Source organism: Physella acuta, unplaced genomic scaffold (assembly GCF_028476545.2).
Source record: "Physella acuta isolate Inbredline_101_S28 unplaced genomic scaffold, ASM2847654v3 ptg000548l, whole genome shotgun sequence".
NCBI classification, from domain to species: Eukaryota; Metazoa; Mollusca; class Gastropoda; family Physidae; genus Physella; species Physella acuta.
This window is the reverse complement of record NW_026732067.1, coordinates 154812-226900: the sequence shown is the minus strand read 5'-3', so window position 1 is coordinate 226900 and position 72089 is coordinate 154812. Positions and strand designations below refer to the sequence as shown.

Genomic DNA, 72089 nt, shown 5'->3' with positions numbered 1-72089 from the left:
TCCTTACCCCACCACTTTGTCTCCCCAGGCTCCCCGACAGGGCAGGGGATGTAGAGTCCGCCACGGATTCCGCCCATGTAAAGTCCGACTCGGAGAAAGGTGAGTGTTGTCTTAATTACAGGTAATCATCATTACATAACACGGCATTATCGATTCAAACCCTACACCTAAAGGAATGAATTCCCTTAAATAATTAATTAGTTTAAACTTTCGACCGAGATTCTCATGTGAACAGAGAATCATGCGATGATGAATACTGTCATCGCATCGAAAAAAAATGTAACAGTACTTGGCTGTGCTATGTATATATATATATATATATATATATATATATATATATATTTATATGTGTGTGTATGTGTATATATGTATATGTATATATATATATATATATATATGTATATATGCATATATGTATGTATGTACATATATATATATATATATAATGCTATAAGAGTACAATGAGTGTGTTGCCACTACGTTGGTGTATCAGATGGGCTTGCTGACTCCGGTGTTCTACAGACGTAATGTAATCACATCGCGCGGCTTCAGCTTCAGCCCTTAGGGCTTCTAACCTTGCACTCTAACGCTCGACCCTAACGCCACCCCTAACGAGGATTACATTAACCGAAATATTCTCCTGCCATTCGACGTCTTGTTAGTGGGTTAATCGATCCGGTCTGAAGTTATGTTCAATGCTGGTAATATCGATCTAATTATGTCGCCCATGGTGGCAGTATCGTTCCAATTATGTCGCCCATGGTGGCAGTATCGATCCAATTATGTTGCCCACGGTGGCAGTATAGATCCAATTATGTTGCCCATGGTTGCAATATCGATCCAATTATGTCGCTGATGGTGGCAGTATCGATTCAATTATTTTGTCCACGCTGGCAGTATCGATCCAATTATGTCGCCCATTGTGGCAGTATCGATCAAATTATGTTGTAAATGGTTGCAGTATCGATCCAATTATGTCGCCCATGGTGGCAGTATCGATCCATTTATGTCACACATGGTGGCAGTATCGATCCAATTATGTCGCACATGGTGGCAGTATCGATCAAATTATGTTGTCAATGGTGGCAGTTTCGATCCAATTATGTTGCCCTGGTTGAAGTATCGATCCAATTATATTGCACACGATGGCAGTATCGATCCAATTATGTTGTCCATAGTGGCAGTATCGATATAATCATATTGCCTAAGGGGTGGGGAGGGGGGCATATTAGGTTGTTACATGACTCCTGACCCCAACCTCCCCCTTTCCCCCTCGATACTTGACAAAATGGCGGTCAATGGGACGCAGCTTCTCATTTAGATATCACATAACCAAACCACCCCCCCCCCCCTTCCCACAAATGTTTAACAACTCCTATTTATGAACTAGCCACCAATACTATGTAGTGATACATCTTTGTAATAGATCATATGTTGCTAGCTATAATTAAGTACTGCCTTAAACTAGCTGATGCGTTAGTTTAGCCATAACATTAACGTAATCTATGCCGAATGTTACTTGTACTTTAAGTAACACTTAAGTTTTATTTTGGCCCATCTCAAATAGTCCTTACACTACCTGCTGCTTAAGTTTAGCCATAAGATTAAGGTCATCCATGCCAAATATTACTTGTACCAATTAACATTTAAGTTTTGTATTAATCTTTCATTAACCCCATGCCAAATGTTACTTATATTAACTAGCACTAAAGTTTTGCCATCTCATTACATTATCCCTACATTAAATGGCCCTCACACGAACTAACACTAAAAAAAATTGCGCTAACGTCACATTCTCCCCATGCCAAATGTCAGTTTTTGTGTACGTGTCAATTCCACTAATAACACGTAGATGCATTATGGGGAAAAATTGTGTTTGACGTCATAACTTCTCGTAGAGGTCTACTTGAAAAGATGAATTATGAATGAGTGTTTTATTGTTTTCACATTCCGTCCTTCGCTCAATGCCTCTGTACGGTAAAGTTTGTTGAGATTAGCTTGACAAGAGTTGTCTAGATTTTTTCTAACGACAAGAATGATCTGAGACTTCAGTGACGTCAATAGTTTTGATCTCAGTTTTAAAAACAAACGAAACAAAACAAAAATTGAAATGTTTGTTTTGTTATTTGCTATTTTTTTTAAATTTAGTATTTGCTTCGTGAAACTTTCTTCAACGCAACCTTAGTCTTCCCTCTGAGCAGTGTTTATCTACAGAATTATATCACTACCAAATGACACCACTACAAAATTATACCATTACGAAATTATACCACTACAAAATTATATCATTACAAAATTATATCACTACAAAATTATATCACTACAAAATTATATCACTACAAAACTATAGCACTACAAAATGATATCACTACAAAATGATATCACTACAAAATTATATCACTACAGAATTATATCACAACAAAATTATATCACTACAAAATTATACCACTGCAAAATTATATCACTACAAAATTATATCACTACAAAACTATAGCACTACAAAATGATATCACTACAAAATGATATCACTACAAAATTATATCACTACAGAATTATATCACAACAAAATTATATCACTACAAAATTATACCACTGCAAAATTATATCACTACAAAATTATATCACTACAAAATTATACCACTACAAAATTATATCACTACGAAATTTTATCACAACAAAATTGTATCACTACAAAATTATATCACTACAAAATTATATCACAACAATATTATATCACAACAATATTATATCACAACAATATTATATCACAACAATATTATATCACAACAATATTATATCACAACAATATTATATCACAACAATATTATATAAAAACAAAATTATATCACAATAAAATTATATCTCTACAAAATTATATCACAACAAAATTATATCACTACAAAAATTCTCCTTCACTCATCAAAGTTACTTGATAACACATTCAGATAATTGATCTAGTAAATGGCTTAGACCCGCCCCACCCCCCTCCAACCTCTCCCCTCCCTTTGTAGATTTGACTGTTAAAGCTCCAAATGTCCAAATTTTGTAAAATATTTTGTTTTATTAACAATAAATTATGGAGAGTATGTGTGTTGAAAAGTGTTTGAACCAAAACTAAGTTATATGGCAGTCAGATCTTTGTAAATTTATTGAGGAAATTATACTTTGTCCTTAAAATAATAAATCTTTAATGTATTTAGGTCAGCAAACTATTATACATTTCATTATTTTAACGATATCGAGGCTGGAAAATTTATACTATATTATACTAAATATATAGGTCAAAGAATAAATACTATGGGTTTATTGTTTATTTCTCCGTTAATCAAAGACATTCCGTTTTTTTGGAATCCCACAATCACCCTCATGAAGTGTATCAACATAGTTCCTGAACACAGTGGCGTAGCGAGTTCGGGTGTCACCCGGTGCGGCACTTAATGGTGTCACCCCCCTAGAGGCATAGAGACCCTTCCCAGGGACAAACTTTCAAATTTTCGATTTGCACCCCCACCTCAAACTTTCGATTTGCACCCCCCCCCCCCCTCAAGTTTTCGATTTGCACCCCTCCCCCTCAAGTTTTCGATTTGCACCCCCCCCCCCCCCTCAAACTTTCGATTTGCACCCCCCCCCCCCCTCGAGTTTTTCTCTATATATTTTGCTATTTTTTGCCTTTTAGTCACCCCCCTAAATGGTGTCACCCGGTGCGGTCCGCACCCCCCCCCCCCGCCCCCCCCTCGCTACGCCCCTGCCTGAACATAACACCCCCTCCCCTCTCGCTTCAGTGTGGAGAGAACGATTTACTCTCTCCACTTCATACTATTGAAATTAAGAAAAAAAACTACCATTAATTTAAAAGAAAAAGTTCCACTTTGATGCTAAGAATGTTGACATTTAAAAACATTTAGAAGATAAAAATATTGTGTGTATGTCAATGCTGGTCTTTTTACTTTCTAACGATGTGACATTTAACAGAACCACGATTTTTGCTGTAACCTTTAACACAGATAAAAAAAATCGCGCTCCAAGCCACACTATTAGCAACGGTTACGTGACGTCATAGCAAATAATAAACTGTAAACAACGGATTGTAAACGGACGACATTAATTGTTGAAACTACGGATGGCTCTAAATGTGTATTTGAGTACTCACACATCAAGGTTACTGAATTATCTGACCGCACTATTCCCGACTCGCCCCTAACCCCCAGCTAATGCTATGTTTTCCAGATGATTTCACAGACCATCACTAACCCCCAGCTAATGCTATGTTTTCCAGATGATTTCACCGACCGTCACGACCCCTACACAACTAACCCCCAGCTAATGCTATGTTTTCCAGATGATTTCACTGACCGTCACGACCCCTACACAACTAACCCCCAGCTAATGCTATGTTTTCCAGATGATTTCACTGACCGTCACGACCCCTACACAACTAACCCCCAGCTAATGCTATGTTTTCCAGATGATTTCACAGACCGTCACGACCCCTACACAACTAACCCCTAGCTAATGCTATGTTTTCCAGATGATTTCACCGACCGTCACGACCCCTACACAACTAACCCCCAGCTAATGCTATGTTTTCCAGATGATTTCACCGACCGTCACGACCCCTACACAACTAACCCCCAGCTAATGCTATGTTTTCCAGATGATTTCACCGACCGTCACGACCCCTACACAACTAACCCCCAGCTAATGCTATGTTTTCCAGATGATTTCACCGACCGTCACGACCCCTACACAACTAACCCCCTTCTAATGCTATGTTTTCCAGATGATTTCACCGACCGTCACGACCCCTACACACAGGTCCACACAGAGACGGAAATGGCAGCAGCAGGAACCGGAAGCGCAGCGCCGAAAGGAGGTCAAAATGGCGGCCACGGAGGCGGGGCAAGTAGGCGAGTATCTTTCCAGCTGGAGGTGCTCCCGCGATCCAGCTCCACGGCGGATATCAAAGTTCGAAGGTTTGCGCTGCAATGCGCATGCTCTCAGTGGCGACTTCCGTTCCTCATAGTTTTCTTTATTTCTGTCCCCTTGATCTAACCCCCCAACAACGCCCACTCTATTCCCATTTCTAAAAGGATGGTTGATGTTAGTTTCCATGATTAATTTTTTTTTTCTTGGTTCTTCTATCATTGGTGGCAGGGCTATACAGATTAGAACTCTAGGGTTTAGGAACTTTTTCATAAGTCAAGTGTGATGCAACTCTGCTAGTTTGTGGTCAAATCTTGTAATTCAGTTTTGACACATTTCTAAAGCAGCGCTCAAGATAATAGCATTCCCGAAGACAATGCAAGAATATCTCTTTTTTTTCATTTTTTTTCTCAAATATTAAATTAATCAATTAAATATAAAATATTTAAGAATATTTTTTCAAGAACTAAATGGTAGATAACTTAATACTAACGATGACTAATATAGTCAGGTTAACAGTTGTTCACGCCGAATGTTTACTAACAAACTGACAAAGCTAGTGATATTCATCATGGAATTTTTGCGGCATAAAGTCGATAGAAGGTACAGCAAACTTAGTTAGTCACGAGGGGTGTCGATTCAAGAACCATTAGGCTGGTAGAAATAAAGGTAGTACTTGTTTTTTTTTTTTTTTTTTTTTTTTTTTTTTTTTTTTTTTAACTTAGGACTCCGCTGTTGCGTAAAAATATCTAAATACTAGAAGAAGAAAAGAACACACCCATAAATAACCTTTACAATAACAAGCTATTAAATTAACTAACAATGATTCGCTAATTTTAAAGCTTTAATGGCAAAATATTAAAGCTTTAGTCGCCAAGTGTATTGAAAAATTTTCTTGCTTAACCAAATATTTTATTTATACCATAAATTACAAACGAAAACATTTTTATGTTCTTAACTGCAGTTAATTTAAACCTTGTTATTGTGAATGTTTTTATAGTTGTTTATTTTTCTGATAAACAGCTTTAAGGATAAGTTAAGCCAATGTTAATTTCAGGCACAGAGGAATGGTTAGGGCTTGGATTAGGGTTATGTTTTAAGTTAGGGTAGTGGTTATAATTTTAAAAAAAAACACCTGTACGCCCTGCCAGTTATAATAGAAGTACTTTTTTCCATGAAGCCAAAAACATAAAATCTTATACAAAACAAATTTTAGATCTTTTCTAAAAAAAAACATTTTTTTCAACGATAATTTTTTTTATTGAAAATTCTTATTACTTAAAAAAAAAAATCCACACACTTATTAAAAAACATTATAGATGTGTATTATTTTCTGAACATGGAAAATTTCAATCTCTTTTTACCAATCTCCTTTGCTAACACTCGGTGTAGCTGTATGTATGTTTGTTTCCTGGGCTTGGCAGCTTTATACGAATGAGGAATACGAAACTAAATGTCGCCACAGCTTTTCTCCCTTTTTAGTGTTGGCCCCCTCGCACACTATTTTCCTGTTCTGTTTTCCAACAGGAATTCGATGTTTTGTACACCGTTGTGATGGGCTGTTGGGCTGTTTTAGGCTGACAGCAAACACACACACACACACACACACACAGAAGTACACACACACACTCACACACACGTGCACACATACACACAAACTAGTTTGAAAACAGATCAATTTTATGTTGTTTGGTACATACAGAATCAAAGCATAAGCGCCTGTTTTCAAAATGTTGAGCATAATGTTATTTATAGCTACGTTTTGAGTTCCTTGGAGAGAATGTGACAACAGGTTGTATTGCACAGTCTATACAGTTGTGTTGTATATGTGTTTGTGCGAGTATGTGCATGTGTGTTGATGTGTGAGTACATGTGACCTTGTGAATGCCTGTCCTTGTGTAAGTGTTAGTTATTTTAAAAACGTGTTTGTATGAGCGAGTGTGTTTGCAGAAGTGTTTGTGTGTGGGAGTGGGTAGGAGGCTGTTTATTCCCTCTCACGAAGCTCGTTATTATGCGATACTAAAACCACACGATCAACGAACAGAAAACAATGATCATTTAAATCAGAACGTCAGACGGAACTTTAGTTTTCTATCTCAACGTGCAGTGTCTCTGTCCAACCCAAGCATACCTATATCCCTGACTCCAGTGGCGTAGCGAGGTCGGGTGTCACCCGGTGCGGCACTTAGTGGTGTCGCCCCCCAGAGGCGTAGCGACACTTCCCGGGGACAATCTTTCAATCAATTTTCGATTTGCATCCCCCCCCCCCCCCCTTCATCAAACTTTCGATTTACACCCCCACCTCCCTCAAACTTTCGATTTGCACCTCTTAAAACACTATCATTTTTCTCTATATATTTTGCTATTTTTTGCCTTGGTGTCACCCCCCTAAATGGTGTCACCCGGTGCGATCCGCACCCCCCTCCCGCCCCCCCCCCCCCCCTCGCTACGCCTCTGCCTGACTCACATAGGATTAACTCTTGAAACTTGTCGAGAAAAAAAAATGTTTCGCCTTTAATGGAAATATTTCGAAATAAGTTATGAAACGTCTCATCTGATACGTCATGTTCAACGTGCCGGAAACACAGCCAATCAGCTGGGGCATGTCGTGAGGTCACGTGATTCCAACAGCCAATCACCTTACCGGTATCTGTTTGGTTTCTTCTCTTATGAAATCCTTACGCCGCCCTCGGGCCCTGGGTGTGACGTATTGCCACGAGTGTGACAGACTGGCTACCGGCGTGACAGATAGCCAGCGGCGTGACAGATGGCCAGCGGCGTGACAGATAGCCAGCGGCGTGACAGATGGCCAGCGGCGTGACAGATGGCCAGCGGCGTGACAGATGGCCAGCACCGGGCCAGGCTTCCGCTGTATGTGTCTTTGTCTGAGCGACCTTCTCTGAAAGAGCCACGAAGATTTATTGCCATCAATTTTTCCCTCTCCCTTGTCCATTCTTCATTTTTTTTTATTTGCCTCGAATGAATTCTTTGCATCCATTTTAGTTCTAAATTATCTAAGCAATCAAAAAATGAGATTCGATTTCTTTCAATTAAAATCGATTTTTTTCCCGCGCATTTTGCAATGTGGGGGTTGATTTCTAGCGTTACGCAACTTTTGATTATTATTATAAGTGTGTGTGTTAAGAGTGAATAGTTATTTTAGTCCCATTTTTAAAAGTGTTTTAATCACAACAAAGAGGAATTACTAAAAGAGGCTACTTTAGAATTTTTAAGTCTAGAGATAGTCTAATAAAATAGATTTAATGGTTATAATCAGTGAAAATCAAAATTTGATTTTAAAGAAATAAGCATCTTTTGTAATATATATATATATATATATATATATATATATATATATATATATATATATATATATATATATATATATATATATATATATATATATAGGCCCACCATATATAAAAATGTGTACATTATTTCATTATTTTTTATCTCTACATATATAAATATTGCAAGCTGGAATATGCTTGTTTGTGACATAAAGATTAAAGCTATGGAGATTTTTTACGCATGCGCGTATCTCAACCGTTGGTCGGATTTCATGTCCAACCCTTAAACTTTTGCCATCGATATTTTCATACGCGGCTGCCGCTCTTAAATTACATTTTTCATTAATTTTATTTTTTTTCCCTGGCAAAATGGCGTAGGATGACGTCACCATGGCAACAGAGCTGTGATGGGCGGGAACTGGCGTATAAAAAAATTAAGTATTACATACACGACAACACCCACTGGTGTGGCTATTTCCGTCTCAATATTCCTATATTGTTACACGAACGGGGAGGGGGGGGGGGGGTTAAACTGTGGGGAGGGGGGGAGTTAAAGTGTGGGTGCGTATTTATAGCAGCACTGTATCGTGTATGATTAAATCATGAATTCTTTTGTGAAAGCTGACGCAGTGTATTAGAAATAAAGATTTTTTTTTCCTTCGCTGTTTTAATTTTGTCTTGCTCGGCTTAAAGCCTATCTGTGGTGCCTTGGTCGGTGCTTTTAGTGTCTAGCATGTTGTAATGTGCCAGGAGTTTTAGGCCTACTTCACGTAGGTGAGTCTGACAAGTTTTTTTTATAATCATTTTTTACTTCCTCGTGTATACGAAGTATAGAGAAAGTATATTAATCGTACAAAAAAAAAGAGATTTTTGCAAATCTCGACGTTTTACACTTCCATAAGTCGAAAAAACATAGCTTTGCAATCTTGTTTTTTTAATGTATGATTTGTTTTGTGGAAGATTTTCTCTTCCGCTAAAACCATCTCATATTGATGGCTAGTTCTAACAGAAGTTTTGAGCTTGATACTTTTTTTTTCTTGATGATTGCGTCGCCGAAGTGTCTTGGTTTTTGAGATTTTTCTTTAAGAATACTTTAAGAAAATGGAGAATGGTTGCACAAATCACAGCTAGATCACAGTCTGTGTGTATCACATGGGGATTATCCGGGTTCAACGTGTATTATCTCGTTAATCCCCGATACGTTTCATGGCTTGATAAGAATTTTATTTTCTCCATAAATTAAATGTTCCGCTAAATTGCAGTTCAGTGAGTTTTTAGGTTGGATTTAAAAATGTTTCTATGATTCATTTCTTTTAAGTTTTCTATCTGTATTTTTCTTTTTTATTCTCGTCATATATATTGTAGAGATGGCGTTCAGACTTTTTTTGACGATATGCTAATTAGGTAAGGGGATGGGGAGGTGGGTATACAGGTGATATAATGATACAGCGTTTCAACTTTACATTTCTCAAAACTAACACTTATTCAAAACGTACTAGTTATCTTAGTGTTAAAGTTATTTTTAGGCGAGGATGGTACATTTAGACTTCATTTTAAAAGGGGTGGGGTGAAGATTTGAATTTGTATAGCCACGTGTGACAATATTGGGTTAAAAAATCGATTATATTGATGTCATTAATGGACGAGCCCTAAGAAATTATACACGTAGTCTCGACTTGAAAATTGATCAGTACTGATTCTTAATGTTTAACAACAACTAGCCATCCCGGGTGTGAAGCGGAAAATATACCAATTTCAGAACTCTCCAGCAGTACAAAGGCTTTGGCCGTCTAGATGCTAATCCCTAAACCCACCAGCAATTCAACGGTTTCGGCCGTCTAGATGCTAATCCCTAAAACTCACCAGCAATACAACGGCTTTGGCCGTCAAGACGCTAATCCCTGACCGTGCAGTCCCAACGCCCACATGGCTTCTATTGATTGATGTGTTCGATCTGTTTATCGATCACCAACCTACGCAATATCCGAACCGATTGACCATTGACCAATGTTTCAATGTGTAAACGTGTCAGATACATTTGACACTCTTTGTTCACTGGAAGTTTTACACTTCTCACGTTAACAATAGTTCGTTTCGTTTCATCTTTCCCATTTACAAATTTTTTAATAATTCTAAAAATATTTCTGTAAATACTAAAATGAAAAATAGTTTCTGTGGTCTGCCGAAGTTAATTATTCTCTTCTAGATCTAGACTAGTCAATGACAACCCAAGATGACGAGTTGTCTTCGTGACAAATCTAAAAACCGACATACAGGAAGGAACGGGAATTCGTCTGCTGGAAGATGAATGTTTTTTTGCCTGACCTCCCTTGATTTAACATGGCTGATTTTGTTGCTGGGTCACTTAATGTAGGGGGGGGGGAGGAGGGGAGGGGCGGTGGCGTTGATCTGGTTACCTGGAAATGGACAAGATGGCGTCTTGGGGAGATTCAATAATCTCAGGCCGAAGTTCAGGGGAATTAACCCATTTTGTCAAGTTGCCCTTGTTTCCACAACAATGCCTTTGTTTTTTTAGCCTGTGGCCCATCTGATGACGTCACGCTCTGGGTTCGTCCCGTGACGTCATGCATCTCCAAGACACGCGCAGTGTGCCTCACGACCGTGACGTCAAGACGCTTATGCTAATGACTGTCAGAATTCTGTTTTCTAAATGTTAACGCAGCTCTTAAAAATAATGTTAAAGGATAGGAATAAATAATGCTTTAAGTTTATCATTTAGTTACGTAAAAAAAATACAGGAGAAATGTTCTCATAACACTTGCTGAAAAGTAAGCTTGAAGTGGATAAACTTTTCGGTGCCGACGTACTTAATTTGATTTTTTAATGACAAAAAATAAGGAAATCGATTCTTTTTTTAATACTGGCTTAATTTAAAATTTTAATTTTTTTTAAGTCTTAGTACATGAGAATTTTTTAAACATAACTATGGTATCTTTTGTTTTATTATAATTTACTAATTTTAATTTTTTTTTATCATCATGTGTACCCCAGTTACTGTTCATGGCTGACGTCATATTCTAACCCACCCCCCCCCCCACCCCTGACGAGGCTAGGGGACGGTTGTGTTTCATTCATTAAGTCCATCGATTTCTCCTCACGCTGTTGTTTACAGTTTAATTAAAGTTTGAAATCGATTGGGTGATTTTTCCGATTGAAAATATAATCAGCCGTGGCATGGATCGTGTCATCTAACTGTCATATTATGTCATCTACATTGTCATAAGTAATGTCATCTATCCTGTCATCTATTGCCATCTATTGTGTCTATATAATAATCTAGCATATCACATCCATCCTGTCATCTACATTGTCATCTGTTATGTCATCTCTCATGTGTTCATGTATTGTATCATTTTAATTGTCAACTGTAGTGTCTGCCATCTACTGACATCTATCCTTTCATCTGTCTGTCCTATATCATGTCATCTATATTTTCATCTAGTGTCTATGGCATTCATCTTGTCCTTTAGCATGCTCTCTCATGTATATCCTATCATTTATAATTCCATCTTTCCTGTCATCAATATTGTCATTTACCATGTCATATGTAATGTCATATCTATCCTGCCATATTGATTTACCAGAAGATAGTCCAATCAGTCGAAAAAAAAAACTACACAATCTAATTTAGCGTGTAACTGACATTCGAATATTGAATTACTTATTTAATTTTTTTTTAAAGTTTAATAAAATGAAGAGACAGTGGAGATCATTCAGCGTGACTATCTTTCTGAATGTTTAAGAACACAGTTGTTGATCTTGTTGTAGGCACTCACAGGTAGTTCAAATGTATTTTTCTACCGCATTAAAACCATTGGCATTGAAGAAGTTCAATTAGTCAACACACAACTCCACATATCCACACACACACGTCCACACACAACCACACATCCACACCTCCCCCTCGCAATCCTCCCCTTACCCCCACCTGCCTCAAATACTCCCCTCCTAGTCACGCCCACCGCCACATACCTCTTGCTTACACCCCTATCTAAGCACACCCCTGTCTCCCCTCTCTCTCTGTTTTACGTGCTTGATCTAGTCTTGTAATGCTAACCAATAAGTCCCAGTCTTCGTACATTTGTCGAGACTGTTTTCATATTTTTACAACACTAAAATATAATTAACGCGTCAACATTTTTACTTACTATCTTATATTTCAAAGAAAAGTGTAAAAAACCGAAAAAATTATCTTTTAAATTTTCTTTTGATATATTAAAATATATTAATTATATTTTTTAATATAAACTAAATGTAAAAGTAAAAGTACTATACTATATTTTTTTTGTTACTGTTATTCAATTTCAATCCCATGCTATAAGTGTATTAGTCTTTGTGTAACGCATTTGTTATCTCCCCTATAGGTACATTGAAGGCGACTTTCATCATCTGAAGCACTCCAAGATTGGTCGCCCGTTACCCCGCCAATTATCCATGGGAGGGGCCGGCTCCGCCATCCCAGGTCGCATTCTACTCGACGACCCCCACTTCCGGTTCTCCTCCCTGGACGAGCGACTGACGAGCCTCACTACCACGGCGCACGAGACACTACGAGCCATCAAAGACCTTCACCCCACGGCCCCCCAGCAGCCGGCTCAACCAGCTCACAGGGATCCCAGAAGGACGAGCCTAGATAGAGAAAGTGCTTCAAAACCAGCGCACGATTCGCTGCTTTCTCTCGATCAGCTCAAACCAAACCGAGACTGCCCGTCTCCAACGTACAGACCTCCTAGAGGTCTAAAAAACTCTCCGTCGCCGACCTTCGCGTTAGTCAAAGACAGCAGTAACAAAAACTCGCCTTCACCGCCTTTCAGACCAATCCACGAAAGCCCTTCGAGTTCTTCGCCCTTGTTGCTACGCGACGCCGGCGCCAAAAGCTCCCCACCTTCTCCGTTTAGGCCTATAACTATAACCGAGGGCGCCATGAGAAGCTCCCCGTCGCCCCCATACAAGCCCGTGCGGACGCAAGTCTCCGTGGAGGTCCACCACCAACACCACGCCGCGGCCAGTGACGGCGGCAGCCACAGCGGCAACAGCTCAGAAGAACAACATCATCTTCTCCTGGGTCGCCTGGTGCGAGCCCGACCCACCTCCGATTTGTTCACGACGGTAAAAAGCAGCGGAGCGTCCCGGATCAAATCCCACCATAAAACAGTGTATTCGCATAGTTTAGAATCGGCCACGCCATCAAAACAAGTGTCGTACCGCAACAACAGAAAAGTCAGAAGCCACGACGATTTCGTCGAAGACTACGACGTTCTTAAAATAACGGAATTTTCCAAAGGCCCGTTTTACAACTCCGATTACGATATCATAGCTGAGCTGGGTTCGCCTTCCGGGTCAAAGGTCAGATACAACGACACCGGAAGTCTTGAGCAACTCAACGATGGGGAGTTTGGGGGAGAGCTGGGAGCAGAGAGCCTGCCTATAGGGGCAGATAAGAAAGATCCAGAACATTCGGAGGACACGGAGGATAGCGTGGAGACGATCAACGGAAACCGGAAGTACAGAGCACTATGGCGTCTCCGGGCTACACTCGAGGAGGAAGAAGAATGCAGCGACACGATCAGGATGGAGGATATGACGTCACCTGACGACTCGCCAGACAGGGAGCACGTGACGCCCAACACGACCTCCTTCGAATCGAACGCCCAGAGCGACCCCTGCCCCAGCGACCACCGGGACAGCGGCATACAATTCGAGAGCTCGCCGTCTGCCCGGCTGGCGAACCAGGTGAACTTCCTACACCCCAACTACGAGAACCGACGCCAGAACTACCGCAACGTCCTCAACAACCGTTTCCAGAGGGGAAACCAGTCCACCAGCGTGGAGAACAGCTTCGACAGCGTAGAAACCGACGGGGAGGTGTCGGACACATCCCGCTACGAGGTGACCACAACCTCTTTTGAATCTTCCACGACGACAACAACCGAGAACACGGACAGCACCACGGAGAGTCAGGCCAGCAAGCTGAGACAGATGAAAGCGGACAGCGGGTACAAGTCGCTGGAGACTCAGCAACAGAACTCGAGGGAGCTCGTTGAACACGAGACCGCCAAGTGGGACACGAGAGTCAGCATCGACTGCTGCGAGGGAATCTCCTCCCGGCGAGACAGCAAAGCCAGCGTTGACGGCGTCGTGGGGTTCGCTATCCGGAGAAGCAGCAAAGCTGAAGTCGAGCGCTTGGAGGGGATATGTCAGGCGTGCGGTAACAGCGGCGTGACCGTGTCGGGTGTCGACACCCATGTCACGTTTCAAAGAGACCGACGCAACAGCGGACATGTTTTAAACCAAAGAAGCGAAAGCCTAAGAAAATCCCCGCCCACGCCGTCTTACTTTGATAGAAGAAACGGAAAAACTGCGTCAAAGAAACGCAGGGAATACTCACGAGAGAGACAAACTGTTCAGGTTTACGAGAGTATAAACGAACCCGAAACAGATTCGCATTCGGGTTTACATTCCGGCGACAGCTTTGAAGATAGCTCAATACCGAATAAAATTTCAGTCTTTGCTCGTTTTTTCAAGTCCCACCCTCGTGGGCACCGAACGCAATATCTCGCGAGAGATTATAGCATCGACGAGAAAACGAACTCAATTTTTAACGAATTTGTTCGCCAAGAACTTCCCCCGCCCGGGCGCGAGGCAACGGGAAACTGCAGACTCGGGATACGAAGGTCGCCGAGAATGCATCGACATCGCTTACAACGGAAACACACGGAGCCGGCGCTGCTCAACGAAGACAGAACTAGCCGACGGGACCGACTTGCGCCGAGCATGCGCAGTGCCAGTTTAGGAAGTGACAGCAGCGCGAGTTCGGCTCGGCGGATCTCGCCGCAGGACAGCATCGAGGAGGAAGAGGACGAGGCAGCCGAAGAGATGCTGCACCCCAAAAGACTCTCTGCCTGGTCGAACGCCGGCGGCCGGTCGCCGGTCAGCTTCGTGCAGCGGCAGTTTCATAACGTGACGATTCATGACAGGTCCATTCCAATCATCAAACTCCCAGGGGACGAGAACCACGAGACCTCTGTACATTAACCAACTTCTACTCTAGGCTGGATATCGTCAGACTATTCAAATGTTATTTCAAAACACGTTAATGTCTATGTTGAAATTTTAATGCCTACCATTGTTTATTTTGTTAAAAGTCTAAACTGTATTATACCATGTTTCCCACGTATAGTTTTTAAGCTACTACTGAGCGAGACATTGTGAAACAGCGGAGGAAAAAATCAATACAACTGTTAATTCAAACCATAATCTTGTTAACAAACAAACAACATATTTTCTTGTTTTCCTGCTTTTTAAATTTACAAAAGTATTTTTTTTAATCACTGAAGCTAGTTATCTTTTTTAAATTGTATGAGGTTAATTTCTTTTAAACATTACAATATAATGTTTTTTAGCTTCCACAAATCAGATGAAATAGGAAAAATCTTTTCTTGCATCTTTATAAAGTGGTCTTTGATCTTAAACAAACACAGGTATCTTGTAAAGAAAATGGACAGGTCATAGGACCTATCAACTTAATTAGAGGAAGTCACTATCCGGTCTCAAAATTTCATGCCTAGTCAATCCTGTGTCATAAAATAATTTAACCAGTCACTACAACTGTGATAAAATAACTCGACCAGTCACCTTTCTGTCACAAAGATTGTGACATTGTTTTGTTTCTCCCCGCTGTGTCAAGTATTACTACATAAAACCATCCCGGTGTACGTGATAGTCAATCGTGGCTACCTCCTTTGTGTTTCTTCTTTCGTGACTTCACACAGAAGAGCTCTCTGTGATGGTAGGTGTACCAGCCGTACTGATATTTGGCCAACACAGTGCCAGATGTACCAGTACTAGGCCAACACAATGGCTGATGTTCCAGTACTTGGCCAACATAGTGCCAGCTGTACCAGTACTTGGCCAACATAGTGCCAGTTGTACCAGTAATTGGCCAACAAAATGACTTATGTACCAGTATTTGGCCAACACAGTACCAGCGTGCACAAGTCTAGCCATATGTTAGTATCCTCAACATCTTGTTATTTTATTCCTACTTTATATTTGCTCGACAGTGCTCATTGTTTAACCTTTACCTCGTACTTTGCCTAAGTATATCCACTGTTAAAAAACGATTTCTTGCATATAAAACCGTATCAATATTTAAGTATACTACAATAGGCCTATCCAAATATATTGTATTCACTTATTGCCATTGTTGCTTTAAATTGTTCATGTCAGAAGTAAACATAATGTCTTCAATTCATTATTTGTTCATTAGAGAACTGATATAACGCTAGTGTGCGGGCCCATAACAATTGACACCGCAGAACTGAAAGCGAAAAATGTAAGGGTTTAGGAACAAGAGATTAGCATGTAAAAGGCTACATATATCCACCCAGCTCTGATGGGTACATGATTCACTTAATGGAAATAAAGGCGGCTATGCATAGTGCTGACCACACTATCACCCTGTATGCCGAGGTCATTGAAACAGAAGAACTCTACTTTATCAGCCCCATGTGTCTTGATTCTTGGGCACGAACGGGAAAATAATATATGTATATAGTATATTGTTTATGTTCTTTTTCCACCCTTTATGTGTTTGCATATTCATATAATTAAATACTGAGTTAAATAAAGGTTAATTGAATTTATTGAATTTAAAAACTTATGTATTATAAAATATATGTATAAGAGAATATATGTATATTATTACAAAGGTATAAACTTGTAAATCAAAGACGATTCATATACACCTTGTTTCTCAAACCAAAAATGCATCGTTGTTACATGTTCTTCAAATGTTGAAGAGTTCTATTATAACAAAAATTATTTTATATTATATAATAAATGTATGTATGTTTCAATTTTTTTTAGATTGTAACATATATGTTAAAGAAATGTATGTACCCCTAACCAAATGCTAAACCCTGTTATATTTTACTGCACAAAACGCACTTATGTGTTGATTTCACGCGGACGCACTCATTTCATTTATTTGTAGAAAAAAAAGTCAACTCTCGAACGATTGATTTTCTGTTTTTGTTGGCAAGATTCTCATCGATATATTATTCTATGATAAAAAAATCAAATGTATTGTTCTACAAAGAGTTTTGTTTTCTCAAAGAGAAAGTGTCTTTCAGGTTAGCACATTTAAAATGTAATGGGGTATTGATTGAATCTGCAATAATATAAAACAAAGGTTAAGCTCTTGGTGGGAGAAACGAAGGCACGGCAAATGTGGAAAATTTAACTCGGAGGTTAGATTTAGTTTAAGTAGAGGGTTAGAGCCATTCACGTGGAGGTTAGATATAGTTGAAGGAAATGGTTAGAGTCATTCACGTGGAGGTTAGATATAGTTTAAGGAAATGGTTTGAGTCAATAGCGTGAAGCTAGGCCTTCAAAGATCTTTGGATTTGAGGGGTCTATGAATGATGACAATACGTTTCCTATCGCACACATTGTCAGACACCCCCCCCCCCCACACACACACACACACAAACTCAAACATTCTACACCGATAGAGTTTACCAAGGTGTATGCCCAACTTCTGTTGTAAAAAAAAACCAATCTTTAAAAAAAAAGACAAAAATATACTCGTTACAATTCTAAGTTCTACCATCCTGAAGGTAGGATATCGTCATATGTCTATCCCTCACCCCCCCCCCCCCACACACACACATACAAACAATCGCAGGTATGTGTATAACGTCCTATATAAAGAAACCCTAAGATTTTTACCTTACTGAAACCCTAGCTAGTTTAGTTAGTAGTCGTGTAAACCCAGCTTAACCTTGTGACGTAAGCACTCCGACCCCGCCCCTTCGTAATGGCACTAGTGTAGTCACAACAGTTCTTTATTTAGACGTTTCATTCGGTGAGCTTATAACCGAAATTTTATAGATATATTACTAAACGGTGTTCCATAGAATTATGAAATCGGAAAGTTATAAACTCATAGCTATTAAAATCGATAGGGCTATGTGCTCTTAATAAAAACGAAAAAGAAAATAACAAATGACTTTGAGAGAATACAATGGCTTATGGTTTCATAAAGGAGTATTGTTTTCCAGTTGACATATCACGCCTGTCGATGGGGTGGGGGTATGCGGATGGGCGTAGGGGGTGGGGATGGAGAGCGGTCTCTGATGAAACAGACGTTGGCAGCAATTTAAGATTTCGCAATTTACATAAACATTATTACCAAAGATTTTTTTTTTATATTGAAGCCAGCAGGAGTAGCATTCGCAAATCCGCCCCCACTTAAAAATGAGAGAATGATTGCACAAACGAAAACTAAACCTAATTTTTATTTTTTGAATTTATACATAAATCTAACGAAACAAAACAAAATATTCTAAAATGCAGAGAAAACGAAAGTCTCGGCGTGAGAGGGCGATTCCTTGGCAGGCGATTTAGTGTTTATAATAAAAAAATATGCGTGTTTTTTTTTATTATAATTAAATTAAAAGTAAAAATGAAATCCAATTATCAATCTTAATTTTATTTTTAAAAAATAAATCTGAATTGTTTGTTTCTTTTAATTAAAACCGAAATGGGAGTGTTTGTTTTATTTAGAATGTTGCTACAATGGTTTAATTTTATAGAAAAAGTATTATTGCGAAAAGAATAGAAAATTTAAATGAAATAACATTTCAAAACGTATATAGCACAACTAGGTGTATATAAAATTATAGATCTAGGCTTGAACAACGAAAGATGGATTTTAATTTACGAATAGTAGGCCTATTTTTATTGTTAGGCAACATATATTTATATAGGCCTATAAATTTGTTGACTATGTTTTTTTTTGTTTTTAATGTTATTATAATTTTGAATTCAGATCATGTTTGTATTTAGTTATAAACCAATATGTTTCAAAAGGAATACAATTTTTAAGTTTTCCTATGCAAATGACTGAAACTATTTTGCACGTTTATCTCCGAAATATCTACTATTTTTTTTTACCGATATTAAAATATTATAGACTGACAGTGATTACAAAGAGAGATAACTCAATGATTAGTCCAACCAAAAGAGAGATAACCCTCTCTCAAACGTAATTGCTGAAGGATTAGTCTGAAATTAACCTCGACTTTGATTTAGCTTAGACAATATTAAAATCCTGACACATATTTTTTGTACTTAATTAATTTTCATCCAACTAAAATTTTAATTTCTTAAAGATCTAATTCATCTTTTATAAATATTAGATAAGCCTAAACTATAATGTGTGAAGTATTATGACAACTTAAAGATATAATTACGAATAAACCTCATTAATACCTTGAGGATTAATAGACCTTTCCAGTATTTAAATAAAGAATTCTAAACATATTAGTACAACTATAATGGCGTTATAATCCTTAAAATTATGTAAAATGCAATATTCATCACCTACCCTACAAATGCTTTATTAATTCTGTTTCCTTTTAACCCGCTACTATTATTGTTCCTTTGATAAATCAAAATATATCATCTTAATATTAGAGTCAAAATGGAAGATTTTACATCATACAATTTCAGTTGTGTTTTGTCACTTGGAGTGTCTCTAAAGCAGTGCCTGGAATACTACATCAGTGCTTTATACAGTGTAGTGATCAAATATTTTTGGGGCACTGTTTCAAACAATTCTAATTTTTATGTAAGTGTTATTTTTTTTTTTTTAATTCTGTGTATTCTAAAAAAACATTGAAAAAAGAACCTATACACAAAGATTTCAGTAAAACTATTTTACTTGAAACTTTTAACTCAGCTATAAATAATTGGTAATGCTGCACATGTTAATTTTCCTCCCATGGCAAATTAGTAAACTAGTTTATTATTATTAATTACTAAATTAACTGAGAAATCCCATGGCCATTCAGTTGATTTACAAAAATTTTACTATATTATTTAGTATAGAGAAGATTTTTGTGTGAAAATAAGTGTTCAAAGTATAATTTTAATAAATAGTAGGCCGAATATTTTTTATTATATTAAATGTGAAGATTAAGCTATTTTTAGAAACAATTTGTAGGGAATAGTTATGACAAGTATTTTAGCAAAGACAACTCTATATTCTGCTCACAAATTCAGGTATTTTTGCCACTATACAATATTTTCTCATAAAAATCACTTATGGTTTCTGGTAAATACATTTGTTTTGTTGTCAACCCTTTTAATATATGTACTGCTACATAAAACATAATTAATTATATATATATATATATATGTATATTTAAATTTACTGTATAAAGAAACTGCATATTGTATTAAAATTCTTGCATGTTAATTTTCAAGAAATTGTTGTATAATTTAAACTTTTTAACCATTCTTTTCTATTTTTGGTGTGCGATACCACCCTACCCTTCACCTCCTTGGCTTGTCCAAATTAAAATCATTCCTGCAGCCTTTTCATTATCTGTTGTTTTTCCTTTTTCTTTTTAAAGATAGTTGTAAAAAAACAGTCTTGACTGGGTAAAACATTAAGAAATTATTTAAAAAAAAAACATTTGAAACATAATTAACACTTGCATTCATTTTATAATAACGCTCAAAGATGAAAATAAATGACAATTTATCAACAAATATTGGCTGTTTAATATACCTGAAACAAATGAAGCAATGTCCACTATTGCACGTGTAAACAGCAATTACATAAATGTAATCTGGAATGCCATTACATAAATGAGATTTAATTTGGTAACTTAATTAGGTTGACCACCAAGGAAATAACTTTAGATAAAAAATCCCTACTGCTTGTTCAATAAGTTTTTTCAACCAGTCGTTTTCATCTTCCAAATTTCAAGGGAAGCCATAGAATGAATATCAATTACATCATTTTTAATGTCAAAATCAATAACTTAAATAGTCTGTAAAGTTAAGGGGAAAATATCACAAAAGTATTTTGTATTTTTCTGAGCGTGGGACTCGGTTGATGACTAGACGTCCATCATAGCTGAGGGAAGCAAACGTCCAGGGATCAGCACTTGACCAGTCTACTGCATACACACTATCTTCATGCTCTTCATATGTGGCTATTACTCCATCTTTTGGTGGATCTTCATGTCTGATCAAAAAATCAGATAATTACAAATCAGAATAAAACTTTAATTGATTTTCACTTTAAGATATAATTTTAGAATAAAATAGCATTATGATGAAATCTAACAATTTCGTATTTAATTCTTTTATGTAAATAACTATATCTCACACACAGTTTAAGTTTTTATGTTAAGAATCAGGAATTACATCAGGTCAGGGTTTAGGCTAACAATACTTGCAAAAAAAAAAAAAAAAAAAAAAAAAACAATAACAAAAACAACCTTGCTTCCATCCTCCATAAATTTTAAAATCTCATTTTATACCTAATAATGGCAGAATGAAACTGAAAATAGTCACCCTTCGTGCAAGCTGTCTGTGTCAGCCTCATCATCCTTCTCTACCAAGTGACCATAAGGTTCAGATGACAAGGACACCACGCTGTTTAAGATGACCCGACTGTCACTGCTGGAGGTCAAGACTAGCTGATCATGGAAGTGGTTGTAGCGAACTGACCAAGCCCTATAGTGTTTAAAAAAAACTGAATGACCTAACTATTTGTTAAATGCAAGGTTAGGCAAACTAGAGTTCAAAATAAAAATTTTAAAATACATGAATTAACTTTGAGAACATCAAAATCATTCAAATAAATTTTTTATGTAAACAAACTTTTTTCTTATTTTAATAAATTACTTTTTAACAACATTTAAACTTTAGTATATCAATCATATAAAATCAGCAAATACTTTAACACAATGAAAACAAGCAGCATCAGAATGCTGAATAATAGTAACTTGCCAGTGTGAATGTTCAGAAAGTATTTTCAGTGGCTCAGAAACTTTTCTTGTGTCCCAGAACTTGACGCGGCAGTCATCTCCACAGGAGACAAGGTAGTACTGTTTGTTGGGGTTGAAGTCTAAGTCCCTCACTAGCTGACCATGGGCAGACTCTATGTGATACACTTGGCTGGTAAATAAAACATGGGAATGTACAACACTTTATGACAACATAACTATCATAGTGTACTGAAAATACAAAAACCACCGCAAATTATGTAGTTGAATTTAATGTGGCTATTTAATATTCTTCCTCGATACTAAGTTGCAGTTTAGTAACTCCAGGGGTGTTACTCACACCAACTTGACAAACAATCCAGGCAGACCATGCCCCTGGACATCAAGTTTTGTATTCACCTCATTGTTCTTAGATCCCAGCCTCTGATTGAGGTCTCGTTAGCAGTGGCTATTTGATTGCAGTTGTGGTGGGGGTTCCACCTCCCAGATGTTAGTTTATGTTGGCACCTTCCCTCAATGCTGGTGGAGCTAGTCATCTAGACAAACAAAAACAACACAGTTATGCCATTATTGTAAGCCACTGGTGGGTTTGATGTTAGACCATATAACTACGTGAAGCTTCAATGGGTGTGCAAATGTGTAACAATTAAACAATTCAGGGAAGAATGTGAAATGTCGGATGGAAAAAAAGGCAATGGGCATTTGAAATTAAAAGTTAAATTATCAGACTTAAACTAAAATGAATATAGTTATTAAATATTAGTATCACTATAATTTAATTTTTATACTTGTGAAGTACAAGAGGAAATAAAGTAATGTGAGCTTACTTTAGCTGTGGAGGAAGCTACATCTAAGTCCCAGCACACAATTTTATCCTCACACAAGCCAATAACAGAATGGCTGTCTCCAGCAGGCTGCCATAGGACACTGCAATTAATAAAAACAATATGACTTGAATCTTTTGGATTTCAATATGACAAAATAGCCTTAATCCAACAATTGAAACATTGGATCTCAATTTGACAATATAACCTGAATCCAGAGCTTAAAGCAAAATCTGAATTTGACAGAGGAAATGAAAAAATGGATACCTTTTAACATCACTGTGTTCATCTGGTGACAAGTAACACTTGAGCTGGAGATGAGGGTGAGAATTGGAAGAATCATCTGACGCTGGGTTAAATGGATCAGCATTGCTAGGGATTTGCCACACTGCTGCTTTTAGCTCTGATTTTGTGTCTGACGCTGTAAGTACAATTAACATATTGATTTAGTTATTACTAAATTATTTCTTTCATGTTTTGTGATGAAACTGAAATAAAGTATAGAGTAACCTATATATTACCACTGTACAGTGAAATATCATTAACAATTACAATGGATTTAAAATTACTTTTATTAAAACAGGTAGAGAAGAGACCAGCATCAAATGTGGAAGAGCTTATATTCCAAATCTCTCCTTCTCTATGTAGAAATATAGTTTTATTTATCACATTATTTTCATCATCAAAGTCAATATAATGGACCTGAAATTTTAAATTAAGAAAATTAATTATGGAAATAAAAATTGAAAAGGTGTGGGGTTTTTTTTCTGTAAAATTAGAATAAGAATAACACAATAGTCTTTGTTTTTCTAGCACAATACAAAACTTTGATAAATTAACTAATTAAGAAAATAAATTGAAGAAAAAAACTATTATAATCAAAATCTTTTCAAAATAAAATGTTTGTGAAGTACAACTAACATTAATACATTGAGCGATTGTCAGTATTAAAGAGATTAAGTGATCTGTTTACTTCTTCCTAAATTTTCTACAGGGTTTTAATTTAAAAAACTGACCGACTAGTTTAAATTTATTTGTATAAAAACTAACTTGATTTTCTGCTCTCAGTGATTGAGTTCCAACTAGGAAGCGAATATTATCTGTTTCAGCTTCTTGCGCACAAAGTGACCGTGCCTGTAATGATTGTGTATAGTTTTGAAAACAATGGGCAGCTAGAACAAAACACTTTAAAAATCAAATAATAGGCTTAGATCTATGTAATTATATATATCAAATAATAGTTCACTGTTCTAGATAAAACATGTAGAATGTAGATGAATTACTAAGAATCTATATATATAATTCTCTTCTGGGAGACACTAGAAAACAAGCTGTAAACGCGCTCCCTACCACCCCCACCCCTACATGGTCTTAGTGAGCTGTGGTTCACGCTATGTTTACCTTAGTGGAGTCTGGTTTAGTGACGGCTATTAGGGGCAGATAATTTAGTTTGAAACTATTTTAAACGTTGGGGGGGGGGGGGAAGGAGGGGGGTTATGGTCCTTAACGAGCTACTTATAGTGTTTTAAAGAAATATTTTCAGTGTCAGCGTTGGTACTGTCGAATTCACAAATTATGAATTACTGAAAAGTAGAAAAAACAACTAAATAGCGGCGTATGTTATGCCGCAGGCCGGCTCGTCTACTATAATTATCAAAGTTCAAAAAGTATCACTCATGATCACATGCTTATTAATGTGTGTATTCATTTAATATTGAACCAGGGTATGATAAATATTTTAATATATGATTGACTTGGGGGGGGGGGGGGGGAGGGGATTCAGAATTTTCTTGACAATGATAGTTGATAGGCCATAGGCTCTACCTAGGGTAAAACTCCATTTTAGCGTATTTTATTCCCCGCTTCACCTTCACGTTTACCTCCAGTTCATATGATGACATATAAAATAGTAAGTAGTAAGCTCTGGATTCTAGTTCTCCAGTAGTATTTACTATTATTAGTGTAGCTGTAAAAATTTACAATCACAGTTTGATGAGCTTGAGTTGTCTGAGTTGTTGGAAGTTGAGTTTTTTTTTTTTTTTGTTACACATACAATTTTGAACTCAGAACTAGCTCTAGCATCTAGAGAATCTAGAATCTAGAATCTAGAGACAGATCTAGAATCTAGTCTAGATCTAGTCTAGATTCAATACAATTTATTCAAGTAATATCCTAAGACATGTAAAATTTAAGTGACCTCATTCTTTGATTCATCTGGGTTTTTATTAAGTTATTCAATAACCTAGATATCTAGAATCTAGATCTACCTGAAATTCTAAACCATAAATCACAGGCGCTTCGTCCTCCATCTTATTGTTACTCCTATTGTTTTGTTTTTAAAGTATTTTCTAGTTGCCAAAACTATCCATGTTGTGCTGACACTTACAAATACAAAGTACTGATAATTTAACATGGTAAGGGATTCCTTTGGAACCCTAAAGTAAAATTGAACATCTTTATTTAAAATTAATGTTAACTACTCTAGATTGATAGTTTCTATGGGATTAAAATTTAGATCTAGTAGGCCTAACCAATATGACATTTTAAAATGCACGAAAATTAAATGGAAGAGTTGGGTTCGTCATTTTAGTTTAATGAGTTTAAGTACTTTAAGGCAACCTACGGTAGGCTAACCTACATTAATACATTTCTAATTACAATTTAGTTGCGTCAAGCCTAAGTTAGTAGGCTAAGTTTAATAAGTTATAAGGGGTTATCCATAAATGACGTCACGCTTTTTTTGACGATTTTGACCCCCCCCCCCCTCCGTCACACATCGTCACAAAAAGCCAGCCCCCCCCCCCCTAAAATGACGTCACACCTCAGCCTACAACTCCCTTCAAAATTGCAGTTGAATTTTTCTTAAAATTCGATATTTTTCCAAAATCTTGTCTAAACTCTGTCAACATGAGAGTATTTTAATCAATTCCTATTACAATTTCATTAAAACAGTTTTCTAAAACGCGAAATAACGGCTTAATTTAGTTTTCTAACATTGCTTTTTATAAATGCAAAAGTGTGACGTTACATCACCTGAACACCTCCCACCCCCCCCCCCCCCCCGAACACCCCCCTCCCCCATCACACACCGTCACAAAATTACGTACCCTCCCCCTATAAGTGTGACGTCATTTATGGACGACGCCTAACCTGTAATTGTTTCGCTTTCATAAGATAAACATTGATTGGCTGTACAAAAACTCCGTGATGGATATTCCGAAACCCCCATTTGGTAGTAAATCAAGATCTAATTTGTACTCAAAACTTTTTCCATCAATTTATTTTAAAGTAACATTAATTTTTTTCTTTTAAACCACATGCTTTAGTTCTGCCATTTTTTGTGTTTACCAGTGAAAAAAATGAAAACAACCAAATTGTTTTTTGGTGTTTTTATCATATTTTTATTTAACGAAAATACTAAAAATTTCGGTAAAACCTTATACATCCAATCTAAGTATAGTCACATAACCACAATATTTTAATTACGCCGAATTTAATTATTTTAAAAATATTTAAATTAATAAACCATTTAATTTTTGAGAGGGGCTGAAGTTTCTCCATCGACCACCGGAAGTAACGGTAGTTACCGTAAATAAACCACAAGATGTAGATCTAAGTACTAGTAGTTAATCTAGAGTCAAATAGAATATATAGCTGGATCTAGATTTACAGATTAGGATTGGATATGACGAGAAAGTAATAGATCTAGATCTAGATTCTACGACCAAAATTAAGTACGGTTACATAAACATTCAACAGAAGAAGTGTTTCAATGAATAAAATTGTATTATTAAAAAGTTAAAGTATTGTATTATATTAATTATAGGCGGTAATCTATCGTTTTGGGTACGTAAAATCGCCCGCGGCTATTAATGTACGAAAACGTTACCTCATTGTCAAGGCTGTAAAAGAAGTATATTGTGATATGTTTGTGTCAAATATTATAGATAAATGAATAATAAACCTAAATCAATGGCTAAATATATCAATATAGGCCAGAAATTAACTTTAAACAGCAGTGTCTGCAAGCAAGATTTGCTATATAAACAGCAGCCATTTGTAAAATAGAGTGACTTCCGCCTGAATCTCGCGCTATCAGTCTATAAAAATAAAACTTTAACAAGATGGCTGCTATAGTAAATGAGCATGGTTGCATCTGTTGGAAACATCGCTGGTGTTCATTTATTACTGAAAAGTTTTAATTCACTTGTTTAAAAACAGGTACATAAATGAAACAAGGAAACATTTTTGTATTTTTCAAAACATAAATCCTCCTCAAAATGTGAAATAATTATTAAAATGTAAGGAGTCACCTGTTTTTCACATTACTAGTCGCGGGCGATTTTACGTACCCAAAACGATAGATTACCTATTAGGCTAACTAAATATTATTCGTGAATATTCAACTTTATTAGTAATTAGTTACTAATTAGGCCTACAGTATAATAGTATTAGTAATAGTATAAAAATACAATTAATACACAATACACAGGCATAAGTGATATTTAGAATCGACCCTTTGAATCCCGGACAGATCGTCCCCAGCAATTTCCTTTTCAGCCCCGCCCCCCCCCCCCTATTATATATAGGCCTATTATATTATGTACTTTTTACTAATCAGATTACACATTTTTTGCGCCCTTCTATGGCTATGGATAGCGCCCTAGGCAACCCCCCTAATAGCGCCGGCCCTGAATAAATAGGCCTATCTCACTGTCAGTGAGTGAGTGTCAGCAGTGTATGAGTGTAACCTGAGTGCCTGCATTCCACTTCTATTATTAGTAGCAAATTGAATTTTGATTTCTTAATGAATAATGTCAACAAAAGTCAATTTCATCTTTTATATAAAACCAGAAAGAATAAAATTTTCATAATTTTAAAACAACCATTAGGCCTAATATCACTTTTTTTCATTTTTCCATAGCCCATTTTTTTCATCATGCCAAATTTAGGAGGAACTTTTAAAATGGATGAGTATGTGAAAAAAGTAAGTTTATGTTATAATTTAACATGCATGATTTATTTAATATTTATTAATAGGCCTATTTATCATATACTATAATGACAATGTAAAGTGTATTTTTAACTTGCGTTAATACCAACTATTATTTATTTTAAAAAAAAGTAAATTTTGATGTTTCATTCAAGGTTTTTGAGGATGAGATGGAAAGAAGTGATTCTTTTTTAACACAAGATGAGTTGACGATACTACTGAAAGAAGATAGTGATGAAAAAGTGCCCAGAAACTCAATAATTGGCTACCCAACTTACCCCTTGTACCGCGAAATTGCAAATATGTTGACCTTATGGCTCTCAGAAAAGCATTGTCCCGTGTTGGATCTCCCTAGGTACAAATTTTTAAAGTTTCTATTTAATTGCAAAAGTATGTTCTTTCATAACTTGTATCTGATCTTAATTATTGCTAATTATAATGATGCTTTACACTTTAAATTAATTAGCTTTGACCTGCTGGATGAAAAGAGTTACAAAGAGTTACGGGCAGCTACAATAAAATCTATCACCCCTTTACTGGAAGGCTTAGAGACTCTCTGGACTCTGTGGACAGATGATGAGATCAAATACAGAGTGCGTGAAGTACTTGTTCTTTTAGGGCTCAGGGGGATTTTAGATCTTCTCGGAGTAAGAAAAACAGTAGGAACCAAAGATTTACTACCCCCATCTCGAAAAATGTTGCTGGAATCGTTCACAGCCAAACATTCTGCCAATAGTGAACTGTGGGTAGGGGCTAGAGCACTAGCAAAACATTATCACAGAGATCAGTCTGAATCCTGGTGGGGCAATTGTACTGGTACGGAGTCTGAAAAAAATGCACATTCTCTGACATTGATGAATAAAATACTTGATAACGCAGTGTGGATAAATATACATTGGCTGCCTCATGATGTGTTTATTATAGAAGCCAGGCAGGAGCATGGCTATGGCTTACGGTGGTCTGCTGATGGAAAAAGTTTTAGGGGGTTTTTAGAGCCTCAAATGATAGATGGGCATGAAGTTGGCTGGAGGCATTAACAATGTGTTTTGTTAGTCTGCTATTATCTGCTATTATCTGCTCAAATATGTGTATGTGGGATGTCTGCCATTATATGCCTAAATATGTGTATGTTGAAAGTCTGCCATTATTTCCCTAAATATGTGTATGTTGAAAGTCTGCTGTATCAATTACTGATATTTGTTGGTTAAACTGGCTCTTTTCCACCAGATCAACTTATATAAAAAAAATTGTCATGGTGTTAATGTCCATATTTTATGTTAATGTCCATATTTTATGTATCCCAGGCCTAATGTTTGCATAAAATTGCAATTGATTTTTAAAGTAAGATATTTAACTCAGTGAAAATGAAATGTAAAAGGCAATAAACTATGAAATGAATGATGATGCTGTTTTTTTTAAAACTCCTGGTATTGAATTTGGGGGGGGGGGGGGGGCTTGTAAAATTTTATACAAGCTTAGCCCATACTAAAATATAAGATACTTCAGTGAATGAAGAGATGAATATGACTATTTTTACACTTTATTATTAAAAAGTAAAAGTACCCTTTCGGACAAGCAAAATAGTGTGCACTGCTACAGATTATGTGGATAATGTGATGACTTTTTCTATGCCCTGCAGCCTTTACTTTCTCCAACAACAGTTATGTAAGCATACCCAACAGAACCTAGGATCCGAACGCGAAACTTTCAGGTTAGCACTCATGCCTTGTACTAGCCTACCCAGTGTGATAAATATGTACCCCCCCTCCTCCCCTCCACTCACACACTCAAAACTGAAGCCCCTATTTCCAATTAACCCTTTACCCTTATCCTTTTCTTTAATAGTCTGGCTTTGATGTTCAAGTCTTTAAGACTTTTTTTTTCACCGGGGAAGGGGGGGGGGTGTGTGCAGAGTTGTAGCGAGGGAGCGGGCGGGGGGGGGGGGACATATGAAAGTTTGGGGGGGGGGTGCAAATCGAAAGTTTGTCCCCGGGCGCCGTGAAGGGTCGCTACGCCTCTGGGGGTGTGACACTGGTATAAGTTTATATTTTCTATATAAATTCTACTCACAAAATACCTAATTGTTCTCTAAAAATTCACGGCAATTTTTGTAACAGACCTACACATATTTAAAGGTATTTATTCATTACCAGGGTTTACATAAATATTGGTTGAACGACAGTATTATTAGTATTAAAATGTACCTCGAAATGTGTAAGGTAAAATGAAAAAAAAAATTCAGTTTCAAATTTTTGTTTACTACGGTCAGAGGCGTAGCGGGGGGGGGGGACATATGTCCCCGGGCGCCGACCTTAGGGGGCGCCAAAATGGGTTGGAAAAATAAATTGAAAGCTTGAGGGGGGGTGCAAATCGTCCCCGGGCGCCGGGAAGGGTCGCTACGCCTCTGACTGCGGTCACGCTTTTTTATTTAGACTAATACAAAATGTGGCTGGAACCCTTCCTTGCCACTCTTCCACATTAAAATTTTAAAAAAAATTGTGTACCAGAATTTTGTGATAACGGGAAAGGTTGAGGGTCCAACCAATTCAAAGAAGCGTTGCATTACAGGCTTGATTACGTAGAGCGTATAATGAATCCACCCAGAGCTGACCTGACTCACGTAATGGAAAGGGAATACAGCTGACCACACGAACCATGTGTCTCGGTCCCAATAAACAGGTGGTCTCTTTCTCTATTTCATCAGGCCATTAATAGCAAGGCCCGAAGGAGGGGGGGGGGGGGGCGGACACTGTTAAAAGTATATATTTTCTATATAAATTATATAAATTTCATTTCGTTCGGGGGGGGGGGGCGGTAAAATTTTTTCGAAGAGATGCCTGGAAGAAACTCTGTTTTCTTCTTTGTTGGTTCACTGTGTTTGTCAGACTTATATGATACGAAGTAGGGAGGGGGGGAGGGCTGGCCCATGCCACTTTAACGAAGTATGCAGACGTATTCCTTCTAATGCTAATTGGCCTAGATGTAAGTCTCGCTGTGGTCAACACAATCGAATGGTCAAATCTCCCACCTGTGTCAATATTATGAGCTGGGAGTAAAACATTGTTAAAGGTGGGGGTGGTTTTGTCTGCTTCGCTGCTGTGGTTCAACACAATGGAATGGCCCAACCTTTCACCTTTGTCAATAGTATGAGCTGGGAGAAAGAATTGGTCATCCAATTAATGGGTCACGAGACTAGGCAAGGGTCGACGTAACCAACTGTATGAAGGTCACGAGGCTAAGTCACGTTCTCGCGTTATCACCGCCCCAATGTAGTGACACCGAAGTAAGCTATCAAAACAATGACGAAATCTCTAGTACTATTCAAATCAAACCATGTGGCTTTTGGTGTGACTTATGTTGGGGTGAAAATTATGTAATTTCAAATTGTGTTATCTAGTATCTCGAACCGTTTGGTCTTCAATACGATTGGGGGGGGGGGGGGGGGGCAGAGGCGTAGCGAGGGGGGGACATATGTCCCCGGGCGCCGACTTTAGGGGGGGGGCGCCAAATTGAAAGTTTGAGGGGGGGGGGGGGCCGTGCAAATGAAAAGTTCGAGGGGGGGGGGGTGCAAATCGAAAGTTTGTCCCCGGGCGCCGGGAAGGGTCGCTACGCCTCTGGGGGGGTGCATTGTAAAGTGATTTTTAGGCGTAGGATTTCTGTCCTTTTGAAGCCTATACGATATGCCTCATTGCAAGGGATGGGGACAAAGTTGTCGAAAATAGCGTACGAAATATCGTAAGATATAGATCTAGATACTATTACTATCGCTATTGAAGAGCAGCATTTATACAGCTTAAAAACCAGGTCGTCACGTGGACTATCACTCACTTTAATTAATCCAAATCTTTAACTTCAACGTAGTTTTTATAGTAAGGAGCATTTGGACGTCATCCATAAATGGCGTCACGCGTTTCTGACTATTTTTACCTCCCCCTCATCTCCGTCACACAGACTCCCACCCCCCCCCCCCCCCCTCCCTTAAAACAGCGATTTTTTTTCTAAAATCTTGACTAAGCTCGGTCAACATAGAGCATTTTAATCAATTTCTGACAATAACAATTTCTATTACAATTTATGAAAACAATTTTCTAACACATGAAATAACGGCTAAAATTAGCTTCCTAACATTATTTTTGTAATGAAAAAGTATGACGTCATACTATCTGAACCCCCCCCCCCCCCCCATCACACAGTCAATACGGACAAATCTCTCCACTACGAGTGTGACTTCATTTTATGGACGACCCCGACAGAGGCGTAGCGACCCTTCCCGGCGCCCGGGGACAAACTTTCAATTTGGCGCCCCCTCGGGAGCAAATTTTGATTTCCACCCCCTCGAACTTTCGATTTGCACCCCCCCCCTCAAACTTTTCATTTGCAACCCCCCCCCCCTCAAACTTTCGATTTGCACCCCCCTCAAACTATAATTTGTTTTTCCAACCCATTTTGGCGCCCCCTAAGGTCGGCGCCCGGGGACATATGTACCCCCCCCCCCACGCTACGCCTCTGGACCCCGATGAGCGAGACAATCACACAAATACTAGCCTAATAGACATTGGTTATATTCATAACCAGCTGTCTGAAGGGAATCTCCTCTGGGCGAAGTGTGAAAAAGTATAATTTGTTTAGAAAATATAGACTAACCAGTGTCCGACTCCACTGCCCCCTACCGAAAATTAAGTGCACCCCACGGAAGTTTTAAGTGCCCCCACCCCCGTAGAAAAATGTCTAGTCGATACCCTTACATCTATATATATGGATTATTTTTATTACCCACTCATTTTTATCTGTTTGTGTAGATTGTAGATAGTTATTATTTGTGAGGAATAATAATGATGTTTAGAAAAAAAAATGGATTATAAGCAAAATTCTGAGCCCTGTCGTGCCAAAACAATCCTCGAAAAAACTACCTGGTCTTGACGACCTAATTGGAAGAGTTTTTCACAAAAGTACCGCATCAAAACAGACCTCTATTGCAGTAATGTCTGCGACATAATGGCTCCAGTCAATTTGATTTACTTTTTTTTTTTACGACAAACAGCTGATCCTACATCTTCAATATGACTCTCAACTAAATATGCCCCCTCTTTAAAGCGTGCAAAAAAGTGCCCCGCCAATACTACTGCGGAGAAGAGCTCCCAAAAGGGGAGCGGAAAATTAAAAAACTCTTTCCAAAATTAACCTGTTTTGCATCCATAAAAATACTCTTACTGCAACTATTATAACATGAATTCCTCTCTATTGTTTAGGTCCCCGCAGTGAACTAAACTCTATCAACATATTTACTCTCGCAGTAGCACACATTCACATAACATGGTCAGCTACTCCTGATGCACTTGTATATTTGTTGACGAGAAAACCTACATTTTAATGAGCTATATTTTTGGGAGCCATGCAATTCGTCGTTTGCGAACTTTTTGGGTGCTATAGTTTGGTGAATCCTTTTGGGATATGTAGGCCTACATTTTCTGATAGATCTCTAGATCTAGTCAAGTTACTTTGTCATTAGGATTTAACCGCATACTTTTTACGCTTGCAAGTTAATTATTTCTTGGCCTCATCTTACACAGTACACGAGTACATGTCATTATGGCTAGGGAGAGGCAACTAAAATTAATACAAACAAATGAAGTGTAAGCCCATTAGCCAGGTATTGTTGCCAGTGTAATAATGTTATTGTTAAGCGTCAATCAGCACTGAACTTTGTTTTCAATCTACATAGCTAATGACCTACTTTGTTAAAAGTATTTACTACACACTTATTTAAAGTTACACTCTTTCTGGTATGGGAAAGTCGAAGTAGTGTTTATTACGTTAAAGGATCTAAATTTTCAAGTCCTCCGTAATCGGAATCGCTTTAGACAACAACACGATTACGACAAGGTCTCGTGACATCTATTTTTGTACATAAACCATCGGAAATATTCACACACTTCTGGTTCTTTTAGCAACACATAAACAACAATGGCATCGCAATACGTTGTAAGTTGAATACAAATTCTTTCAAGAAAGGCTTTTTATACTCAGTATGATCACTGATAAAACAATAGAGTGCGATAAAAAGTTATCTTTTTTGTATCTTATCCTTATCCGATTAGATGTGATTAGAATTACAATTTTTACATTAGGCCTACTTGATCTAATATTTTACTAGATCTAGATCTAGACTAGATCTAGATCTAGATAGATTCTTATTCTAGTAGTAGATAGATCTAGATTAGAGATCATTAGAGTAAATAAAATAGTTAAGTAACTTAAGACGTAGATCTAGATCTAGACTTGCGTAGAAATCTAGATCTAGACTAGATCTAGATTCTAGATTAGATTAGATCTCTTCTCTAGTGACGCTAGATTCTCAGCTACAATAGATTTCTAGTCTCTAAGACAGTCTAAGTCTAGCTTCTAGATCTAGCTAGATCTAGTAGGGGGGGGGCAGTATGAGTATATATATAGATATAGTATATAGTACTATATACTATATAGATTCTAAGTATATATAGATATGGCAGGGGTCTATTCTAGGCCTCTTAATTAAAAAAACTAAAAGCCAAATGTTCTCAGGGAGTAGGCCATTTAAAATCTGCATTTATTAAACCCTCATTTGTTTTGTAAATTGCCATCAAATGGATTAAATATCAGCATGCTGCAGGCCTATCAATTTTCACTTTCAGCTATTTTTAAATATCAAATGATTTAAATCTATAGTTTTTGATTGATTAGGTCTTAAGTTGTTAAAGCAAATTAAATGTTAACAATGTCAGCACTAGTTTTGTCCACACTGTATCAATTGAATGCCTTGAACGTACATTGATCATGATCCCTATGACCACCGCCAAGGTGTCAGGGTGCTCTTTGGAGCCACTTGTTACACTACAACAAGGGCCCCCACTCTTCGATTTGTATTTTTTAAACTAATTTAGGCAATAATAAATATGGTTCTCATTTTATCACACAACTACACACATAGAATGTGGCCCCTGGTTTAGTTTGACCTAGTGCGAGGGGCCCACACACTGCCCCTCTGATGTTAAGTTTTTTTAGGTCATAAACATTTCTAGGAGAAGTGCACTCAACAACTTCATACAGTTTCATGGTGGTCAGCTGAATGGCATAGTTGTAGTAATGGAAGAAAGGCTAACAGAGAGATGACAAACTAACAAACATTCTTTTATTTATAATTTTATATAGACACATATGATTTACTTTGAAAAAAGCCCAATGTAAATTATATTCTAATATGGGAATATTTCTTTTATGAATTGCATAACAGAAGCTTAGTCATTTATTTTTGGATACATAGGCTATAGCCTATAGGACACTATAGGAGCATGTTATCTCTGGAAATAATGATAATCTCAATGGGTGTCTTTGTTGAAGAGTTGTTTTTTTTTAATCTAATCTGTGTGTCAACTTATTGTTTAGCCTTGCCTGCATGGATAGGGTCAGTTTTTAAATTGGTGTACTAGTGCATTAGACAGTCTACATATATTTATACCTTATGGCAATGTTATCAATAGCAGTGTCAATATGAAAATGCAGGTCCGACTAAGAGACAGAATCCAAGTGTAATTTTTGTTATTTCATTTATGGGATTATTATAATACATTTCTGCAGGTGGCAAATTCTCAAACTAGGAGCAGAAGCCCCAGTCCATGCTCCAGGCGTTTTGAAGACTCTGGTAACTCTTTCAAAGAGGATGACCCAGATGGTAGTGGTTTCCTGCAGCCTGATCAAGGCCATCGGCACAGCAGAAGACGACGCTCTAGGTCAAGGACAGCAAGCCATCCTCATCATGTAGATGTCCAAGTAACGGTTGCAAACACCGGTGATTCTCAAGCAGATCCTGATGATTCTACTCAACTTTTAAACAGCTCTCGAGGACGTGAGTTTTTTTTTTAACTCTTTACTTATATATTTCTTTTAAAAATTTTTTTAGCGACTATGATTATATTGAAGTGAAAATATTAGTTTCACTGGGCATACATATTTCCATTGTTTGGTCACCCCCTTCTTATTTGTTTACATTTACAACAAGCTATGATATAAAAATATAACTAATCTAAATAATACTTTGTATCACTCACAGATTAATAGATTTTAAAACAGGTATATCAGAAACTAAACTTCTAATGTTAAGAAAGACAAACTGAAGTAAATATTGACCCTGTTTTAAAAACCCTCCTCAGAAATCTATATTTTTGGTATGGTAATAGTTTTTTGAAAATATTTTGTTTGTGAGTATGGGATGTATTTTATTTTAAACATAGCATTTGTTGGTGGTATTTGGATATTGATACAGATCTGTTTATTATTTTTATGCTTTTTGTAAAGGGTAACTAATCGTTTTCTCAATGTTGTAGAAATGAATTTTGGGTACTGTTCTGGCATGTGATAAAACTCAAGATTTGAAAATTATAATTTTAAAGGCAGGTCAAATCTTCATACTAGGGTAGGGTTTGGTTTAGTGATCTGCCATATTGTTTGAAATGTACACACTTTGCCGTAGTTATACGGCAGTGGAAAAAATTATAAGGTGCTCATCAAAATTTCCACATTAAATTTTCAGCGTTATCCATTCATAAAAAATGTAATTACTAAATTAAATAATAAATTGTAATTAAAAATATTTTTATTTCAAACCTGCACGCTAAAGCTTTTTCTGGCCTTAGCATGGCTAGAAGTTCAGTATTTTTTACGAACGTACTTGCACTACATGATTCTGCTTTTTGTAACTGTAGAATATTATACCAATGTAACTGTGCAGTACATCAGAATAACTATACCAACTATTAATGTCTGATATTCTGTTTGTTAAATAGCCACCTCCAGGCGAGATCCCTTAAACCGTGGTAGGTATTTAACTACTTGTCTGAGATGTTCTGTTATACTTGTAGATGGCTGATACTAAAATTATAAAAAATGTTACACAATCTATTGTCTTAAATTTGTATAATAATATTTAGCTACTGATGATTTATTAAATTGCTTGTACATCTTCAGACTCATATAGTGCATATACTTTAAAGATTATTAAAATTTATGTTTCTATTTAAAGTGTTATCATTTTAAAGTAACATGCTTAAAAATGACAAATTTTGTCTCATATTTTAATTTTTTTTTTTACCAGTTTCTATTTTTTTTTAAAATTAAAAAAAATACTTGTCACCTTAAAATTGATGAACCAAATCCTTATTTCCTTTAATTATTACCTGCTTCCTATAAGTGTCTGTATTTTAGATATGTATTTGTTAATATTCGAAAATTGAGATGAACTAGAAAACCTTATTTAATTACCTATCAAATAAAGATAATTAAAAAAATTTCAGTGAACACTTTAACCCTGTATGATTGCATGAGTTTAAATTAATTAACTATTGTAATTCTGATTTATAAAATGTCTAGTATTAGCTAACATATCTGGTTATCTATGTACCACATCCCTGCTTTTGTTGACCCCACTCTACCACTCTAGAGATGTGTACTTTAAAGATACCAGGGCACATACAAATCAACATATCCAAATTTAGAAATACACATACTTTATCTATATTTTATTTTAAAATTTTAATTGAAATCACATTTAATAAAACAGCTTGTTTTAAAATTTTAAAATGAAAATTAATTTTTTTAGATGAGTTTTAAAATAAAATTGTAATTTTTAAAGTGTTTTTTTCATCACCCTTAGATAATAAAATTTTAAAAGGCAAGAGTTCAGAATGTTTCTATTCCAGACTGTGTTTCATAAATACCTTCCCAGGAAGTGATTTGTTACACTCATTAATCTAATTGTGGCTTTTGAATTCTTGACCCATTGACAAAATCTCAAGAATCTGGGTCATTTTCAGTACAGTGAATTTTTCTTTGTGATAACAGGTGATGAAGACATTTACTAAACATTGTTTGTATTGATAGGTGATTATTGTAAAAAGGCTTGTACAGACACATTTTAAACACAAACACTGATTATAAAAATACAATTTAGGGAAATTGATATATTGTTAAAATTAGTTTAAAATATTAAATCTTTTATAGACATCATGTTATAAAACATTAATTTCTTGAATTGTCTTGTAGACACCAAATGATCAAGTATTTCATTCCTTAAATGATATTATTAGACTCCTAATAATCATGTCATTCATTTAATTTTTTTTTAATCATATAGTAGACTCCAAATGAGCAAGTAATTCACTAGCTTTGACAAGGGGAACAACCCAGTTTGTGTATTTCCTTCCAGTTAATCATAAATGATCTACCCTTCATTTGGAACACAAACAAGCATGCCTGATAGCACTAGTGATGTTTTTAGCCAGAGATTACTGGGGATCAAATGTCCCAATATACAGTATACACACTGGCATCATAAAAACAACTAGAGTGTTTTTCCTGCAGACATGTCTAGAGGTACTTTAGTAACAGTTAGTTTCTTCCAACAATGCTAATAGGACAATGCACATTATGGATATTGTATCCGTTCTGGATTGTAAATTGTAGCGTCAGTGTTTAGATTAGGGTTGTGTTTAGATTAGGGTTGTGTTTAGATTAGGGTTGTGTTTAGATTAGGGTTGTGTTTAGGGCCAGCGTTGGGGTAGTCATAAAGGGAAAGAAAATTTTTTGAATGCATCTACCCTGAAATGTCAATTTATTTTTTTAGTGAAATCTTGTTTTCAATACTCGATGTTATTTCCTAAGATAATTGGTATTTTTATACACTTTTTCATTGCTGCTATTATAGTATTCATTTTGATTTCACATTTCTAACTGCTTCCTGTTCCTTAATGTGAAATTGCTTGTCATTTAAAAAAATTTTTTTAGGCCTAGCAGTCCATTAGTCTGTTGAAGTAGAGTTCATGTTTCTTCATCTTGACATATGAAGGGATGGTGTGGATGCCATGCTACCTTCACTTTCCCCACCATAAGTCACGTACCCATCAGAGCTGGGCGGACTTAAGGATGTCCTACAGTCTTAAGTCTGAACAGAGATCTGAACTTGAGACCTTTGGGCTAGCAGCCAAACTCTCTACCATTTGACCATGCCATCCCACAATGGACATTAATTATTAGTGCTATTATAGAGTTTTGTCATCACTCTGATTACTGTTATTATGTAACATCACTCAGAAAAAAAATGCCTCATGAAACTGAAGACGTAACATTTTAGTTATGTTGTATAAATTTCCCCTGATTTCTTCCATGGTTTTCTCCACCTGGTTATAATTCCTGTTTTTTCATGAACCCACTAACCACTAAATGAACAAGAAAAAGTTGACTGATAACCTGATTGCCTCTGTTATCTTTAAATTTAATTACACCATCATCAAATGTCCTGTGATAACTTATCAGGGCATGAGTTTTAACTTTGACTTCAAGCCCCGTACCGGCCATTGCTTAATTTACAGCTGATTGGGTTTTAGTGCTGCACATTAAAAAGTCAGAATGAAATGTAGGGAAAGTGGTCTGAAAGGGGATTAAAGTTTGTGTATTTTTTATACAAAAATATAAGCATGATACAAGGTAAAAAGAAAATAACTGGCTATTAATCTTTTCAATCTTATTTTAATTACATTTAAAATAAAATCTGCATTAATTTGTAAAAGTTAATGGACATACTAATTGTATTGACTATGGTGTTTTTAAGAGTCAAGATATTGTTTTTGTAAATGAACCTTGGACTTTGTTTTTGTGGTATTATAATGTTATGTAAAGGTAGTTAGCTCTCAAGCACTCTTTAGTGTCATAAACTCCAATATTCTCCTAATAGTAGCTGCAGGTTTCATGACAACTTGAGCCTATGCTCAACTTTTGTTTTTCTCAAAATGTGTTAAGCTGGGATGTAGCAGCTGCAGCAGTTTTAAAATGAAAATATGTTTTTTTGTGTGATGATCAATAGACGATGAGCACAAGTGTTTGTTTTAATACTTTATTACCGTATGTTATAAAATATAATTTTTATGGTAACAGGTTTAAATATTTATAAAAATTACTGTCGCACATAAAAAGTAGATTTGTGCACATGTTCTAAATAGACATGAATTTATATTGTACACAAAAATGTGATGTTCTAATATTACAATGATTAGGAACTTAATTATTTCTTGTGTTTTTGTACTCACATTTTTTATATGACATACTTTGCTTCATCATAATTCTGCTTTACCTTTCGTGTAAGATTTTAGTTAGAAGCTGTTTTGTAATCCTTTAATCTTAGGGTCCTCTGAAATCTGCAATGTATTTTTCCTGTATAATTTTGGTTTATCTATTTTACACTGCATGGCTGAACGCATCCCATAGCTTTACAGGCAGTTTTCATTGGCATGTGCATTTCATTAATTACTTTAATTGTTAATATTGCTTATCAAACCATCTATGGGCAGTCTGTAATTATTTTATATTTAAAAGAATAATTGTTCTGGAAAGGAGGTGAGTTATATTTAAAGATTTATGTGACTACAGCTTCTGTGCATGATTTTATAAACTTAAAAAAAACCTCTATATTTTGGATGGGTTCTCAGATATTTTCTGAATAAGTTACTTCATTAGAAGCTTAAATTAATTAGCTTACAAATGTTAGTGAAGCTCACAGCTGTTGATTTTCTAGTACACCAGATGTAGAACTTTATTTTTCCCCTTATGAGCAGCTTGCTGTCACATGATGCTTTTAACAGTTGCAAACGTTTATGGCACTGCTATAATTAACACTGTCAGATACCTGGTACTAATTGGGTGGTAGAAGTTGTACATTTTTATTATATTAGCTCTATCCAGTGGGATATTTAATCCCAGCAATCTGTACATTTTTAGAAGGTTTTCACAACATATTCATTATTTTGTCATTCCATTATGTTATACTAGCTCATTATGGTAAAAAAAAAAATTCAAACATTTATTATTATGACTAGCTGTAAGAACAGTTGAAAAACATTTAACTAATTCTAAAATCCAAGCTAAATTTAATACAGTTTAAATTAGATAGCTGAATTATTTTAACATAATAAACTTAACATATGTCTGGACTAAAATGTAATTACCCCAGAAACCAAATATAGCCTATATGTTCTACAAAACACTGCAGGAGTTGTCCCCCTTTAAAGGCTATAAACATGTCATGGGTGACAAATCATCCAGCTGTCACACTGAATATCTTTTTTTGTTGTCCTTTTCACATGGCAATCAGGTGAATACTTTGTGAAGCTATGCCTTAACTGTGATAGGGGCCTAGTTGATTAGGTGAATACTTTGTGAAGCTATACCTTAACTGTGATGGGGCCTAGTTGAGTAGGTGAATACTTTCAATGGGCCTTGTCATTCAGTGAATACTTAGTGATGCCTTGGCATAGCTCTGATGGGGATCTAGTTGAGTTGGTGAATACTTAAGCCTAGCTTTGAAGTGTTGTTATATTTTGTAAATACTTTATGAAACTACTTTAATAGCATTGTTTAAAATGAAACAAACAAAGATTAAAATTTGACGTGTTTGTTTTGTTCAACAGTATATTGAGCATTAGAACATAGCAATGTCAGAATGGGTTTATGTCACTATGTCACTCATTACTGAATACCTTTTTATTCTGTAACCTTTTTACTCCATACTGAGCATTTTCTGTTTTGTATTCTCTGATGTTTAGAAATGGACGACTTGGCAAGTGCAATACGGAACTATGGTAGCTTTAGTTCAGATTCTGGCAATGTAAACAACAGTGATGTGCCCAAGGATGTGGCTCATCATAACCACAACCACACTAACAAGTAAGTCATTAAATCTTGGCTTATCATAGCCACAATCACACTAACAAGTAAGTCAGTCAGTCTTGGCTTGTTATAGCCACATCCACACTAACAAGTAAGTCTATCTTGGCTCATGATAGCCACAACCACACTAACAAGTAAGTCTATCTTGGCTCATGATAGCCACAACCACACTAACAAGTAAGTTTATCTTGGCTTATGATAGCCACAACCACACTAACAAGTAAGTCTATCTTTGCTCATGATAGCCACATCCACACTAACAGGTAAGTCTATTTTTGCTCATGATAGCCACAACCACACTAACAAGTAAGTCTATCTTGGCTCATGATAGCCACAACCACACTAACAAGTAAGTTTATCTTGGCTCATGATAGCCACAACCACACTAACAAGTAAGTCTATCTTTGCTCATGATAGCCACATCCACACTAACAGGTACTGGGTTAACAACCTTATCATACGTGGGACTCAGTTTTAATTCAGTTATTTAAGTTAATTATTTTAAATACACAGCATGTACAATATCAAAAGATTAAGTAAAGTATGTTGATAAATCACCAAGTCAGTATCACTTAATTGCAAATTAATTTTGTACATCCAACTAAATTAGATACACACATTTTTCAAAGATAGCAGTTCTAATTTATTTAGCATAACAAATTAAAAAAAAAAAAGCCCATGCTCAGACAAGCTAAAGAGTATCATTAGCTGTGCATCTGTAGAGTACATCGTATCTTTTGCTTTTCTTCCATTCTAGCTAGAATAATTTGACACATTTCTTAGACAGTAGTCTTATCATTTACCCATTTATTATTTCCCATCCATTAAGATCATTAGAAAAACTGCTGAGACAGAAATATTATTGCACATCGTATATTTCCATCTAGCTAGAACAAGCCTAGAAAGACTAAAACCATGTAAAATTCCCATTTATCATTTCCCATCTAACTAAAACAAAATCTGAGAGACAAAAATCATGTAACATACCGATTTATTATTTCCCATTTGACTAGAGCCAAATTTGAGAGACAAAAACCATGTAACATTCCCATTTATTATTTCCCATTTGACTAGAGCCAAATTTGAGAGACAAAAACCATGTAATATTCCCATTTATTATTTCCCATTTATTATTTCCCATTTGACTAGAGCCAAATTTGACAGACAAAAACCATGTAACATTCCCATTTATTATTTCCCATTTGACTAGAGCCAAATTTGAGAGACAAAAACCATGTAACATTCCCATTTATTATTTCCCATTTATTATTTCCCATTTGACTAGAGCAAAATTTGAGAGACAAAAACCATGTAATATTCCCATTTATTATTTCCCATTTATTATTTCCCATTTGACTAGAGCCAAATTTGACAGACAAAAACCATGTAATATTCCCATTTATTATTTCCCATTTATTATTTCCCATTTGACTAGAGCAAAATTTGAGAGACAAAAATCTTGTAACATTCCCATTTATCATTTCCCATTTGACTAGAGCCAAATTTGAGAGACAAAAATCTTACTACACACCTGCCATGGTGGACGAACTACGTAAAAGGAACAAGCTTTATTTCCTGGACCCAATCACCAAGCTTCTTAACTTCCACGGGTTTCCATGGAAACTGACGTTACAGATCATCAAACTTGTTCTCATCACAATACAGGTGATTTAGAAAAACTTATTTTTACCCTTAACAATTTTTTTTTATTATATTGTTCAAGTCCAGAAACATGATCATAGATTTTACGTTTAACTTTTTGTTTTCAAGTATACACTTTTTTGTACAAGTTCCTAAACCATTTTTTCCTGTAGGTTATCATATTTGGAGGGCAGAGAGAAAACATTGTGGAGTACTTTGAACGCAGTGATCTGACGTACAAGCATCTACTGCTGAAGGACTGGAGCACAGCTTATGAAACTCTGCCCTACCCCCCTGCGGCAGGGGACTATGCCATCTACTCCATGCCAGAACTTTTTGATCACATGAATTATGTCATGAAGCAGGTAAGTTGCTCTACATGTCACAGTGGACAATATATAATATATATAATATATATATATATATATATATATATATATATATATATATATATATATATATATATATATATATATATATATATATATAGATATATATATATATATATATATATATATAGATATAGATAGATATATATATATATGGATATATATATAGATATATATATAGATATATATATAGATATATATATAGATATATATATAGATATATATATAGATATATATATATATATATATAGATATATATAGATATATATATATAGATATATATATAGATATATATATATATAGATATATATATATATAGATATATATATATATATAGATATATACATATATAGATATATACATACATATATATATACATACATATATATATATATATATATATATATATATATATATATATATATATATATATATATATATTACCTCTAGGAATGACTACTTTCCTATTACTTTCAAATTATTCAGCAAGATAACCTTCAGACATTACTTCTTTCCTCATACTTTCCCATGAATTTTTGCAGTATTACCAGCTACCAGAACTATCTCTAGCTAAGGTGAACTTGTTTAAGAACAAAACAACCCACAAGAACCTCCCCATAGACCTGTGCTTCAGGGCCAATTCTTTTGTTGAATATGATAATGGCAGCTATATAGTATCTGCGGATGTCATGCATAGTAAGTCCCCTTATGTAATGTGTCTTTATTATATGTATTGTAGTAAGTGTCCTTAAGTAGTGTGGAAAGTGTCCTTATGTAGCATGATAGGGTCCCTATGTAGTGTGGTAAGTTTAATTATATTGTGTAGTAAATGTCCTAATTGGGTTTCCTTATATATATATTTTTTTGTGGTACAGTAACTTTTTAAAAGTAGGAAACTTACTAGTTAAAAACTAGGAGAAGCCCTTCTTTTTTTAAAAATTACTAACACCTACAAAGCTCTTGTACGTCATCAACTCATACACAGTAATAACTACATTAATTTTGTTACGTAGAGATAAAAATCATGAAACATTTATTAGTTTTTTAAAATAATAAACATTTAATGCATTTTCAGTTATTTCATTGAAATAAAATTCTGTGTTTCTCTTGTAGATTGCACAACTGTCAAGCGTTTAAGCAACCATACATATGATATTAAAGAGTATTTGAAGCTTAAGAATTTTACTCTTCCTTTTAATAGGTCAGTGTTATAGTTTATCAATCCTTAATCATTTTTATGTAGGCCTCTATACTTTACCTATGACTTATTATAAGTATATTATCTCTATACTTATTTCTCGAATATTGATCTTCAGATCCCATGATATTGATTAGACTTTTTCTCCATTTCTCTTTTCAGAACACTGGATATAACTTTAAAGTTTCATATCAGAACTTTCCATCTGAATCTGTTGGAGACACATTATGGACCAACATGCTATGATATGCATATATCGGTAAGCATAAAGTGGGTGCCTGACTTAAGCACATAAAATGTGTTTTGCTAAGAATCACCCTATGCCTATTACCAGGCTATTGAACTAATCTCATGATTGCTGACTTTCAAAGTCCTGAGTTCTGATCCCACCCAGATGAAGTTCAATATCTGGGGACAGCAACCCTTCTAGGATAGACAACTCCAAAATAAATAAAAAATTGTTTTGCTGATTGATATTGGGTGGCTAAAGGCTAGGGAATCAAATCCAGAAAGAAAAGTAGGCTACTGAAATTGTAGTCAACTGGCCATTTGTGGCACAACATGTTGACACTGAATGCTTAAGTTAATTGTGTTGGAGGAAATTCCCATCAATATTGCAATTAATAAAAAATAATATAACTAAGCTGAATCAATTATTACTATTACTACCATAAACATAACACTTACCATAAGGCTAATTCAGATCCTAATAATTCAGTGGAAAAATTATATAGCATTATTGTCCTACATACATTTTCACAACAATTATAACTACTTTGTTTAGCAATAAAATTGAGTGTCTAAGAATATAATTTAAAGTATTTTATTAATACTATACAATTTAAACTGATAAAATATGATCCAGGATTCTGATGTAGGGTCGAATAAAATAAAGTGCTGACCACCTGTTCATTATTTCAGGTCATCTACACTAACAGCGAGCGGAGTGGTCAGCTCTTGGTAGACTTGTTGACTAAACCTGAGGAAATAGAATGTGAAGGAAAAATTATGTCCCCTGAAGCACAAGGTAATTTAAAAAAGAATTAGCTGTTAGGTTGTTAAAGTACTTTGTAGCATATGTAAAACTAAAACAAACTTCTATTTTATTGTTTATTTTAAATGAATTACTTGTCGAAAAAACATTACTAAAAATGTACTATAATTACTTCATTGGTTTACAATGAAACTTTAAATTTGCCTCTTATAGGTGGATTTTTAGGTGTAAAAATGACCCCCCAAAAAGAAATGTTTTAAAAATTCTAAAACTTAATTATACTTTCTATTTTGTATTATTTCTAGATGAGCAAGACAAAATGAAAGTAAAAGTAATAGCATTTGATGCTGTTGTTATTGTGGTCTGCTGTTTTTCCACTATTCTCTGTTCCCGTTCTCTGAAGCGTTCCAACAAATTGCGCCAGGTAAGAAGGCTTTCATTAAACTAAACTTCTATCAGTTTATCAAGCCAGATTTAGTCCATAGGGCAGGTGAATTAAGTCTGTTTCAGTGTCATTGATGTGTGAATGAGTTGTGTTGTTAGCACCTCATTTCTGATTCATGTATACTTGAATCAGTTGGCTGGACTTACGGATGTCCTGTGTACACATGCGTGGCATCAAGTTCTAGACTGTGCATTAACTGTGCAGAGGTGTTATGTTTCTGCTTTTTCTGTTTGAGGAAAATTGTCCTCCATAATTTTTATGCAGACCAAATTTTGAAGTAAAAAGTCAGAATTTTTTTTAACCGGTCTGTTTTCTTTTCTGAAGAAATTTTATATATGAAACAGATATATGCAGTTCTTGATAAATTTGCCCTCATCCCCCTTTTGTAAAATATTTACATATTTTTCTTGGGCCGTGCAGTTACATCTCTGACCATGGCATTACTTTCATATCTGCTCGATATTCTAAATCTTGTTTTGTGATTTAATTAAACTTTCTCTACACTAATTACTATGTGCATTTTTAGCTAGCTTTTTTGTTGTTAAATATTCAGCTGCTTCTTTTCTGAGTACATTTTGTGAAGTCCAATAATTTTTTTTTTTTTAAATTTTCAGGACACTGCTACATTTTTTAAAATCCACAAAGGTAGACCACTCAGTTTTTCCAATCACATGGAATACATAAATATGTGGTACATATTGATTATATGCAATGACATTCTAACTGTGGTTGGTTCGTCCTTTAAGATACAGCTTGAGACCAGAGTAAGTTTGACTACATTTTGAAGTCTTACTAGTATAAATTGTGTTTCTGCTACTTTCAGTTAGAGTTTTATTAGTTTTAAAAAAAATATTAGTTTTCTTACTTGATACAAGAAAAAGTTTTTATTCTCAAACTTCTATACTAATAATGAGTGATGTTGAAATTAGTACAATTTAATTAACTAGCCTTCTGCAGTTTAAATTGCTAATTGCCTTTCCAGACTTTTGTTTTAGGTAAAGTAAATTTTTGCATGAAAAACTATTTCTAAAGGCATCAATTACTAAAAGTTTGAGAATAAAACTTGCAAAAAAAAATCAATAAAATAAGAGTTGTCTAAAGTTTTTGTTGATAGATTTTATTATTTTCTTCGCAGGTGTTCTCAGTCTCGTCAGAAAATTATGCAGTTTGCAGCATTCTTCTTGGTGGAGGTGTCTTCTTAACCTATGTTGGGATATTGAGATACCTCGGATTCTTCAAGTCTTACAACGTAGGTGTTGTTTTTATGAACTCTTATAATTTGATTGGTTTGCCTATATAAGCCCATTCAAAGTGTATACTGTTCTAAATAAGAAAAAGACCTGTTATTTTTTGGTTTACCCATTGCAGTGGAATAGGGCATTAGACTGAGTTATAGTCATATTTATTTATTGAACATAATTTTCACACCACATAGTTTTTAGGCATTTTAAAATAGAATAATAATCCAGCATTCATGCTTTATTTCTAATTTTAGATTTTGATCTTAACCCTGAAAACATCATTCCCACATGTACTGAGGTTCCTGTTTTGTGCCATCTGCCTCTACGCTGGTTTCTTATTTTGTGGATGGGTTGTCTTTTCACCCTACCATATAAAGGTATAAAAAATTTGCTTTTACATTTTTTAACATTAAATTTATAACTTGTAGCTTACTATAGCTGGTTTAATTAGGACTAACTGTAAGTTCATGAACTATTTTCATTAGTAACGACTAACTATATGTTCATTGAAAACTTACTTGTATTATTTCAGTTCCGGAAGTTGAGTACGACTTCTGAATGTCTTTTTGCTCTTGTGAATGGTGACGACATGTACGTGACGTTTTCTTCCCTCAACCCAGACACTAACGATGCCATCTGGTACTTCCATAGAGTCTACCTCTATGTTTTCATTGCCTTGTTCATCTACGTTGTCATTAGCGTTTTCATTGCTGTTATCATGGACAATTATGAAAATCTTAAGGTAAGGGTTGATTCTTCATGTGTCATTAATAACAAAATAAATTCTCAGCTTTTAACCCCTTTACCGTGTGTCACGAGTTAACTCGTCATATAAAATCTTGGGCTTAACCGTACATCACGAGTTAACTCGTCTTCAGATAAAAAAGTCGTCTGTGTGCCGTGCGTCGCGAGCATTGGAAATCAATAACAATGTAGAGGGAGGCTAATCTAACAGCTAATTCAACAGCGTATGATAAAAATAGGTCATCATGTGATGTTGGTACTGTGCTTTTGAATTACCTTCTTTATATTTACCTCATAAATTCTAAATGTCAACTCATTTTCACTCAAAATGATGTTTTATTTTGTCAGGACAACATAACAAATCAAATAATGAAAAAAAAAATACAGTATTTCCAAAAGAAAATTTATTTTTTTTACACGGTAAAGGGGTTAATGTACGACTCAATGGCACAAAACCAGTTGAGACGTATCCTTATTTGTGATGGAGGCGTGGTCGAGTCAGCTAAAAACTCATGGTTGATAAATTTAAAAAAAAGTCGAGTTCAAACCCTCTGGCAGATAAGGCTCTATCCCTTCCAACACTAAAAATTAAGAACGAAGAAGAATGTATGACTGAAACTATGTTTTTCCTGTTGCTGTTAAATTTGCCTATTTTGATGCATTGGTGCTTGGTGGAATAACTAGGGCAGTGGTTAGCATATTGGCTATCTGCCAACAAAGTATGCAGTACTAGTTTAAGATGAACCAGCTAGGGCAGTGGTCACTGAACTGTGACTATCTTCCAACAAAGTATGCAGTACTAGTTTAAACCAGCTAGGGCAGTGGTCACTGAACTGTGACTATCTGCCAACAAAGTATGCAGTACTAGTTTAAGATGAACCAACTAGGGCAGTGGTCACTGAACTGTGACTATCTGCCAACAAAGTATGCAGTACTAGTTTAAGATGAACCAGCTAGGGCAGTGGTCACTGAACTGTGACTATCTGCCAACAAAGTATGCAGTACTAGTTTAAACCAGCTAGGGCAGTGGTCACTGAACTGTGACTATCTGCCACTGATGATGCAGAGTTGACTTATTAAATTACCAGCCATGTTCCCTCTGAGCTGTGCAGTAGCGCTGTAGTTTCGCAGTCATTTTGTACAACACACAAATCTTTGTATAAGACATTTAGAACACAGCACACACTAAATACACTTTGAACACTACCCTTATCCCCTTGGGGTGAATGTTGATTAGTTCGGTAAGAATGACAAAGGCAAGATGATGGTAAAAGAAAAAACTTCGGCCCACAGTAAACTTTCTAGAAAAAGTTAATCTTCTACTTCTTATTAAGGATTAGTGTAATGTAACATTTATTAAAATTATTAAAAATTGTATAAAATGGTTCTTTACTTGAGTCAAGGCGTCCATGTACTTAAACATATTGCAGCATTACTACAAAATGTATGATTAGATTTAAGCCAGGCTTGTATTATGTACTGTATTTCACTACAAAGTAAACAACTTGTAAAATTTTTTGGGTCAATTGATTAGTATTCTCCTTACAAGCTGCATTACAGAAAGTGAATGGCCTGGGATTTTGAGCCACTATCAATTGTGTGAAGTGGATTACTGGTGAAGTTGTGAATTAGGTTATCAGTACAGATTATACTTGCCCTGTTGCAGCACTACTATGAAGATGGGTTTCCTGACACAGAGATCCAGGCTTTCATCAAGGAAGACGGAGAGATGTCAATCTCAGAACTCTTCAGACATGTGGAGAGAAGTGGGCGTTGGCAGAGCTGGTTTTTCTGTATCTTCCCTTGTCTTGCTTGTTTACGCAAGTAAGTGGATTCTCCATGCGCAAAATTTAAAAACTACACAATCTGATTTATATTTTGTAAAAAAAAATGAATTATGAGTATTCTAGATAATAAAAAAATGTAATTTATTCTGTGGTTATACAAAATTTATAAAAATGTTGTCTCTAAAGTCTTTAAGAAATCAATCTAAATTTAATGATACATCTGTTTTTTAAAATAGTTGCTCAGCTTGCATAGATTTCTCTTTTGTTTAATTTTTTTGTTGTTGGCTGAAACTAAAAACTACTGTAAAATTTTGAAAAGCCAAAAGTAGAAAAGTATGTTCTTTAGCTTTGATTAGCTTTATTTTATTATGCTTCTGACTGAATGCTTTGGTTGAAGGTGTTTTTCAATCTTTATTTACTTAGTTAGTCAAACACACCAACTAGTTTAGTTTTAACACTGATGCAATTTTATTATTTAACTAAGTTTTAATTAAAGATACATTGTTTAAATCACAGCAGTTACAACCTGCATGAAGCTAGCTTACAACTTACTAACATTTTACAACATACTGATCTAACAATTTTATACTGCTGTCAATTGCTTCAAGTTTTATATAGTTAACATTACACTACTAATCTTCTCAGTAGATTTGTTTGCACATTTACATTACTTCATACATGTTTTACTTGATTCTTAGTTTTTCAACTGGTAGATTTATTGATTATTTCATTTGTACCTAATGTTTTTCTGATCTATCAGTTGAGACATATAAGCAGATTTTCATCCTTTTTGCTTACGATTTGCTCAAAAAAGAAATTTGTTCATAGTTAGAACTCTTTCTTTGTCGACTTGGCATGTGAACTTCACTGCCTCTGCGAACGTTTGTTGACATTTTGATTAGCGGATGCTTCATTTGTTTCAGCAAAAAAGTGCCATACAAAAACCTTGAGTATGAGTTGAAAGTTTAACGGTAATTATATTTAATGCCATCAACTCTCATCAGACATTCATTGTTGTGATGTGTTGCCACCACATGTAAACAAAGTTTAGGAATATTATTACAAGTTTTAAAAATCATGAATTGTTCAAAGAATGTGTTCCATTTCAAATGGTTTTTATAGAAAATTTATTAATTTGTGTTTAAAGTTGTGTTCCTTTTCAATAGGTTTTTATAAGATTTTGGAATAGAATATTAAAAGCTGAACATATAGACAGTTTTGAAAACAATTTTGCTTTTCTTAAAAAAACAATAAGTAAACATATTAGCAAATCTGTCAAAATGTACATAATTAAATCATGAAATTGAATATATTTAAAAGTGGGTGTTTAGTAGTGGGAGGGTCCCATGAATTAAGACTTTCTTAAGGAACTAGTTCATAGTCTATTGTCATTGTTTGCCAAAGTTGGATCTTAGGATTAGATGTTTCATTATGGTACTGAAATTATGCCCACTCCCTTTTGTAATTTTATGCCATAAATTTTCAGTTTAAAACACTGAAAATCTACAAGATTTAGTTTTTGTATAAGTTTTGTTTTCAAAAGTGTTTTGGTTTTCAGTAGAAGTGATTAGACTGGAAATATATTAACTATCCACTTACCCCAACTGACCAAACTTGAGTTCCCACCATGTGTTTTACCTATCAATTTGTGGCTTTATCATTCTAATTCTCAGCTGTTGAAAATACTCCACTTCAACTTGACTTAAACCTGATGTGATATTTTTTTATTACTAAAGTACATGAACACTAGTCCAATGTAATAAGTACGAACATGAGCAAAGAACATGAGCAACGAGCGAAAATGAGCAACAAGCGAGCGAAAATGAGCAACTAGCGACTGCTTAATTATAATTCTGGTTCTCCTAGTTTTTTTCCTTCAACTCAGCTTAAGGTGTTGTGTTAAATAGGAATTTGTGCTTAACTAAACATGCAACTAATTTTAACCTAGCTGTATGGTAAAAAATACTTTTCCAAATATAGTTTTCTAAATTTCTAAATAAAAAAAAGGAAATATCAGCAAGAAGAATCACCAATATGGTACAAACATTTTTCTTTTTTTATTGCCTTATTATCTCCCTTTAACCCACGTGTATGCTTTGTTAAAATGGCTTTCCCTGCACACACTATTAGGTTTTTAAAATCGCTTTATTAATAAATTAAAACATTTCTTAATTTTGATGTTAATCTTTCAAAATTTAGGCAAAACATCCTAAAATGCATTATTTTTATAATAAACATTAACTAGGTACTCTACTCTTAAAGATCAGGTGCTTGCATGAGCAAAGCGTTTTAGCTGTATAGTTTATTAAAACTAGATCTCTACTTTTTGCTAGGTTTTAAAAAAGTTTATTCTAAACACATTTCATATGATGTATATTACTTTTATTATATTTTGGTTTTAATTTGCAAGATAAAATTTTAAAAATTGTAATACAAAATAAACAACATAGATCTATAGCCTACTTACTTGCCAAGGGTTAGATTAAGTAACCATTTTTGGGTATTTTTCTTTCCCCACCTTTTTATTAAGATTGCTTATTCCCAATTTTGCATATTTCCAGCAAGCTGTTGAATGGATTACCTGGAGTTAGTATACATTTTTCTTTTCATACGTGGTAGTTTTTTGTTACGAGCAATGATTTCTGTACACCCCTACCTAATATTTAAATATGTTGTTGACGAGTGACTGACAAAAGGTGTTCGTCATTTGTTGATACACCATTGTGAATATTGTTGTATTTTATGGCTACCACCCTTGTTTTCCCATGCCCACACCTTTTTTGTCACTTTATTTCATTACACAGAAACACATTTTGCATGATAAGTTTAACTGTTATACCTTTAACATTTTTTAATAACTTTTAATAACTTTAAAATTACTAGCGAGACATTGTCAGTTAATACTTTACCTGACCTAAAATATGTGTGATGTATTTGAATTATGTTTTTCTTTCTAGAGATAAGAAAATGACCAGATTGAACAAGGAGAAGAAACAACTTTTAGCCACAATATGAGGAGAATGAAACTCAGGACAATACAGTTTATCTTAGTCTCAGCTGTTTCCGTACGTCATATTGTACACATTCCATTTTTTAGTCATCACAACAAGACAACTTGTTCAGATTACATTAGATCATACAACATTGAACGCATTCCATTTTTTAGTCATTACAAGGCAGTTGTTCAGATTCTATTAGATCTTACAATGCCTTCATTATCATCAAAATTATATATATGCTTAAACTTAACAGAAAATTAATAATCACTGTATTAGATAGCACTAGGCACTGTTGGGTTTAAAAGAGTTTTAACATATGTAGTTCAATTTTTAAAATTGTAAATATTTTGCTATTTGATACAAAAATGATGGCTTTGAATAGAGGCAGTTGTTAGATTAAATGCTATATTGCATCATGTAACATTAAGGCCATGCACAGAGGAACTTGTCCAGCTTAAGCTGTATTCACACCAAGAACATGACTTAAAAACATTAAGAACCAAAATTCTGTTACAAGTTATGCATTTGCGACAAGTTTACTTTTAATGTTTGACACATCAGAATATTTAGTAATTTAAAAAAAACACTTTCTCTATTCCATAAAGACTATAAGGGTTAAACTGTGTGGAGTTTTATGGAGTAGGTAATATTCACTCAACTCAAAAACTATTTAAGGAAGTTTATTTTTCTAAGCTGAAACAAATTTTCAAGTAAGGTTTTAAAGTTGCCAGTCTTCAGTTATGAAGGTGGAAAACTCAGTCATTTAAGTTCCTTTGCCTGTGAATATGAGACCTAAAATCATTTATTGTAATGGCCTGCATCCAGTAAGTAGGTCATATTCTTCATACATGTTCCAAGTGAATACACTATTTTAACTCAAAAGCATATATCTATGTACTAAATGTTACCTAAATATGTTGTGAGTCTCTAGAATCTGTTCTAAGATTTTGTAAGTCTGTTTAGTACTGTCATATCTAGAGAGAAAGTTGCCTTTGTGTGAAGTTGTGACCAATGTATACACAAATAGTTAGTGTTACAAACAATGTTGTGTGTTTACGCATAGGGTTTTATTTTTTCTGCGTGAATAAAGTAACGGCAATGATATTTTAAGTATTGCGTGAATAAAATAACGGCAATGATGTTTTAAGTATTGCGTGAATAAAATAATGGCAGTGACATTTTAACTATTGCATGAATAAAGGCAGTGATTTAAAAATAGTTCATGTTAAATACTGTACAGCACCATGTAGCTTTCGTGGTTAGGTTTTTTGTAAGTTTTACATTTCATTATTTTCTAGCTCATGGCCTTGAAATGAAATCAAGCATGCAAAGTGTGAAGAACATGTTTTTTAACTTAAAACTCAAGAAAAGAATATATTTAAAAAGTAGTCAACTTCATGTTATATTAACTTTTCCCTTTTCCTTATCAGATAAGTAGATAAAATTAATAACTGAAGATTAAAAACTGTATTCTCATTGACTTAAATTTTCAGTTTAACTTTTTTAATAGATTTACACTAAAGTGATAAAAATTAAATTTAAAACTGTTTTAAAAGATTTTTTTACCAGTGCTTTACCTCATAACTTAGTTTACGTGATGTACATATTTACACTGTCTACCACTCTAAGTGGTCAGCCTACTGGAAGCATTTCTCATGTTACGTGTACATATTGCAACCTCTAGTCTTTCAGCCTCGCTCTAATCACTTTGTACAGTGCTCAACAGATTTTTCTTGAAATAAGCTCCGATCTTTCTTCTTTTTCTACTTGCACTTTATTTTTGTTGAATTTCTTTTTTGTTTTATTTGACAAAGTACGCTGTTGTCTATTTAATGAATACTCCTTTCTGACAGCGTACTGGTCTAAACTAGTGACCCGGTATTCTCCAGTCAGCCAGTGTAACAGTTTAATACTACTTACATAATATAATAAATAAAAATGGAGTGCAATATAAAATTTGTAAGATCAAATTATTTAAAAAACCAGATCACATAATTTGAGCGAATGAAATAGTGAAATAGATATATTGTGAGAGTGTTAAGCAGTACTATCAGTCAGGCCTAATTAAAAATTTTACTTTTTTTTTTTTTAATTTTGTAGATGCACATTTGGTAATATTAATTACCCAACAGTTTGATCAAAAACTAATTTCAGGTTTATCTTTATTAGAGTTACTTTAAGTTTTAGTTTAGTTTTTACATTTTGAAGATTGACTTTGTATAAATATCTTCTAGATCTTATCATATTTATGAGGACAGTTGGTCTAACATATTAATAGTTGTATGTTTGAATGTGATTGATCTTTTAACATATTGATAGTTGTATGCTTGAATGTGATAGATCTTTGCTCAACACTGTGCCTAGGCTAATTTGTGTTTACACCTTGTTAAGATGTTTCTTTAATCTCTGTTGAGGATAAACTTAACTATAGTTTTATGGTAAGTTGTCAAAAATGTTAATATTTTGACCAGGATTTTATTTTTAAAATTTTTGTTTTTTTTTAATGTAGAAGCAAATACTGGAAAGTAAATTGTTTCGTTTTGATTGGTTTATGTTTTAGCTTGGTATGTTAAAGGGAAATAAGTCTAATGGACACCAGCGAGAAAAGTCTCAAAGGTATTTGAGAGGTGTATAAATTCATTAAAAAATCATGCACAGCGTATTTACAATTAATATGGTTATAAAATCCTGCCTGTCTGGTTTTTTTCGGACTTTACTAAAGATTGGATGTATTTGATGTTTATAATATTTTCGGTAACTAAATAAAAATTAAAAAAAAAGCAAAAACAATTTGGTTTTCACGTGTAATGGCGACATAAACATGGCATCCTGCTATTGGATAGGCTGCCATAGATTTTATTGTACACATTGTAAGCTAAAAATAGAAAACTAGGTCATGGGGTTTTAAATTTGCATTGTAATTTAAAAACTTGATCTGCAAAGTTTTGTAAACAAATAGTTATCGATTACTAAGTTACTGTACATCCAATCAATATTTGTCTTACGAAAGTGAAACATCCGGTTATAACTTAGGCTTGATGAAAATAAATAGAAATGTAGCCTTAAACTCAACAAATTATTTTCAAGTTCTCTGGATTTGCAACTTTTATAGCATTTATTCTAAGAATATAAAATTTCTAAATTAATTTTAGGCTTAAGTTTTTATTTTTTATTTTTTTTTACGGTCTTAATCTAAAAAGCACGTTTTTATTCCATGACAACAACATTATGGAAGGAATCTCGTCAACTCGCTCGCCTCCATTGCTTCAATTCTGCCGTTTAGGAGTAAAGTAAAAAGCATTTCTGTTTATAAAAAGAGTACCTGTCATTATTTATATGTCCATGTAGAGTAAATTAGAGAAAAATAAATCAGTGAAACTATTATAGTAATAGATCTTCTGCTTCATTTTTTTAAAAATATTTCTGTGTTTGTTTTTGTGACATAATTTTAATCGCATGAGAGTTGAGAGGGAAAAAAATGAAACAAAATGTTGACAAGGTTAATGGCTAATGTTAAGTTACCATTTAGGAACATCCTTGTCGCGTTTCGGGACTGTTGGACATTCCTGAGTCAACCCAGCTCTGATAGGTACCTGACTCACGTTGGGGAAAATAAAGGCGGCTGCGTGTAGGGCAAAACACGTCTACCGCCTTCTCCCCCACCCCTCTCCCGAGTGAAATGAAATTTACATACAAAATATATACTCCACCAATGCCTGTCCCCCCCATCCCCGAAAGTGCCTCCTGGATAAAAATGTCTAAAGAAACACTTTAACTTGATTTTGTTTGGCAGTTTAAACCATAAATAGGCAAAATATATCGTAATTAGGAAATTGTTTAAACCTATCGGCCAGTTCACGGCAGATGAAGTCGAGTACACCTCATCTTTCGGCGACAGCAGCATGGAAATGGATGAGGTGGTCGTATTAATGCGCAGCCGTCCATTTTTCCTAACTTGATGCTGTTACCTGTTCGAGCTCATTTGACTCTAAGGCGTCACAAGACGCAGTTTCTAAAAGCGAGCCTGGACATTTGGGTATATCGAGTCTAGGAATAAATGTGTTCAAACAGTAGCGGCGGGACTTCGTGTGTGCTCTACTGCACCCCGGCCTGATATCTTTTGGTCTTCTATGGTGTGCTCTGTGTCCAACTCACATATGTTCCGTGTCGAAATCAAGTTCAAATGTGCAAAGAGGGAATTCGGAGTTTATGGAACCTTCGCTGAGCAATGTTTATTCCAGACATTTTCTCCGAGGGGGGGGGGGTCGATGGGTCATTATTTCAGCTGAACATTCTGTATTAATTCATAGTCATAGCTTGCAGTTGTTCCTTTAGACTCGCCAATTATATTATATACCTGAACAAAGTAGTTGAGAAAAATCAACTAGATACATTAATGTGTAAACATTTAAGAATATCGGGAAAATTTTGCTCTACGCCTACTTAGAAAACTTCGTTATTTTGGATTTTTCTTTATACTCTAAGTATTGATCGTACATTAAATGCATATCAATTTTGTTAACTGATTATTAATTTAGACTATTCAGCACATTATTTAAAGAGGAAATAACTTTGTAAAGGTAACTGGTTTGTTCATATAACTTCTGCTAATAACCATTACAACAAATATCAATCCGTTACAAGTAACTGAAAACATTGTAACAAGAAAAACAGAACACATAATATTAGTTGTTATGGCCCTTTTATTTGTTAGTAGCGGCAGATAGATGTGAATATCATCACCAAATGTTATGGAAGAAATATCAACTAGTCGCCATATAACACCGAACAATACATTGTTTACCGACAAAATTCGTCTATAGGCCTTGTAACACGGACCAAAACATTGATGTTTCTCTAACTTCTATACACGGAAGGCATACCAGTGCACCCACCCTCCACTGACTGGTGTGTCACCCCATACTTCAAAAAGAATCTCAACGCCGTTATTGGTCACCTCGCCTGTGTGAAGCCAGTACCCTATGTCGTTAGCTTTGAGTGAAGTAAGAGATTCCAATGTGACGATCACAGTCGGCGGTGCAGTGAAAGGCGTTGTGAAGTTGACTTTTTGAATATGTATCTTAGCTCCATTTTTACTGTAGGCAAACTTGGATGACTCTAGAAATGAGAATCTACCTTGTTCAGTGCGAGAAGTCACTTTCTGCGCAAATTCCTGTGCGCATGTGGCAACTGTAAAAAAAAAAAAAAATTACAATTCCAATATTTTTTGTTGTTGATCTATAAAGTTCTTTGGTTTTCTAAGTCTTAGTGATACTAAAAAAAAAGCTATAATTTTTTTTTTCTTGAGATACCTTATTTAAAATATACAGTTTGACTTTCCATAATTTTTTTTCCTTCTTCCTGTTAAGTTTAACTTTATAAGATTTTTACAATTTTTTTTACAAGGTTGTTAAAATTTGAGGTTACGCTAGTCGTCAGGGATGTTTGTTCTAAATTTTTAAAAATTAAAAATTAAATATTAACTTTACTTTTTTGTTCAATAAACACGCTTGGTACGAAATAATTACACCATAACTAAAAATATTATAGTTGAAAAAAAAAACGGTATAGATTTTAAACTTGTATTAAGTTAGTTTTAGTATTTGTAAGATATTCGTTTTAATATTCTAATAATACATTAAAAAAGTAAAACAGATGTACTTACAGTCAGCGCTATTTACCAGTGAGGTTAAACTCAGGAGTACAAGAGTAAGAACCAGATACATTTTGTAACTTGCTGAAACAGATTTTTAAATATTACATAATGATAATTGGGATGTCTTTGTGTACCTAGATCTAACTATCAAATTGTACACAACCCAACACTTCTATATTTACGTACAAACGTTTGCAAACTTTTCCAAAAATATCTTATTAAACTGAGGTTACATTCATTTTAAAGTCGTGTAGAAATATTTTATGCAATAATATAGGCCTACATTTTTATTAATTTATACTGAAATCTGAAAATGTTTTCATTTTTTTAACTTCACTAGATCTAAATACTAAGTAGTCTAGATAATTACTACATAAATGTTTAAAAATTATTGCTTTTAAAACGAAATTTATTGGCAACTATTTTGTTTGTGACTGGATTTGCCCATGAATCTGTTTTATAAAATATGTATCTACAACGGTTATTATTATAAAGTGAGAATTATTTTAATAAATACCGCCATATTGAGGACTCTAAAACTATGTGTGGGATAGAAAATTACTTTTTATTGCAGGACTATTTGTAAACACAATACTATTTATAATGTTGTAGATATATATATATATATATATATATATATATATATATATATATATATATATATATATATATATATATATATATATATATATATATATATATATATATATATATGCATACTGACCATTAAAAATGATAAAGCTGTTGATTCTTTAAAAAATTCATAAAAAAACGTTTTAATAACAAGCTTTTATGTAATAATGCACTAAAAAGTAGAAAATAAATTATAGACTACTATTTAAATAACTATAAAGAAAAGCGTGGGTCACTTTAGTATCTATTGGATACCTTTACTAATGTTAAGGAAGACACCCACGCTTTTCTTTATAGTTATTTAAATAGTAGTAATGTATAAGCATGTGCATAATAATGTATTTTTATATCGTTTTTTTCTTGATGTATTTAGAATTATTAAATCTACGCTCTTTTGCTCTGGACTACGAACCATATTTTTAATGTAAAGGAAAGTGGTAACCGAGGAGAAGTGTCCAACGCTTAAATCCAACAGGAGCACTTTACCTTTTATTTTGTCTGACCAGTACATTGTCTGTGAAAGTTGCGATTGGCTTCAACCCCTTCTTCATAGTTTCGTGTCATTATTAATACTGTATTTACTTAGTTTTTAAAAAAATTCTTTTGTTATTTTTTCTTGGAAAAAAGTTGATGATCTAGTTTCGCAGAGATCTGAAGACAATTTAACTAAAAACCCGAAATTTTTTTTTCGGGTGGCGAATTCTACGCCTCTCCCAAGTATCGGTGCTGGAACAACGAATCTCCCGGGTCCACTCGACCTCAAAAACAAACACCCCGTCCGACCCTTACCTCCCCACTTTGCGATCAGAAACCTCAATATCAGGGACACGCCATTTCACTTTTCAACACGTTACAATACAATGCAGCACAACAAAACAAAACATCTGCATAGACCTGGAGAATAGCTGAGCTCAACAAAGCCCAATACGATTGAAAAACAGTATACAGCCCGTCCCCTTACAGATCGAGGCAATTCCATTCGAAGGGATACGATACAAAACTGCGGATCAGAGCAAACTTTATTTTTCTATGTGCAGCTGTTCTGATAGAAAGAGAAGCAAATGGAATCAAAAGCAAACTTGTGTACAACAATGTCAACATTACATTCAGCCTGTGTTGACGTGCTTACACACCAACATTACATTCAGCCTGTGTGGACGTGCTTACACACGAACTCCTGATGTCGTATTTTCTTGATGGCGTCTGCTATTAACTTGTTTGTTAATATTTTCCCGCGACTGTTTGATGGAAACGCGTCGTAAAAGACCACGTACTCTGGCGCGAGGCTTCTGTCGTTGCCGTTGGCAACACTGTTTTTGGCGAAGCGAATGACATCATCGGAAGTGAGGTTACTTCCGGGAACTTTGACGACACATGCGCATATATGGTGCTGGTTTTGAGAATTGGTTATGGGTACAGCGATCACATCCTGCACTTCCGGGTGTAATCTGATTGGCTGCTCTACCCAAGCGGGGTAAATGTGGCCAGATTTGTGCATGATGACGTAATCGTATCTGCGTAAGGAAACCAAAATTGAGGACAAAGCAACACAAGGAAAATTAGCACTATTTTCTTTACAGTTTTATGATAATCTTTTTTTTTTTTTTTAAATTTTAATAGAAATCGAAAACTTTATTTTGGTAATGTTTTACTAACTATTTTTGAGAAATAATTATGCTTAATGAAAGTTAATACCAAACTTAGAATTTAAATGTAATTGTGGTAAACTTGTTTTACTTATACAAATCCAAGATTAGCGTAGAAAAGTATAATTTTCTCAACCTTTTCTAAATATTTGGTTTAAACATCTAACTAGAAGACTAGAATGAAAGGTGAAAAATATTTCTCTCATATCTTGCCTGCCCAAAACGACGATATGCCCATCGCTAGGTCTGATGTAGCCGGCATCGTTGCTGTTGTACCACCCCCCATCCACGACGGCTGAGTCCGTCTTCTCTCTATCATTCAAGTATTCTTTGAACATGCCTTCGGACTTCATTAGAATTCGACCTGTTGGCCAACATATGCTTACATTGTTTAGGCAATGCATGTTAAATAAACAGGGAGCGGAAAAAGAAAAGGTGGGGCGACAGAAAAACATGGGATGGATGAGTTAAGCTCATGTATGTATGTTTGTCTTGTTCTTTTTTCAAAGAACACTGCATTTAGTTCATTAATATAAGATGTCCACCCCCCCCCCCTCCCACGCACCAGCTTGGAATATTTTCAATAGGGCCTAGGTATGAGGAGTTATGTTTGTTTTGTCTTCTTGACAACAAAAGTATGATTAGCTATACGTAGTGATGAATTGTATAGAAAACATACCAGGTGAACCTTTTGGGACATCGTTGTTTGAATCGTCGACAACACGTATCTGTGCACCTGGTGGAGATAAAAGAATCGTAAGTAAAACAGGTCGTTTACTCAATCATATTTAATTTCCCGGTACTTAACTCTGTCTTTACACATATCTCGCCTGGGTACTATGTGTACAGGTTTAGCTGTGTGATGTGATATAGCATGGATAAATCCCGGCCCTTAACTATGTCTTTACACATATCTCACCTGGGTACAAAGTCCCGCAGTCAAAGTCCTGAAAGTCTGTTGGGTCCCGCACGTGCAAATTGGTCACGTGGATATTCTCCGTGGAGCCGTACCGGATGCTCAAAAGTTTGGTTGCCGTACACAGCCGTCGGCACAGGCGGTGGTTGATGGGGATGCCAGCTGGGGGCGACACCATTGGTCAACATCGAACTAACTAACCTAACAAAACCTGGCAATAATACTAATACAGACCCAAATCCTGAAACAAGTTACGGTATTGCACATTCCCACTGACTGCGCTCTTATAAGAAAGAAATCACATTTAATGGTAATGTTGCCATACCAACCAAAACTTGTTCGAAAATAGGACCATCTTCAGGATTCCAGACTTTCAGTAAATTATCGACCATTGAGGGCGACAGAAAACCGCAGGGTACTTGTTCTCTTTTGATTATAGATGCATGATGTCTGTTGAAAAATAATAAACACAAGTATTATATATATATATATATATATATATATATATATATATATATATATATATATATATCGATGGTCATTCAGGAAACTTTCACAGATCTAGTAGTTGATATCTTATTTAATTGTTACAATCTGGAAGAATATGTTCTGCTTAATTAGATAGCAGTAGGCCACCACTATGTAGGTGAACAACTCCTGTCCGAAGTTATCGTAGAGGATACATCACTCGCCTGATTGGGTCGTTGATCTTCTGCTGGTGCCAGAGATCTGGGCCGACTCTCGTGAATCCCCAGAGCAAGTCAATGGGCGTGGCAACAGCCCAAGACCAGGAAGTAGCGATGTAAAATTTGTTTGGCCTCTTGACCTCCAGTGTCGTGGCTCCTGATGTACGGAAGTTAGAAGACATTATTTATCCAGCTGTTTACATTCGTGTTGTGGGGCGGTATCGCATAGCGATAAAGCGCTAAACCGCTAACCCGAAGGAACAACAATAGGTGAACTCTACTTCACTTTCCCTAATGGACCGTTTGGAGAGGAACCTTTACTTTTACATTAGTTCTACGTTTAGAATTACGTGAATACTTACCTTGTGTGAATTACCAGATTACAAAAATTAAGCGTAGATGATTTTTCTTTTAAATTTTAACACATCGAGCACACATCTAGACGAGAAGTTAACCTTATTTAATTTGAAATACTAATCTCAAGAGCTGAAAATAAAAACACAAGATGCTACCATTGACAGCGTCAGCCATGATTCCTCTCTGTGTGTGAGCCGCCAGTTTAGGTAGCCCTGTGGTCCCGGAAGTCAAGAACACCATAGCAACGTCATCTTCTTTAGCGGCATAGTCTTCCAGACTTTCCTGCTCTAGGCCTAGCCGATCTAGAAATCGTTGGCTTTTCTCTGTCGTGGCATAGATAAAATTTAAAACGTACAATTTTTGAAATTTTGATGAACAAAAAAATAATCTGGTTTAGTTTTTGAGAATGTGCAGTTATAGTTAATGTTATACCTTTATGTTCCTACATTTTTATAGCAAGCAGGACCATATTTTTGTGATAAAAATGTACAAAACCAAATCTCAATTGTTTACAAGTTAGCGTCAAGTTACCATGAGGAGAATCTCTGTTCACGACGATGACGTTGTGTAGGTCTGGCAGCTGGACGTTGCTAGCTGGAACCTGGTCAGTGCCGTCAGGTCCAGCCTCTATATTTAACACTGATAACGTTTGGTCGTCTGCCTCGGTTCTGGTTACAACAAGTTTACATCTGGACCTGTTAAATATAATTTATTTTTTCATGATCCCTACCGGAATTTTTGTTAAATTTCAAAAGCTCTGCTAGTTTTTACGGATGTCAAAAGTTCTTTTTCTTCTAATGAATGTGCGAAAGTTCTGGTTTAGTATTTACGAATGTGAAAAAAGTTCTCTTTTACTTTTTGAGAATATGGAAAATGCTGTTGTTTGCTTTTTGAGAATATGTAAATGTTATCTTTTACTTTTTTTAGAATCTTTAAAATGCTGTTGTTTACTTTTTGAGATTATGCAAAAGTTATCTTTTATTTTTTAAGAATGTGCAATTGCTGTCTTTTACTTTTTGAGAATCTTTATAATGCTGTTGTTTACTTTTTGAGAATGTGCAAAAGTTATCTTTTATTTTTTAAGAATGTGCAATTGCTGTCTTTTACTTTTTGAGAATCTTTATAATGCTGTTGTTTACTTTTTGAGAATATGCAAAAGTTATCTTTTATTTTTTAAGAATGTGCAATTGCTGTCTTTTACTTTTTGAGAATCTTTATAATGCTGTTGTTTACTTTTTGAGAATGTGCAAAAGTTATCTTTTATTTTTGAAGAATGTGCAATTGCTGTCTTTTACTTTTTGAGAATCTTTATAATGCTGTTGTTTACTTTTTGAGAATGTGCAAAAGTTATCTTTTATTTTTTAAGAATGTGCAATTGCTGTCTTTTACTTTTTGAGAATCTTTATAATGCTGTTGTTTACTTTTTGAGAATATGCAAAAGTTATCTTTTATTTTTTAAGAATGTGCAATTGCTGTCTTTTACTTTTTGAGAATCTTTATAATGCTGTTGTTTACTTTTTGAGAATGTGCAAAAGTTATCTTTTATTTTTGAAGAATGTGCAATTGCTGTCTTTTACTTTTTGAGAATCTTTATAATGCTGTTGTTTACTTTTTGAGAATGTGCAAAAGTTATCTTTTATTTTTTAAGAATGTGCAATTGCTGTCTTTTACTTTTTGAGAATCTTTATAATGCTGTTGTTTACTTTTTGAGAATATGCAAAAGTTATCTTTTATTTTTTAAGAATGTGCAATTGCTGTCTTTTACTTTTTGAGAATCTTTATAATGCTGTTGTTTACTTTTTGAGAATGTGCAAAAGTTATCTTTTATTTTTGAAGAATGTGCAATTGCTGTCTTTTACTTTTTGAGAATCTTTATAATGCTGTTGTTTACTTTTTGAGAATGTGCAAAAGTTATCTTTTATTTTTTAAGAATGTGCAATTGCTGTCTTTTACTTTTTGAGAATCTTTATAATGCTGTTGTTTACTTTTTGAGAATATGCAAAAGTTATCTTTTATTTTTTAAGAATGTGCAATTGCTGTCTTTTACTTTTTGAGAATCTTTATAATGCTGTTGTTTACTTTTTGAGAATGTGCAAAAGTTATCTTTTATTTTTGAAGAATGTGCAATTGCTGTCTTTTACTTTTTGAGAATCTTTATAATGCTGTTGTTTACTTTTTGAGAATGTGCAAAAGTTATCTTTTATTTTTTAAGAATGTGCAATTGCTGTCTTTTACTTTTTGAGAATCTTTATAATGCTGTTGTTTACTTTTTGAGAATATGCAAAAGTTATCTTTTATTTTTTAAGAATGTGCAATTGCTGTCTTTTACTTTTTGAGAATCTTTATAATGCTGTTGTTTACTTTTTGAGAATGTGCAAAAGTTATCTTTTATTTTTGAAGAATGTGCAATTGCTGTCTTTTACTTTTTGAGAATCTTTAAAATGCTGTGGTTTACTTTTTGAGAATCTTTAAAATGCTGTTGTTTACTTTTTGAGAATCTTTAAAATGCTGTGGTTTACTTTTTGAGAATCTTTAAAATGCTGTTGTTTACTTTTTGAAAATCTTTAAAATGCTGTTGTTTACTTTTTGAGAATCTTTAAAATGCTGTGGTTTACTTTTTGAGAATCTTTAAAATGCTGTTGTTTACTTTTTCAGAATCTTTAAAATACTGCTGTTTACTTTTTCAGAATCTTTAAAATGCTGCTGTTTACTTTTTCAGAATCTTTAAAATGCTGCTGTTTACTTTTTCAGAATGTGCAAGAGTTCTGGCCCGCTGTGACAGTTGACGTCCACAGTCATCACAGAAGCCCCGGAGAAAATGGCGCCAAAAATGACGACAGCAGATTCAAGGCTGTTGGGCAGCAGATTCGCCACGACGTCCTTACTGTGGACGCCTGCTCTCCGGAGTCGGCTGGCGAACCTGAGAATTCAACAGAGTCTCTAGAATTTATTTCAATAAATCTCATGAACTTACTTTTTACCAAATCTCTTTTAGTTAGGCCTAGAGCAAACCAGAGAATAAAAGGGACCACAATTTTAAACAAATCTCTCAATCACACGTTTCAACAAACGTCAGAAAAAAATCCAGATACTCACACAAGGATTAAGTAATGATGTAAACATGTCTAAGTATAGCCCAATGTACTCACTGACCTGGTGGAGAGGTCAAGCAGCTGACCTCTGGTCAGAGACCGTCGTCTCATGGCACCATCATACGTCACGAAGATCTCCAACTCGGGGTCTGTCCGCAGCAGATCTTTGAGACAGTCTGACATGGTTTTGTACCTGCTCAGCTCCATCTTGCCAGGTCTCACCTTCCAGTCTTAGGTAGAATTTTCCACCAGATGGAGCCACCTCATGCCCCGAACGTATTTGTGTACGTATTTGCTGTTGCGGTATTTAAACGTCCCTCTGATTGTTGTTTTTTTGTTACTTAGTGTTCCTCTGAATTACGCATTATTCTGAAGTTTATTTGAACAGAACAGAAGCTTTTATTTATACAAATAAGCACTCTCGCGTCATACTACGTGTTTTAACGGTTCATGTTTCTTCCTTTCTGGCAAGTGTAAAGAAATTAATATCAGCTTTTTACAGCGACCTAGATCAAATTTGACATTTGACAAAAGTGTATGTTTGACCTGGTATCGTATGCTGGTTAAGTGAGTAAACTCGATACTCACGTGTAATGCGAGTGTGGATGTGAGCAAGCAACAGGACACTTTCACAGCTTACTGTTGATGTTTTTATTTAGGTCAGCTAATGTTTGATTGACCTAGTTTAAAGTTGAATTGGTGGTTCTAGTGTCCACTGTTTATGTGTAACACACAGTCTTACTTAAAACTTCGGGGCGGTGGGTATTGGTTATGGAAAATCTTTTCAATATTAATTAAATCTTTTTAGTATTTTGTACCTGGGGTCGTACCCCCACAAGAGCAGGATTTCGTTCAGACTTTTTTCTCCGGGGACGGGGGGACGGGGTCGGTCTACATTTTACGGGAGGGCGGACACTAGTAAAAGTATATGTTTACTTTATAAATTCGATCTCGTTGGGGGGGGGGGGGGGGGCTCCGACCCCCCTCCGAAGAGATGCCTGGAAGAAACTCTGGATGGTGAGGTACAAGTCCCCCGCCCCCCTTTCTGAACTTGACGGTCCATGGGACAAGTAGAGTTCACCTGTTTCTGTGATATCAGCATAAGAAGGGATAGTGTGGTCAGGAAACGCATGCGCCTTTACTCTCTTTAACGTGAGTCAGAGCTGGGATTTAAACTCGACTTTTTGGTATTCAGTCTATGCTATACCATCAAGGTATATGAGATATCAATCAAGATTTGATTGTGAAAGACTATAGATGCCAGGTATATCAGATTTATTTTAACTTTTGCTTGTGAAAGATGATCCTAGAAATTATGCCAAGCCTCAAACACAGATTTTCAACATAAAAGGTCAACAGTATTTCAATCCTGGCTGACAAACTGACATTCAAGATCAACTATTTATATTGATTGGGTAACATAGCAGAATAATTATGACTTGATCAACATAATAAATATATTACCTATGGTCATCTATGGCAAGTTTGCTTTAAAAAAATGAGAAAGTGAAAGCATCTTTGAGGAAAATGGTACACTGAATGCAAGTTTTTAAAATATATCTCATATTTAATAAACATCATTTATAAATGACATGTAACATTTATAACATTTACCAAAAATTAATTTTTATATAATAATCATATAAAAACTGGGTACACAAAAAAGCTGATTTATTTATATAAAAAAGATCACAGATAATTTAAAAACACAATATAAAAATGATCAATTTTATAGCACTTCAATCAACAATACCAAGGCTAATAGAATATGTAAAAATGGCGAGAATAAATTGGTGTCACAATCGTTAAGTTCAAAAGGTCACCAACAATTTGGAGGTTGGGTCAGGTTCAGACCACTGAAAGCTGACAATAAAGTGTACTTAAGTATGTACTGACAATAGCACGTTCAGATAAACTGTATACCATTTCCCTAAAAATATGAACTGACAATGGCAGAGACCAGTCAACTTCTACACCTTCACATGGCACAAAAAGCTTCACGAACAAAGGCTATTTGAAGAGTATTGAAAGAAATTAACATTTAGCCATGCTGGATAATGCAACAGATGTGTATAATATACGACCATTGTATAACTAGCTGGACTGTGTATCATTGGATTTTATGGGGGGGGGGGGGGGGGGGGGGTTACACATTTGCAAACTGGAATATAGTAATATAGGAGAGTATTAACAACTTATGGTAAAAATATTATAAGTAAAATATATAATGTGTTCAGTCCTTGGTCCAGGATAGTCTTGCTACATCAAATAAACACAACACATAAAGATGTTTACACCCAACGTATGGTACCATAATACAAATAATAAACTAGGCTAGAAACAAGAGTTGGTTGAGTCTAGTTGCATGCAGACCATGAACTCAAGGGAGGCTAGGCTACTCCTTTAGGAATTAGATTTGCAGGTGCTGAACCCATGTCAGTATATAAATGAGTTTTCTCCCTTCCCCCTAGCTGGTACCTTGGTGGGAAATCCCACCCCATGCCATCAGGTAGGTCAATAGGTTACTATGTACTCATGCTTTGTATATAATAAATACAATATTTCAGTAAATGTAGATACAGTTTAGATACAATAGGTACAATTAGACAACATAAACTTATATTCCATTAACCATTAATGTCCCGTAACGCCCGCTGCCGCCCGACACCGTTAATGTCCCGTAACGCCCGCTGCCGCCCGCTTAAAATACGCATAAAAAAATTAAATTTGTTTCATTAAAATTTGGCCTACAAATCCTAATTTTTAACTAAACAGGAAGTCGGATGGTTTCAGCATCCTTTTCCGGTCTTATAATTTCAATGGCGCTTTTGAAAGATAAAAAATAATAGCTTCTTTCGATCTCGAAATTTTAGACTCATCTGTCCTTTTTTAGTAGATTTAATATTAAAAATAAAATAAAATAATGCCTCTAAACGTATCTAGGCATGTATTTTATGAATTATTTATCTTAAACATAACCAAATTGATATTTAACTGTTAAATTCGATGCTTAGTTGTTTAGACAAAAATAAATAAAGTTGACTACCGAAAATGACCTGTTTTGAATTTTCTCCGACATTTTTTATTTTTTTACTGTACTTTTACCGAATATAATATATTCTATTTAATACTGTTGGAAAGCCAGGTTTATTCCCAACATTAAGCAGTAGTTTTTATCTTAATTTTCAATTTCATTTAGACAAAAACAAATATTTTGTGAAACTATTCACTTGATCATACAGAGTTATGCTCCTTACATTGGGCCGTCATGGGTGGAGTTTTGGTAGAATGAATGGGACATTAATGGTTAAATTATGAGAACAAAAAATTTTCAAAAAAAAAGAAATGTAAACCCCAAAAAACTTATCACAAATGTATAAATATAATATCACGTCTCTATTTTTAAATCATGTGAAAAACATTTCCTAACATCTTCTACATTGAACTTCTCTTTTCTGCGCATGGCAAGGCAAGTCAGTTGATACAAACCAGACAAACTTTTGACCCCGTCAAGGCTAATATTCTCACAAAATGAGATATCCAGTAACTCCAGACCAGGCAAGCCACTGGCTATAGTAGCCAGGCACGAATCATTCACATCTTTACACTCCGCCACATAGAGCTTTTTCAACTTCTTGAGGTGGCGAGAAATGTGATGAATACCAAGTTCATCAATCCATGTACCACTTAAGTCCAATAGTTCAAGCTGTACTAAGTTTTTAGCTATAACCTCAACATCACTGATTCTGTAGCACCCGTTCAGGCAAAGAGAATTCAAGTCCGTCCATTGGCTGATGTCTTCTAGATCAAAGTTATCTACCCTGACCGTTGAGCTGAGGTTCAAAGCTTTTAAGTTGGGTAGAGATTTATCATTTCTATCCCTGAGCCACCTTGGCCTCCAGGTGGACTTGGTGATGCTAAGGTCTGTTATGGTGGGTGGAAGACAGCCAAGTGTCAGGCCATCTGTGTTGCAGTCATCCAGGTGAAGCAGCCACAAGTTGGGACATCGGATGGAGAGTTCAGTCAGCATCGCATCAGACACAGATGCTTTCCTTCGCTTGCTGCAACCTATACAAATGACAAAAGTTTTATTATTAATCTTATTGATGAATCTGACATTTACAGTAAATCATTTATTAATTTATTTCCACAAGGGAAAAGACACTGGTTTTTTACAACTAATATAGATGGGTAGTGGTGTGGATTAACATCACACATACGACAAAATCATTGCAAACTAGTGAGTGGGTAAAGCTTCAACCATACACTAAGACTAGGCTTGAGTCCCTACAATGCCTCTGTACTGTGCCCACCCAGCTCTAATGGGTACCTGACTTACATTAGGGAAAGTAAAGACGGCTGGGCATAGTTCTGACCACACTATTTCTTCATATGCCGAGGTATTTGAAACAGGTGAACTCTACTTCGAAATGGTACTTTACATTGCTTTTATACACTAAGACTCTGTGTAAATCTCTAACAAATATGATAACATAACAACCTGTATGAACAAAGCCCCGAATCCTCATGGTGAGCAGACAGGGTGAGAAATGGCCTCGGAGAACTTTCCACATTTTTGACAGATCTAGTCTGTATTCAAGTAAGTTTACATGACGCCAAAGTGAATTGTCTTTTACTATACGCCGCCACTGTTTACAAACTCTGAAAATATTACTTAATAGTTAAAGCAGAAACAGCATTATTAGTTAATAGTTTACTAATACTAATAGCAACTGGTAGTTTACTACTACTAATTTTAGTTTAAGTGTAACAACCTATCATCCAAAAAATAGGCTAATTGATTTTTTTTTAGATAGCAAAGCAAATATACTATCGGCACCCCCCCCCCCCCCCCCCCCCCTAAAAGTTTCAAGAACCCCTGGAGATAAAGTCTTAAAGGAACACTGAGTGGTAGATTACGAGACAATGATAAATAATTATTAATTAAATATGATATTGTATTGAATTATGAGATTCAGACTTCTTTGAACTTTGAATGATTAAATTAAAAATATTAATTATAATTAATCTTTTGCGAACTACTCTCTCTAGCTGGATTAGAATATAAAATAATAAGTGAGCATAGATCTAAATTTTAATCAACAATCAGGTCTTACTATCAGGATGATTGAATGAATTTAATCATGAAATCCACCACATCCACAGATTTGAGAATGATGAGTTACATTATCATCAATCAAACATGAAAATGATTAGATGATTCAGTCAGATTGTTAGGATCTAGATCTAAAAATCTAGATCTAGAGAGTCAAAGAACTCAAAGATGTCAAAGAAGAAAGAAGACAGCCTGAGAAGTGCACCAAAGTAGTCAGAGTCAAATTCATGAAATTATAATTAGGCCTATATAATATTATATATAGTATATAGATCTATATCTTATCTATATTGCTTAGTAGATCTAATTAGATCTACCTTCATTTACAATTAAAGAAAAATACTAAATTTCAAACCTTCCAGCAATGCATCTATCTTTAACAGGTAGATATCTAAATATTTCGAGTAAAATATTTTCTGGGATAATTATTATTTTACTTTCGTTAGGTAAGGCCATTTTCTTCGTTTCGCCTAGTTTTAGACCATCGCTCCACAATTTTAAATGTTTCAAATGGCCTATCGCTATCAAAGGCTTACAAAACTATATCGCCACAGAATGTTCGTCCAATATTCTACAACAAATTTAAATAACTCTACTCTGGGTCCGAATGAAATAAAAAAATATTAGTTAATAAACAAACAAACAAAAGTTATAGATATAATATATAAATCTACAAATTTAGATCTAGGACAGTTATTCTAAAATTAAAAAGTGGAAGAATAGCCAATTTACTAATTTATTTATTAAAACTTTACATTAAGAGCAATATAAAAATCTAACTTTTGATTAATTAACATTTGTCCAACTCTTAATGTAAAATAATTTGTCTTAATGTTTGGTGAACCTCATCCCATAGCAAAGAAAGAACTCCATATGCTTATAATTATAACTGATAAATTATCATTGTTCAATTATTTACTAACAATAACATCCAATATATA

General features: G+C 35.0%; 5 protein-coding genes across 12 annotated transcripts; 3 read left to right on the top strand and 2 right to left on the bottom strand.

Annotated features, from left to right (window-relative positions):
• Positions 1–4881: 4881 nt before the first annotated feature.
• LOC131946186 (uncharacterized) lies at positions 4882–15428 on the top strand. The gene is made up of 2 exons (XM_059306838.1): positions 4882–4973; positions 12599–15428. Exon 2 carries the CDS (start codon positions 12669–12671, stop codon positions 15267–15269), a length of 2601 nt encoding a protein of 866 aa, XP_059162821.1. The 5' UTR covers positions 4882–4973; positions 12599–12668; the 3' UTR covers positions 15270–15428.
• Positions 15429–20783: 5355 nt separating this feature from the next.
• LOC131946241 (EARP-interacting protein homolog) lies at positions 20784–25235 on the bottom strand. The gene is made up of 9 exons (XM_059306926.1): positions 25134–25235; positions 23917–24000; positions 23436–23568; positions 23134–23287; positions 22870–22969; positions 22442–22578; positions 22047–22214; positions 21609–21770; positions 20784–21276 (listed from the first exon to the last, which is right to left on the bottom strand). Exons 1-9 carry the CDS (start codon positions 25173–25175, stop codon positions 21102–21104), a joined length of 1155 nt encoding a protein of 384 aa, XP_059162909.1. The 5' UTR covers positions 25176–25235; the 3' UTR covers positions 20784–21101.
• A 1277-nt stretch (positions 25236–26512) lies between these two features.
• LOC131946205 (uncharacterized) lies at positions 26513–29249 on the top strand. Of its 2 annotated transcripts, none has more exons than XM_059306862.1 (4): positions 26513–26600; positions 27791–27853; positions 28015–28214; positions 28326–29249. In XM_059306862.1, the coding sequence occupies exons 2-4, from the start codon at positions 27806–27808 to the stop codon at positions 28894–28896; spliced, it is 819 nt and encodes a 272-aa protein (XP_059162845.1). In that variant the 5' UTR covers positions 26513–26600; positions 27791–27805; the 3' UTR covers positions 28897–29249. The 2 variants fall into 2 exon arrangements, with proteins under 2 accessions (XP_059162845.1, XP_059162846.1); XM_059306863.1 differs by having other exon boundaries at positions 26556–26640.
• Positions 29250–33695: 4446 nt separating this feature from the next.
• On the top strand, positions 33696–55630 carry LOC131946200 (mucolipin-3). Of its 7 annotated transcripts, XM_059306854.1 has the most exons (19): positions 33696–33841; positions 35474–35741; positions 36679–36708; positions 41485–41605; positions 43105–43273; positions 43423–43614; positions 44181–44334; positions 44752–44839; positions 44999–45095; positions 45758–45863; positions 46136–46254; positions 46890–47039; positions 47411–47524; positions 47771–47893; positions 48049–48258; positions 49927–50084; positions 50971–51018; positions 52609–52633; positions 53005–55630. In XM_059306854.1, the coding sequence occupies exons 1-17, from the start codon at positions 33824–33826 to the stop codon at positions 51014–51016; spliced, it is 2163 nt and encodes a 720-aa protein (XP_059162837.1). In that variant the 5' UTR covers positions 33696–33823; the 3' UTR covers positions 51017–51018; positions 52609–52633; positions 53005–55630. The 7 variants fall into 7 exon arrangements, 6 of the variants coding, with proteins under 6 accessions (XP_059162837.1, XP_059162839.1, XP_059162838.1 ...); XR_009387674.1 differs by lacking the exons at positions 50971–51018; positions 52609–52633 and having other exon boundaries at positions 53005–53870; positions 54345–55630; XM_059306856.1 differs by lacking the exon at positions 50971–51018.
• Positions 55631–69390: 13760 nt separating this feature from the next.
• On the bottom strand, positions 69391–71624 carry LOC131946204 (F-box/LRR-repeat protein 12-like). The gene is made up of 3 exons (XM_059306861.1): positions 71504–71624; positions 70534–70694; positions 69391–70100 (listed from the first exon to the last, which is right to left on the bottom strand). The coding sequence occupies exons 1-3, from the start codon at positions 71602–71604 to the stop codon at positions 69421–69423; spliced, it is 942 nt and encodes a 313-aa protein (XP_059162844.1). The 5' UTR covers positions 71605–71624; the 3' UTR covers positions 69391–69420.
• Between the last annotated feature and the right edge of the window lie 465 nt (positions 71625–72089).

What these genes read in the sequence shown, in the direction of transcription:
- LOC131946186 (XM_059306838.1), top strand. Translation starts at nt 12,669, where the DNA reads ATGGGAGGGGCCGGCTCCGCCATCCCAGGTCGCATTCTACTCGACGAC.
- LOC131946241 (XM_059306926.1), bottom strand. Translation starts at nt 25,175, where the DNA reads ATGGAGGACGAAGCGCCTGTGATTTATGGTTTAGAATTTCAG. An exon ending in CTCTACCTGTTTTAATAAAA is followed by an intron (nt 23,288 to 23,435) that starts GTAATTTTAAAT and finishes TTGTACTTACAG; the next exon opens with CGTCAGACACAAAATCAGAG. An exon ending in ACAGACAGCTTGCACGAAGG is followed by an intron (nt 21,277 to 21,608) that starts GTGACTATTTTC and finishes TTTTTTGATCAG; the next exon opens with ACATGAAGATCCACCAAAAG.
- LOC131946205 (XM_059306862.1), top strand. Translation starts at nt 27,806, where the DNA reads ATGCCAAATTTAGGAGGAACTTTTAAAATGGATGAGTATGTGAAAAAA. An exon ending in TGGATGAGTATGTGAAAAAA is followed by an intron (nt 27,854 to 28,014) that starts GTAAGTTTATGT and finishes GTTTCATTCAAG; the next exon opens with GTTTTTGAGGATGAGATGGA. An exon ending in CCCGTGTTGGATCTCCCTAG is followed by an intron (nt 28,215 to 28,325) that starts GTACAAATTTTT and finishes TAAATTAATTAG; the next exon opens with CTTTGACCTGCTGGATGAAA.
- LOC131946200 (XM_059306853.1), top strand. An exon ending in GCGAGATCCCTTAAACCGTG is followed by an intron (nt 36,709 to 41,484) that starts GTAGGTATTTAA and finishes TCTGATGTTTAG; the next exon opens with AAATGGACGACTTGGCAAGT. An exon ending in TGAATTATGTCATGAAGCAG is followed by an intron (nt 43,615 to 44,180) that starts GTAAGTTGCTCT and finishes GAATTTTTGCAG; the next exon opens with TATTACCAGCTACCAGAACT.
- LOC131946204 (XM_059306861.1), bottom strand. Translation starts at nt 71,604, where the DNA reads ATGGCCTTACCTAACGAAAGTAAAATAATAATTATCCCAGAAAATATT. An exon ending in GATAGATGCATTGCTGGAAG is followed by an intron (nt 70,695 to 71,503) that starts GTTTGAAATTTA and finishes TAATATTTTCAG; the next exon opens with AGTTTGTAAACAGTGGCGGC. An exon ending in TCGGGGCTTTGTTCATACAG is followed by an intron (nt 70,101 to 70,533) that starts GTTGTTATGTTA and finishes TCATTTGTATAG; the next exon opens with GTTGCAGCAAGCGAAGGAAA.